Source organism: Macaca mulatta, chromosome 4 (assembly GCF_049350105.2).
Source record: "Macaca mulatta isolate MMU2019108-1 chromosome 4, T2T-MMU8v2.0, whole genome shotgun sequence".
NCBI lineage: Eukaryota > Metazoa > Chordata > Mammalia > Primates > Cercopithecidae > Macaca > Macaca mulatta.
In genome coordinates this window covers 4953934-5026022 of record NC_133409.1, presented here as the reverse complement: position 1 = coordinate 5026022, position 72089 = coordinate 4953934, and the positions used below count along the sequence as shown (strand labels likewise).

The 72089-nt window shown below is 45.0% G+C and overlaps 1 protein-coding gene across 6 annotated transcripts; it reads left to right on the top strand.

Annotated features, from left to right (window-relative positions):
• Positions 1-42564: 42564 nt before the first annotated feature.
• CCR6 (C-C motif chemokine receptor 6) lies at positions 42565-71826 on the top strand. 6 transcript variants are annotated; one of them, XM_077998336.1, is made up of 5 exons: positions 42666-42885; positions 55648-55732; positions 61554-62638; positions 68735-68839; positions 68936-71826. In XM_077998336.1, exons 4-5 carry the CDS (start codon positions 68816-68818, stop codon positions 70049-70051), a joined length of 1140 nt encoding a protein of 379 aa, XP_077854462.1. In that variant the 5' UTR covers positions 42666-42885; positions 55648-55732; positions 61554-62638; positions 68735-68815; the 3' UTR covers positions 70052-71826.
• Positions 71827-72089: the final 263 nt, after the last annotated feature.

The window sequence follows — 72089 nt, the reverse complement described above, 5'->3', positions numbered from 1 at the left end:
CTGGCATAAAGATAGAAATACAAATCAATGAAATAGAATTGAGAGTCCGAAAGTATATACATACATCTATGGTCAACTGAGTTTTGAAAAGGGCTCCAAGACCATGCAATGGGGGAAATAATAGTCTTTTTAACAAATTATACTAGGTGGAATGGATAATCACATCCAAAAGAATGAAGTTTGATCCTTACCTCACACTGTACAAAAAGTTAACTCAAAATAGATCAAAGATCTAAATGTAAAAAAAAAAAAACACTAAAACTCTTAGAAGAAATCTGTATTAGGGTTCTCTAAAGGGACAGAATTAATAGGATAGATGTGTACATAAAGGGGAGTTTATTAAGGAGCATTAACTCACACAATGACAAGGTGAGGTCCCACAATAGCCCGTCTGCAAACTGAGGAGCAAGGAAGCCAGTCCCAGTCCCAAAGCTGAAGAACTTGGAGTCTGATGTTTGAGAGCAGGGAGCATCCAGCATGGGAGAAAGATGTAGGCTCAGAGGTTAAGCCAGTCTAGTTTTTTCACATTCTTCTGCCTGTTTTTTTTCTGGCTGAGCTGGCAGCTGATTAGATTGTGCCCACCCAGATTGAGGGTGGGTCTGCCTTTCCCAGTCCACTGACTCAAATGTTAATCTCCTTTGGCAACAGTCTCACAGATACACCCAGAAACAATACTTTGCCTCCTTCAATCCAATCAAGTTGACACTCAGTATTAATCGTCACAAGTCCACCCCTTGTCAACTTGAACCCATATACATCTCCTGAAATCATACATAATCTTCAAATAAAGACAATAATAAGGTAATAATAATTATGGCTAACATAATACAACTATCTTTCATATAACTGGAAACACACCAATCCCCAACTCAAATGCTATTATATAAAGTTAACAATACTTAAATGCTGATATGAAGTCAATAAATCTTACGTCACATGATAAAGGAAAAAGGAAATAAAATGAAGATATTTTCTTAGTACAAGTGTATATGTGCACAGACATGTTCTTAATGAAGGAGGAAATACTCATGACAATTACAGTCCCCATTTTTGCAGCTGGTCACATGGTCATAGCTGGTATTGATGACTACCTTCTTCTACTACCCATTCTGTATTCCCTTTGCCTTCAGGAAGCATCTCAGCAGGTTGTGGTTTTTTTCCTGGAGGAGTGACCCAAACGTTAATTCCTGCAGAGTCTGAGCCATTTGTAGTCTTGCCTGGATTGTGCTGTTGTAGTTTCCCATTGACCTTAATCATAGGGCATGGTAATACTACATGGATCCCTAATGGATTGCCTGTATTCCACACATACTTTTCCTTACTTTCATAGTGGAGTGAAATTAGTAGTGAAATTAGTAGTAGACTAATTTCATCTTGATAGTTTGAGTCAATCACCCCAGCCAACACTGTATCTCCCTTCTCTTAGCCTGTTGACTTAAAAGTAGGAGGAGCCCAAAGTGTCCAGGTGGCAATCTTAACTTCCAGTTTAATGGAATTGTTGTTATGTCTCCTGGTGGCAGTGTTCCTTTCTCTGGAACTAAGACCCCTAGGCCAGCAGGACATAATGTCGCAGGAACAAGAAGCAAAAATTTTACTAGCGGATCACTAGGGGTGATGGTTAGTGGTGCCACTTCCACTTCTACCCCTTGATTCCTAGACTTGTGAATTGCAGCTATGGGAGAAACAGTACCATATACTGGACGCTGATTCAGAGCATACATGGTCTTCTGTAGAAATTTGCTGCTGCCCTGCAAAGTATTGTCACCTAGTTGGCATTGTAATTGTGACTTCAAAAGGCCATTCCACTGTTCTACCAATCCAGCTGCTTCAGTATGAGGGGGAACATGGTAAGACCAGTGAATTCCATGAGCATGAACCCACTGCCACACTTCTTTAGCTGTAAAGTGAGTGCAATGCTGTGTGGAATACCATGACAGTGAATAAAGCATTTTGTGAGTTCATGGTTGGTAGTCTTGGCAGAAGCATTGTATGCAGGATAGGCAAACTCATATCCAGGGTAAGTATCTATTCTGGTGAGAACTGCTGCCCTTTCCATGATGGAGGAAGTCAGTATAATCACCCTGCCACAAACCAGCTGGCTGATCATCCCAAGGAATGGTGCCATATTGAGAGCTCAGTGTTTAGATTAGATTGTGCCCATTCAGATTGAGGGTGGGTCTGCCATTCCCAATCCACTGACTCAAACGTTAATCTCCTTTGGCAACACCCTCACAGACACACCCAAGAACAATACTTTACATCCTTCAATCCAATCAAGTTAACACTCAATATTAACCATCACAACCCATACAGAGAAATATTTATGACTTTGGATTTGGCAAAGGATTTTTAGATATGATACCAAAAGCATGAGGAACAAAAGAAAAATAAGTAAATTTGACTTCATCAAAGTTAAAATCTTTGCGACCCAAAGGACATCAAGAAAAAACATGAAAAGAACAACCCAAAGAATGGGCGAGAATATTTGCAAATCAAAAAAGGTACATGCATCTAGAATATATAAATAACTCTTGCAACTCAATAATAATAAACCCTAAATAATCCAATTGAAAAATGGGCAAATATCTGAATAGATTTCTCTAAGGAAGACAAACAAGTGGAAGACAAGCACTTGAAAAGATGCTTGAATATTAGGGAAATGCAAATCAACCAAAATGAAGTACAACTTCTTATCCACTAGGAAGGCTAGAATGAAAAGGTCAGATAATCGCAAATGCTGGTAAGGATATGGAGAAATCAGAACCCTCCTACACTGCTGTTACGAATGAAAAATATTGTAGCTGCTTTGGAAAATAGTTTAGCAGTTCCTTAAATGATTAAACATAGAGTTACCATACGACCAAGTAATTCCACTCATAGCTATATATCCAAGACAAATTGTGAAGACAAATTGTGATATTGTGAAATATATATTTGGTATTTGATCCAATTTCCTGGCATACAACTTCTGAAATCCTTAGTATCGCCAAAGTGATGTCTTTTTTTATGCTAATGATTGGCTGATGGTTGGCTTCTCCTAGGTAGCTTCAGGGTGGGGGCTGGTTAACAGAAAGACCAAGGCAAAATTAGGAGGTTGAAACTTTCAACTCACTTCTAGCTCCAGGGAAGGGAGAGGGGCTGAAGGTTAAGTTGATCACCTGTGGCCAATGGTTTAATAAATTGTGTCGACATAATGAAGCCTCCATAAAAACACAAGAGGACAGGGTTTGGAGAGCTTCCGAGTTACTTAACATGTGGTGGTTCCTGAAGAGTGGAGCACTTGGGGAGGGCATGGAGGCTCTGAGCCCATTCCTCATACCTCACTGTATACATCTCTTTATCTGTGTCTTTTGTAATATCCTTTATAATAAATGGGTAAACGTAAGTTTTTCCCTGACTTCTGGGAGCTGCTCTAGCCAGTTTATCTAATTCAAAGAGAGGGTCATGGGAACCTCAACTTAAAGCTGGGTAGTCAGAAGTTCCAGATGCCCAGACCTGAAACTGGTGCCTGAAGATGGTGACAGTTTTCTGGGACTGAGCCGTCAAGCTGTGGGATCTGACACTACCTCCAGGTAGAGTCAGAATTGAATTGGAGGACACCCAGCTGGTGTCCACTGCAGAATTGATTGCTTGCTTGGTGCATGGAGAAAACCCTCCTACATTTGGTCACAGAAGTCTTCTGTGCTGATTGCTGTTATGCTGTGAGAACATAGAAAATAAACAGTTTGTGTTTTTTCCAGTTACAAATAACATGACCATACAATAACTGCTCTATGGACATTTACAGCAGCATTATTCATAATAGCCAAAGGTGGACACAGCCCAAATGTCTATAAATGAAACATGAAAAAAGTGGTATATCCATTATTTGGCCAGAAAAAAGAATGAATTACTGGTACATGCTAAAACTTGGATGGAACTCGAAGCCCACATGTATATATCCATTCCTATGAGAGTCCAGAATAGGTAAATCTATAGAGACAGGAAGTAGGTTAGTGGTTGCTGCTTAGGAATGGTGGGGGTGAGGATAAGGTGATGAGTGCTAAAGGGTATGATGTTTCTTTTTGAGATGAAAATGTCCTGAAGTTGATTGTGGTGATGGTTGTACAACTCTGAATATCCTAAAAACACACTGAATTTGTAGTAGAGACAGGGTTTCAACATGTTGATCAGGCTGGTCTTGAACTCCTGACCTCAGGTGATCCACCCACCTCAGTCTCCCAGAGTGCTGGAATTACAGGCATGAGCTAAGGCACTGTGGTGGCAGGTGCCTGTAATCCCAGCTACTCGGGAGGCTGAGACAGGAGAATAGCATGAACCCCGGAGGCTGAGGTTGCACCATTGCACTCCAGCCTGGGTGACAGAGGGAGACTCCATCTCAAAAAACAAACCAAAACAATAACAACAAATCCCACTGAATTGTATAGTTTAAGTGGAAAGACCAAAAAGTTGTATGGTATGCAAATTATATCTCAATAAAGTTGTTAAACCTAACCCCCCCCCAAAAAAAGCAAACAATAAAGTATGAAAAAGATATACTATGTAAACACAAATCAAAAGAAAGCTGGGCAATTAGTATCAGACAAAATAGATTTCAGAGCAAAGACAATTACCAGGGATTACAAGGGATATTACCTAATGACAGAAGTGTCAGTTCATCAAGAAGACACCTAACAACAGAACTTCAGATTGCACAAAAGAAAAACTGACAAAATTGAAGAAAGTAAAGGACAAATCCACAATACTAGTTGAATATTTCAACATGCCTGGCTTAATAATTGATAGAACCATAAGCAGACAATCAGCAAGGTTAAAGAAGAGGCAAACAGCATCCCCATTCAGCTGAACCATATTGAAGATAGTGGACCACTCCATCCAACAACAGCATAGTAAACGTGCTTTTCAAGTGCACATGGAATAGTCACAATGAGCACATCTTATGTTATTAAAAGACACTTAACAAATTTAAAACAACTGAAAAATGTGAAGTATGTTTCTCACCATATAATTTTAAATCAGAAAATAACTAAATATTTTATTAATATTATCACAAGATAATATTCTTAGATAATATTCTTAAAATTTTTTTATTTTAATAGTTTTGGGGGAACAGGTGGTATTTGGTTGCATGGAAAATTATTTAGTCATGATTTCTGAGATTATGGTGCACCCAGCATCCAAGCAGTGTACACTACCCAGTGTGTAGTCTGTTATCCTTCAGCCTCTCCCACCCTTTCCCCTGAGTCCCCAAAGTCCATTATATCATTTTATTCCTTTGCATCCTTATAGCTTAGTTCCTGCTTATAAGTAAGAACATACGATGTTCAGTTTCCCATTCCTGAGTTAGTTCACTTAGAATAATGGCCTAGAACTCCATCCATGTTACTGAAAATGCCACTATTTTGTTACTTTTTATGGTTAAGTGGTATTCCATGGTAAATATATACCACATTTTCTTTATCTACTTATTGGTTGATGGGCATTTAGACTGGTGTATATTTTTACAATCATGAATTGTGCTGCTATAAACATGTGTGCAAGCGTCTTTTTCATATAATGATTTCTTTTCCTCTGGGTAGATACCCAGTAGTGGGATTGCTGGATCAAACAGTAGCTCTACTTTTAGTTCTTTAAGGAATCTCCATACTGTTTTCCATAGTGGTTGTACTAGTTTACATTCCCACCAGCAGTAAAAGTGTTCCCTTTTCACCACATTCCCACCAACATATATGATATTATTTTTCTGATTTTTAAGTTGTGGCCACACTAGCAGGAGTAAGGTGGTATCTCATTGTGGTTTTGATTTGCATTTATCTGACAGTGATGTTGAGCATTTTTTCATATGTTTGTTAGCCATTTGTAACCATTTGTATATCTTCTTTTGAGAATTACCTATTTCAGTCCTTTGCCCAGTTCTTGATGGGATTATTATTATTATTTCTTGCTGATTTGTTTGAGTTCCTTGTAGATTCTGGATATTAGTCCTTTGTCAGATGCATAGTTTGTGAATATTTTCTCCCACTCTATGGGTTGTTTGTTTACTCTGCTGATTATTTCTTTTGCTGTGCAGAAGCTTCTTAGTTTAATTAGGTCCCAACTATTTAGTTTTGTTTTTGTTGCATTTGCTTTTGGGTTCTCGGTCATAAACTTTTTGCCTAAGCCAATATCTAGGAGAGTTTTTCTGATGTTATCTTCTAGAATTTTTATTCTTATTTTTAGGTCTTAGATTTAAGTCTTTGATCTATGTTGAGTTGGTTTTTGTATAAGGTGAGAGAGGAGGATCCAGAGTCATTCTTCTACACATGGCTTGCCAATTATTCCAGCACCATTTGTTGAATAGGGTGTCCTTTCTCCACTTTATGTTTTTGTTTGCTTTGCTGGAGATCAGTTAGCTGTAATTCTGGGTTCTCTATTATTTGGCTTTATTTCTGGGTTATCTATTCTTTGCCATTGGTCTACATGCCTATTTTTATACCAGTATCATGCTGTTTTAGTAACTATGGCCTTGTAGTATAGTTTGAAGTCAGGTAATGTGATGCCTCCAGATTTGTTCTTTTAGTTTAGCATTGCTTTGGCTATGTGGTTCTTTTTTGGTTTCATATGAATTTTAGAATTTTTTTTCTAGTTCTGTGAAAAATGATGATAGTATTTTGATGGGAATTGGATTGAATTTATAGATTGCTTTTGGCAATATGGTCATTTTCACAATATTGATTCTACTTATCCATGAGCATAGAATGTTTTACCATTTGCTTGTGTTTTCTATGATTTCTTTCAGCAGTGTTTTATAGTGTTCCTTGTAGAGATCTTTCACCTCCTTGGTTAGGTATATTCCTAAGTATTTCTTTCTTTTCTTTTCTTTTTTTTTTTTTTTTGCAGCTGTTGTCAAAAGGGTTCAGTTCTTGATTTGATTCTCAGCTTGGTCATTGTTGGTGTATAGCAGTGCTACTAATTTGTGTACACTGATGCATTGATTTTTGTATCCTGAAACTTTACTGAATTCATTTATTAGCTCTAGGAGCTTTTTGGATGAGTCTTTAGTGTTTTCTAAGTATATAATCATATCATTGGCAAATAGTGACAGCTTGACTTTCTCTTTACTGATTTAGATGCCCTTGATTTCTTTCTCTTGTCTGATTGCTCTGGCTAGGACTTCCAGTACTATGTTGAATAGAAGTGGTAGAAGTGGGCATCCTTGTCTTGTGCCAGTTCTCAGGGGGAATGTTTCAACTTTTCTTCATTCAATGTAATGTTGGCTGTGGGTCTGTCATAGATGGCTTTTATTACCTCGAGGTATGTGCCTTCTATGCTGTTTCTGCTGAGGGTTTTTTTTTTTTTTTTTGAGATGGAATCTTGCTCTGTCACCAGGCTTGAGTGCAGTGGAGTGATCTTAGTTCACTGGAACGTCCACCTCCTGGGTTCAAGCGATTCTCCTGCCTCAGCTTCCTGGGTAGTGGGGACTACAGGTGCATGCCACCATGCCCAGCTAATTTTTTTTTTTTTTTTTTTTTTTTGTAGAGACGGGATTTTACCATGTTGACCAGGATGGTCTTGATCTCTTGACCTCATGATCCTCCTGCCTTGGCCTCACAAAGTGCTGAGATTACAGGGGTGAGCCACTGCACCAGCTGCTGAGGATTTTAATCATAAAGCAATGCTGGACTTTGTCAAATGCTTTCTTTGCATCTGTTGAGATGATGATAAGACTTTTGTTTTTAATTCTGTTTATGTGATGTTTCACATTTATTGACTTGCATATGTTAAGCCATCCCCGCACTCCTGGTATGAAGCACACTTGATAATGGTGTATTATCTTTTTGATATGCTATTAGATTCAGTTAGCTAGTATTTTGTTGAGGATTTTTGCATCTATGTTCATCAGGGATATTGGTTTGTAGTTTTCTTTTTTTGTTATGTTTTTTCCTGTTTTTTTTGCATTAGGTTGACAGTGGCTTCATAGAATGATTTAGGGAGGATTCCCTCTTTCTTTATCTTTTGGAACAGTTTCAGTAAGGTTGGTACCAATTCTTCTTTGAATGCCTGATGGAATTCAGCTGTGAATCCATCTGGTCCTGGACTTTTTTTGTTGGCAAGTTTTTATTAGTATTTCAATCTCACTGCTTGTTATTGATCTGTTCAGAGTTTCTATTTCTTCCTGGCTTGATCTATGAGAGTTGCATATTTCCAGGAATTTATCCATCTCCTCTAGATTTTCTAGTTTGTGCACATAAAGGTGTTTATAGTAGCCTTCAATGATTTTTTTGTATTTCTGTGGTATTGTTTGCAATAGCTCCCATTTCAGCTCTAATTGAGCAATTTCAGTTCTGATTGATCTTCTCTCATCTTTTCTTGGTTAATCTTACTAATGGTCTATCAATTTTGTTCATTTTTTCAAAGAACCAGCTTATTGTTTCGTTTAGCTTTTGTATTTTTTTTGTTTCAATTTTATTTAGTTCTGCTCTGATCTTTGTTATTTCTTCTGCTGGGTTTGAGTTTGGTTTGTTCTTGTTTCTCTAGTTCCTTGAGATGTGACCTTAAATTGTCTATTTGTACTCTCTCATAATTTTTGGTGTAGGCATTTAATGCTATGAACTTTCCTCTTAGCACCACTTTTGTAGTGTCCCAGAAGTTTTGGTAAGTTGTGTCATGATTATCGTTCAGTTCAAAGAAATTTTAAATTTCCGTCTTGATTTCATTGTTGACTCAAAGATTATTTGGGAACAGACCATTTAATTTTCATATATTTGCCTGGTTTTGAGGGTTCCTTTTGGAGTTAATTTCCAATTTTATTCTGCTGTAGCCTGACAAGGTACTTGATATAATTTCAGTTTTCTTGAATTTACTGAGACTTGTTTTGTGAGCTATCATATGATCTATCTTGGAGAATATTCCATGTGCTGATGAAAAGAATGTATATTCTACAGTCGTTGGGTAGAATGTTCTGTAAATATCTGTTAAGTCCATTTGTTCCAGGGTACAATTTAAGTCCATTGTTTCTTTGTTGCCTTTCTGTCTTGATGACCTGTCCAGTGCTATCAGTGGAATATTGAAGTCCCCCACTGTTACTGTGTTGCCATCTATCTCAATTTCTTATGTCTAGTAATAATTGTTTTATAATTTTGGCAGCTCCAGTGTTACGTGTATATATATTTAGGATTGTGATATTTTCCTTTTATCATTAAATAATGTCCCTCTTTGTCTTTTTTAACTGTTGTTGCTTCAAAGTCTGTTTTGTCTGATATAAGAAAAGGTACTTCTGCTTACTTTTGGTGTCCATTTGCATGAAATATGTTTTTCCATCCCTTTATCACAAATTTATATGAATCCTTAAGTGTTAGGTGAATCTCTTGAAGACAGCACATACTTGGTTGGTGGATTTTTATCCATTCTGCCATTCTGTACCTTTTAAGTGGAGCATTTAGGCCATTTACATTTAATGTTATTGAGATGTGAGGTGTTGTTTCATTCATTGTGCTAGTTGTTGTCTGAATACCTTGGTTTTTGTTGTTGTTGTTGTTTTTCATTGTGTTATTGTTTAGTTCCTGTGAGATTTATGCTTTTAGGAGGTTCTATTTTGGTGTATTTTGAGGTTTTGTTTCAATATTTAGAATTCCTTTTAGCATGTCTTATAGTGCTGGCTTGGTAGTGGTGAATTCTCTCAGCATTTGTTTGTCTGAAGTAGACTTTCTTTCTTCTTCATTTTTGAAGCTTAGTTTTGCTGGATACAAAGTTCTTGACTAGATTATTTTGTTTAAGGAGGCAAATGATAGGACCCCAATCCCTTTTGGCTTACAGGGTTTCTGCTAAGAAATCTGCTGTTAATCTGATAGGTTTTCCTTTATACATTATCTGATGCTTTTGCCTCACAGCTCTTAAGATTCTTTCCTTTATCTTGACTTTAGATAACCTATGATGACTATGTGCCTGGGTTATAATCTTTTGCAATGAATTTCCCAGGTGTCTTTTGAGCTTCTTGTATTTGGATTTCTAGGTATCTATTGAGGCTGGGGAAGTTTTCCTCAATTATTATCTCAGATATGTTTTCCAGACTTTTAGGTTTCTCCTCTTCTTCAGAAACACCAATTATTCTTAGGTTTTTCATTTACCATAATCTTAAATTTCTTGGAGGTTTTGTTAATTTTTTAAAATTCTTCTTTCTTTGTCTTTGTTGGATTGAGTTAATTTAAAAGCCTTGACTTCAAGCCTTGAGTTTCTTTTTTCTATTTTTTTGATTCTATTGTTGAAACTTTCCAGTGCATTTTGTATTTCTCTAAGTGTGTCTTTCATTGCCAGAAGTTGTGATTGGTTTTTCTTTATGATACCTATTTCTCTGGAGCATTTTTTCATCCAAATCTTGTATTTTTAAAAAAATTTCTTTAAGTTGGCTTTTACCTTTCTCTAGTACCTCCTTGAATAATTTAATAATCAACATTCTGAATTCTTCATCTGACAATTTAGAGATTTTTTTTTCTTGGTTTGATCCGTTGCTGGGGAGCTAGTGTGGCCTTTAGAAAAACAAGGTTATAGAACCTTGTTTTGTCATATTACCAGAATTACTTTTTTGATTCCTTCTCATTTGGATAGACTATTTCAGTGGAAAAATCTGGAAGTCAAGGGCTGCTGTTCGGATTCTATTGTTCCACAGGATGATTCTTTGATGTGGTGCACTCCTCCTCACCCTAGGGATAGGGCTTCCTGTGAGCCAGATTGCAATGATTGTTGTTGCTTTTCGGGGTCTAGTTACCCAGCGGGTCTACTGGACTTTGGGCTGGTGCTGGGGAATGTCTGCAAAGAGTCCTGTGATGTAATCCATCTTCAGGTCCCCCAGCCATGGATACCAGTACCTGCTCTGGTGGAAGTGCCAGGGGAGTGAAGCAGACTCTGTGAGAGTCCTTGGTTGTAGATATGTTTAGCGTGCTGGCTTTCTCAAATGCTGACAAGATACTATTCTTCAGTTATCACAAGAGCATCTCTAAACACTTAGAAATTAAACTGTACATTTACATAATCCTTGGGTAAAAGAGGAAGTCTCAACAGATGTTAGAAACTATTCTGAACTGAATGAAAATGAAAATATATCAAAATACATGGGATACATTAAAACAGGACTTAGCAGAAAACATAAAGCATTCAGTGCTTATATTAGAAAAGAAGGGATTTAAATAGAATCTTATTCAAAAAGAAGAGGAAAATAAATGCAAAAATGATAAAACCAAAATCAATGAAATTAAAAATAGAAAAACAGTACAATCAGTGAAACCAAAGCTCATTCTTTGAAAATATCAGTAAAATTCATTAAGCTCTAGCAAGACAAAAGAAAATGAGAGAAGACAGAAATTGCTAATAAAATGAATAAAATACCAAATCTCATCATAAACCTCATAAAAAGGTTCATAAAGGCATACCACGAAAACTCTTTACACACGAAATTGAGAACTTAGATAAAATGGCCAAATTCCTTGATAGACACAAATTACTAAAATTTACTCAAGGAGGAATAGGTATCCTGAATGGTCCTACATCTATTGGAGAAATTACATTTGTTTAACAGCAAAATCTTTCAAATAATGAAACTCCAGGTCCAGATGATTTTACTGATTAACTCTACCAATCATTTAAAGAGGAAATAATAGAAATCCTTCACAAAGTCTTGCAGAAATGAGGAAGAGGGAGCACTTCCCAACAGACACCAAACCAGACAGAGAGTGCACTAAAATAACCCCCCAATACCCATGCCCCTCATACACACAGATACAAAAATGTGGCAAAATATTAGCAAATGAAATCCAGCAATAGGTAAAATTAATAATACATGGTGACTACGTTGAGTTTTTCTGGGGGAGTGCTAGGGTGGTTCAATATTTCAAAGACAATGCCATCCAATATGTTAACATTTTAAAGAAACACCACCTCATCATGACAATTTATACAGAAAAATCATTCATTTGATAAAATTAAGCATCCATTCATGATAAAAGTCTCAACAAACTAGGAATAGAAGGGAATTTACTCAACCTGATAGAGGATGTCCACAAAAAACCTACAGCTAACATGATGGTGGAGGAATGAATGCTTTCCTTCCAGACAAAGATGTCCATTCTCATCACTCCTGTTCAATATTGCACTGGAAGTGATACCCAGTGCAATAAAACAAGAAAGAAAAGCTTACAAATTTGAAAGAAGATACAAAACTGTTCCTACTCACAGACGTGGTGATTTTCTATGTAGAAATCCTTGGCCTTGGGATTCCAGACAACCTTGATCCCCCTCAAGTGTCTCACACTGTTCACCCAGTGTATTCAGCTAGTGTTTAGCTCTGTGGTAAAGATTCCCTGTCACCTGGGTCAGAGGCAACCAGAGCTGACTTAGGGTCCAGCTGGTTCTCATGCCTTACATCCAGTTTGCTCCCTTCTTACCCACTCAACATCCATTTTTGTTCCTGACTGCCTGCCCTGCCAACCTGAAGCACCAGCATCAGATGGCGAGAAAACAAACTTACATTCCACATAGATTTTCTACTGGTTTTGCTTCTCTGGTTAAACTCTGAGATAGTTATCTAATCTCTCAGTTTCATTATCTAAAAATGGGAAATCATACTTATTTAATCAGTTCAATCAGTTCACAGTTTTTTGTTTTTCTTTTTTTTAATGGAGTCTTGCTCTGTTGCCCAGGCTGGAGTGCAGTGGTGTGATCTCAGCTCACTGCAACCTCCACCTCCCAGGTTTGAGCGATTCTCCTGCCTTAGCCTCCCGAGTAGCTAGGATTACAGGCACGCGTCATCACGCCCGGCTTATTTTTATATTTTCAGTCAGGACGGAGTTTCCCCATCTTGGCCAGGCTGGTCTCGAACTCCTGACCTCAGGTGATCCGCCTGCCTTGACCTCTGAAAGTGCTGGGATTGCAAGCGTGAGCCACCGCACCCGGCCAGCTCATGTTTTTAGAAACATACTTGCCAGGTATTTTTTTCTGTTAGAGAAAAGGGATCTATCTATCTTTCTTCCTTCCTATCTGCCTGCCTTCCTGCCTTCCTTCCTTTCTTTTTTTCCTTTTTTGATTCAAATGACATGAGAAGAACGATTTAGTGTTCCCCGAATGTTTATCCAAAAGTAGCAGAGAGTTATATTTAAATAGCAACGTTAGTTCACCATTTCTGCCCAGTGGGACTCGTTCGAAGACATCAGAAAACCTCCCCTTTCTGAAGGAGTCACCTGGACAGTCCACAGACCCCAGCCATGATCAGAGCACCTCCCAGTGTCTGTCCCTGCAACCAGGTGGGCTCATGCCAGCGAGTGGGGGAGGGGGCTGTCTTGAGTTGGGCTATTGAAACAGGGAAACGGTCCCTCTTTCAACAGGGGGCTCTCTGCACCCCAGTGAAAACTGTACCTTATGGGGCAAAGGCAGAGCAAGATTGTTGGGCTGGACTCTGCCTCTGAGTGTCCTGAAACATGCCTCATTGCAAGGAAATAAATCTAAATTAGACTTTGTCCAGGAGGGTGAGGCAACCCCTAATTTTGTCAAGATTTTGAGGCAGTACTAAAGGGGTGGTGAAATTTGGTGCCTCAGAATTAAGACCTATTTTCTAATCTTATCTCTCCTGGAAATTTACCTATAGTGTTTTTATCTGCTAAACTCTTTAGAGTGGAATATTTTAGACACGTATTTCATAAATCTTAGGTAACAGAGTCCTTAAAATTTTGGATAGCGCTTGTCTAAACTAAAATAGTAAATCCTTGGAACTTAATTAAATGTAACCATTATAGAAATCAAGTTGAAGCATCAATTTTTGAAAATTCATTCTCCAGCTCTCAGAAAGAAGGGGAGAATGGATTTGGGGGAGCAGCCATCAGGTGGTTAGATTGTTTTTTTCTTTATAACAAAGCCTCAGCAGTTTGGCAAAAAAATCAGTTCAGTTTCTGATTTTTCCTTAAAATAACCTGGACACTGTGGTGACTAAGTCAGATGTGAGATGGAGACAAAGCACCTGGCCTGGGAGATGTAATTACGAAGCAGATCAGCTTCCTGAGTCCCCTTTTGACACTTCCCGTAGTGCCCCATAGCCTCATTCCTCACCGTGCAGCTGTTCAGCATCCGACCTTTCCACAGACCTCCAGAACAGCTTGCCTTTTCTGGAATCCAGTCCTATAACTCGCACCGTCATATGGGGAAAGAGGGTCAACTACATAACAGGCCAATTTTGAGTTGAAATCTAATTCTGAAGTGCACGGATTGTATTAGGGTCAAGTGATTTCCATTTTCTCCAAGTCTCAGTTTCGCATCTGTAAAATGGAGATAACACCTAGTTTACATAAAGGAAAACCATACTTAGTACATAGTAGGTTCTCAGACTTTATTATCACCTCTGTGTTTCCCAAGCTGTCGAGGATGTTAAGAGGACCGAGTTCTTGCCAAGGTCTGTCACTCCTCAGCAATGTGCAAGCCTGTTAACAATGGTCTGTGGGTCCGCCACACACAGCCAGCAATTCTCAATGGTTTATGTTCCAGACACAGGGCGCAGGTGTAGAGCTAGATCATAGGTCACATGTTCTCTGTTTACTAAGAGCACATCATAGGCCTGAGCTCTGACCCTAGTTTCATTGCTTACAGGCCTGTGGCTCTGGGTATGTTTTCTCTCCTCTCTCAATTCCACTTTCCTCATCTGTAATATTTTTTCCCATAGGTTTATTATGAGAAATATTATTAGCCCATGCAAAGTACTCAGCACATCGCTGGGTACAGAGAAATCACTCACATATAGTTAACCAGAATTATGAATGCAGCCTGTTTGATAACATCTAAGAAGTGAAATGCCACACTCTTAAAAAGGTGAAGAACAGATTGCAATGATCCCAGCACATAAATAGCCTTGAGAGTCTGTCCAAAACACATCTTGGTCTTAGTTCATTCCAGCTGTTGTAACAGTAGACATTTATCTCTCACGGTTCTGGAGGCTAGAAGTCCAAGATAAGGTGCCGGCAGATTCAATGTCTGGTGAGGGCCCAGTTCCTGGTTCACAGACGGCACCTTCTTGCCTTCACTGCATCCTCACAGGGGGCAGGGACGAAGGAGGTCTCTGGGGTCTCTGTTATATGGCCACTAATTCCATTCATGGGGTTTCACCCTCACGACCTAATCACCTTCTAGAGGCCCCACCTCCTAATAGCATCCCTTTCTTTAAGGGTGAGGATTTCGACATAGGAATTTTGGGGACCACACAGATATTCAGCCCATTACACCATATACGTTTTGGAGAGACATAATCCAGTCCATTGCAACTTCTCTTGCAGAAGCGCTCTAAGAGGGTAAGACAGTTTTAAGACTGCTTATCTTTAGGCAAATCTTTGTTTGCCTTTGGATTTTTCCAAACCTGTTACTTATGATAAAACACCCATATCGGTAAGGATAGGCTTGACTTTTCTACAGTAACCAACAGCCTCATGTCTCCCCTGGCTCCATGTCCTCCCAGGCCTGCCCCACAAGGCTGCTGGATGTGGTTCCACCCTGTGGGGTACCAGGGAGAGGAGAGAACAGAGCAAATCGGACGCCAGAACCAGAAGGCTTCACTCAGAAGTGCACACATTGCCTTGTCTCAGTAAATTAGCAGAGCAAGTCCTGTTACCCCCGGCAGTGATAGAGGCTGATCTGCTCCAGGCTCAGAAGGCGGAGACCTAGAAACACTGATGAAACACCAGTGACCGCCCCACAGACACGGAGAAAGATGAGAGATTCTTGAGCACACTAACTTCACTTTCAGATAACATGACTCCAACATTCTATAAATGCCTGTGCTGTGTGAGATGTCACACTTGATGACAGTCTTTTATTCCCAGAAGAAAATTCAAAATAAGAGTCATCATTTTATGGTCTAATTTAAAGTGATATTTAGGAATGCCTTTTTCTAGGAACTAATGATCAGATAAAGTTGGGTTTGGGACTGTAGACTTGGAGCCTGAAGCAATACTCTTTTCTGTAATGAAAATCTGAGTATAGTTGCTTCTAATAGCAAGTAAGGATTTCCTACAGAGTGCTGCTGAGGTGCTGATAAGAAACCTTTTCAGAAAGAACAGCAGAGTCCTATGGACCCTATTCCCATGGAAGCATCAGCAGGAACTTCTTTTCTTTTGGTGAAAACTTTCATGTCATTGGATCAGATTTGTTATTAGATGACACTGCATGAATTCTATCTTACGATGGGGAACTGGCTTTTAAGATCTTCCTTTAAACATAGCACAGATCCCCAGTATGCGCATTTTCACAGAGGTGGAAACTTTAGAAACACTCATGGAGCAGCAGACATCTACTGTGCTCTGGCATCAGTGGAATGAAACATTCCTTAATATAGAGGGACACACACAGGCAGAACCTCTAGCGGGGCTGTGATTAATGCAAAGAACAAGTGGAAGTCCTATGGCCGGCAAAGTAGATTCCTGGGCTTCAGAGGGGGATATGAAATATTTATAGAAAACAAAATGAAATATAAACAATATGTTTCTCATGTTCTCCAGGCATGATAATATGTGATTTGCAGACGGGACATTCATTTGAAAAGCAAGTACACCATGAGCACTGGGACGAAGCTGTACATTCCTAAATATGCTTAGCTTAGGGCCTGGCTCAAAGCAGGGCTTGCCACATGTCATGTCACTCACAGCCATTGAGGGGCACTGCCATTTGTGCTATTGCTGTGCTTTTTGGTCTGTCTTGGAAACCTGGGGAAGTCCCAGTTGTTCCAGTGGGGCCCTTGATAAAGGTGTCAGTTTCAGATCCTCAAGTTGAGACATCCTTTCAGTCGACTTGTGGAGTTTCTAATTCTCTGTCACTGCCTCCAGTGGAGTGCGTTCCGTGGTGGAGAGCGATAAGAGCCTCGGATTCTTGGGAAGTGCTCCACGTGTCCCGGGTCCGGCTCTCATTCTGTGTGCTAGAGCCTCGCTGCTCAATGTGTGGTCCCAGCCCAGGGCCTTGCTGTCACCTGGAGCTCGTTAGAGATGCAACTCTTAGGCTCTCCCAGGGCTACTGTATCAGAACCTGTGAATCCACACGAATTCACATTGCAGTGCTTCGTCCGTACACGAAAGCTTGAGAAACACTAGCCTAGAGAACACCTCAGCATCCTTTCTGAATTAGAAGTTACGCTTTCTGGGGTTCTCATGAAGAAATGGGCAGTTGCACCGCCAATCAATGAAGATGGCTTTGTGTTCCCTGAATCTTCAACTTCTGAGAGAAGAAGGAGTGTTTTTTCTCTTCCACTGTTTGGTTCCCAAGAACCACTACTGGCGTTCCTTACAGAACAGCAAGCGACACAGTGTTCAGCCCCAGCAAGTGACCCGAAGACACGTCCCTCATCTCTGATGCTTGCCTGTCTGGGCCTCACCCTTTCTCAGTTGAAATCAGTCACTGCAGCAGCGTTCTAATGGGGTCACTGGAGAAAACAGCCATATCTTCTTGTCCTCCATGGGAATGGCTGAAAGTGGAAGATGGAGAGAGAATCCTGAGAAAAACTCTCCATAGCTCAGCCTCATGTCAGCCCCAGCATCTATCACTGGAGGGTTCTGAAGCCTGTGGTGCACTGAAGGTGATAATTATAAAAGAAAATACCAAATCCAGCTCCACTCCTGACTGGATGGGCAAACACTTCATCCCCTGCACCACACATGAAGCTATTCTTTAAGGGTATAAACAGTGTCTACTTTTACACATGATTTCCAGCAGTCAATCAAAAGATGACAGTTACAAAAACAAAATAAAACAAAAACAAAACCAACTCATAGTCAACTTATAAAGCAATCAATCAATAGAACCAGAATTCAAGACGGCCCAGATGTGGGAACTCAGACAGGGGCTTTAAAATAACTCTGATGAGTCCGGGCATGGTGGCTCACACCTGTAATCTCAGCACTTTGGGAGGCCAAGGTGGGCAGATCACCTAAGGTCAGGAGCTCGAGACCAGCCTGGCCAACATGGTGAAACCCTGTCTCTACTAAAAATACAAAAATTAGCCAGGCGTGGTGCTGGGTGCTTGTAGTCCCAGCTACTAGGGAGGCTGAGGCAGGAGAATTGCTTGAACCCAGGAGGCAGAGGTTGCAGTGAGCCGAGATTGCACCATTGCACTCCAGCCTGAGAGACAAGAGCAAAAACTCCATCTCAAAAAAACAAAACAAAACAAAACAAATCTGAATAATTTGTTAAATGATCTAGAGGAAAAGGCATATGACATACATGAACAGATGGGAAATTTCAGCGAGAGATAAAGACTATAAAAGACATGTGGGAATGCTACAAAAAAGATATAAGACACAAAGAATTCCTTCAGAAAGTTTATCAATGAACCAGTCTCAGCTGAAGAAAGATTAAGAAACTTGAAGATAGGTCAACAGGAATCACATAAAATAACACATGAAGAACATAAAATAGGCTGGGCACGGTGGCTCATGCCTGTAATCCCAGGACTTCGGGAGGCTGAGGCAGGCAGATCGCAAGGTCAGGAGTTCAAGACTAGCCTGGCCAACATAGTGAAACCCCATCTCTACTAAAAATACAAAAATTAGCAGGCTGTGTGGGGAATATGCCTGTAGTCCCAGCTACTTGGGAGGCTGAGGCAGGAGAATCGCTTGAACCCAGAGGCAGAGGTTGCAGTGAGCCAAGATTGCACCACTGCACTCTAGCCTGGGTGACAGAGTGACACTCTGCCTCAGAAAAAACAGAAAACAAACAAACAAACAAAACAACAAAAACATAAAATAGAGCGAAAAACTCTGTCTAGCAAGGCCTCCAAGAGCTGTGAGATCATCTAACATACATGCAATTGGAGTCCCAGGACAAACAAACAAGCAACAAGGAATAAAACAGAAGAAATATTTAAAGAGATAATTTGCAAATATAATGCAAGACAGCAAACCTCAGGTTTGTGAAGCTCAGGGAATCTCAACAGTATAAATACAAAAACAAATAAAAAACCTCCATACAAAAAACAAAACAAAACAAAACAAAAAACACGTAGACACATAAAATCAAACTTTTAAAAACCAAAGATAAGGAGAAAATGTAAAATGCATTTGGGGTCTGTGGGGGACATTACATACCCAAGAAGAAAGACAATCATAATAGATTTCTTGTCAGACATGTAAGCTGAATGTTAATGAACTGACATCTTAAAGTACTGAAACAAACTATTAATCCAGAATTCTATTATTCTATTATAGATCCAGTAAAAATATTGTTTTAAATTAAGGGCAAAAATAAAACCTTTTCAGACCCTGAAAAACTAAGATAACTCATTGCTGAGAGACCTGTGCTACAATAAATGTTAAAGGTAGTTCTTTAGGCTGTAGGAAAATTATACCAGATAAGAATTTGGGGTTATACAGAGAAGTGAGCACTAGAAATAGTAAAAGTGGATATGAAAAACATTTTCTCATGGCTGATTCTTTAAAAGGCTGTTAACTATGGTGGCCAGATGCAGTGGCTCATGCCTGTAATCCCTGACTTTGGGAGGCTGAGACGGGCAGATGGCTTGGGTTCAGGAGTTTGAGACCAGTCTGGGCAACATGGTGACACCCTGTCTCTACAAAAAATACAAAAATTAACTGGGTGTGGTGGTGTATGCCTGTAGTCCCAGCTACTCAGGAGGCTGAGGCAACGAGGTTAAACCTGGGAGGTTGAGGTTGCAGTCAGCCATGATGGCACCACTGCCCTCCAGCCTGAGCAACAGAGTGAGACTCTGTCTCAAAAAAAAAAAAAAAAAAAAGATTGTTGACTAAATTAAAAATAGTAAACAGGGTTTATGACAGATGTAGAAATACGATACGTGAAAGCATTTGCACAAAGTGGAAGAAGGAGTTGGAAGTATATAATGTCATAAATGCAAACTACTAAGGAATGATAATATTCCAAAATTGCCAGTTTTTAAAAGACAAAGTAATAATTTCAGATCGGTTGCTAGTGTCAATGAGCTATCAATGTTTGAAATGTTTTCAGTATAAGTAGTTCAAAGGTCAATATGAAACTTAAATTTTGACGGGAAAAAAACTAACATCATTTAATTCTGTGGTTTTCAAATGTAGCTAATCTCAGAATCACCTGGAAGAGTTTGTTAAGCAAAGTTTCTGAGCTGTCTGGGCACCACCCCTGAAAAGCCTGATGTCACACATCTCCTGGAGGTAATGCCTCTCTGTTTAACAAGCAGCGTCTGAAGTCAACAGGTTTCGCTTCTCTGGGAAGAAGCTGACCTCAGCTGCAGTAACCTTCTTGGAGAATTAAACAGAGGGGTGCAGATCCTGAGGCATGGCCCTCCACCAGGATGACGACCTCCCTCTAGAACGGGAGATACTAGTTTTACTGGTTAATGGCTGAGCTGAGTCAGGGTAGGCCAGAACCAGGTAGAAGTAACTTAATTTTTCGGCTCTGGAGAGACTGCAGCCTTGGTCAAAGCCAAGAAAATCCCCATCCTGTGAATCAGGTTGCGTTATTGAAGTGGTCAGTGTGAAGAAACAGGAACCCACCAGAACACTGGATGTCTTTGATCTAAGGACCTTTTGCTCCACACGCAGGGGGCCCATGAGAACTGTGGGCCCAGCGGCAGATCACACCAGCCTCTTGGTGTGGTGCTCTCTGTGGTTCAGAATAGGAGCCTCTCGGGTCACTGTAGGATCCCACTGGCCCCTTTCCTCCAGACATAGGCCACAGATCAGCAATGTATTTTAAGCGACCCCTGTTGGCGTTGGGCCATGTGTGTGTCACCTCTGTGGCACCAGGTGGCCACATGCTCCTGAGTCTCAGACTGGAAGTGAATACGGCAGCAGAAGAAGTCACCAGTGTTGAGCCAAGTCACAAAGAATAGGGGCAGTGGCAAGGGTGATGAATGGGATGCGGGGATTGTAGTCAAGGAGCTGTGGGCCAGGGATGGGCTCCTTGTGGGATTGTGCTTGGGGAACCATCGTGGGAAATGGCTTCCTTTGAGCTCAAAGGAAAGCTCAAATGGAAGCAAGAGTCAGTGTGGTCTCCTTCCCTCCAGGGAGCAACACAGAAAGGATTTTCTTTCTTCCACTCAAGAGGAAGTTTTTAAGCTCCGCCAAGTAACCAAAGTAATAGAAACTCTGATGTCTCCAGAACTAGCCTCCAACTTCCTCCAGGTGGCAGGAAGGGGAGCAGCCACCTCGCCTCTGTGGCTGCTTTGTTTTTCCCTTCTTTTCTTGTTCCTCCATAGCCTACTTCCTCCATTTTGGGGTTCCTGTATGTAAAGTACTCATTGATATAGAGATTGTATCTCAAAACCTTGTACCCAAAGGAGAAATTTTCCTGTGAACGTTCCCACGAGATGGTTCCCAAAAGGTGTTACCAGCCTCAAGTCAGCAATCATAGTGTGGAACGGCGGTTTAGTTGTTGAGTGGAATCTCTTAGTGATCTTCTGACAAGCTGGATCAATCAAGTGAAGCTAGATTTCTATTGTTGATTTCTGTTGTTCGTATGTTCTCAAGACTTAGGCATGACCTATGTGCCTTTCCTCCTCCAGCTCTCCAATTTTCACCATCCGCTATGTGTCAGACGCAGGCCTTTGAGGTACCAGCATCTCTATATAGCACACATGAGGCAGGTAGGGCTCAGAAAGATTAAGAACTTTACACACATCACCCCATTAGGAAGCAGTAGGGTCAAGAGTCAAGATTCAAATGCTGATATAATTCCCAAAGCTGTGCTCTAAACCAGCAATATCATCTTCAAGTTCAGCAAAGAGTGTTTTGTGTCTCTCTATCCAAATGACACCCATCTACTCTATACCATCTATGAGCACACACCATCTATACTCTCATATCCTCGCGTGCCCATTTTTCATGTAATTCCACTTCTTAGGCTTGTTCCCTTTAATACTATAACCAAGCGAGGGAATTTCCACTTCAAAAGGGAATTTGAAAGAGTAGAGTCTCATGTGACTTCCATTCATTTCCCTGACCTGTAGTTGTCCAAGGGCCAGAGGGTGTCTTTGCATGTTCAGTCAGTCTAAACAGCTTTATTTGGCAAGATGTTTACCAGTTTCCATGGTCTTTGGCAAGGTGTAAACACGGGCAAGGGTCCCGAGTAAGAAGAAGTTGGAAAGGAAGTTGCCTGGCCACCGATGAGGCTTCACGTAACTGTTCCACATAAAGGTCGCCTACTGTTTTTTTTTTCTCTTTCAAGCTGAAACCTCTTCCCCTTTTTAGATGACAAGTCACAAAGCTGATCTGCCCCAGATTGTGGCAACCTCACCCTATCTATACATCAGCTAAATGCTGATAGATGATTAGGTCTAAAGATTGTTGCAAAAAACGAGACAAACTTAAAAAACAAAAACCCAGATTCTTTAATTTTTTATGTCAATCATCAAATCTTCATTCACATGCTCACTCAGCAACTCTTTCTTGAGCGCCTGCTGTCTGCTAGACCCTGGGCAGGCAGGAACGTGGGCTAAACGCCTTCTGTATGGGGCCTTGCATCCTAGCAACAACGTGCCAGGTGGGGACCAGCACAGAGGAGAAAAGGAAGCAGCATCAGAGCCAGGAAGGGAGTTGGAATTGGGAAGCTCTTTTAAGCTGGGTAGCCAGGAAAGCTTGAAATGAGACACCCAAGGGGCCGACAGTGTGGCTCTCTGGAGAGCAACCTGGGGAAGCAGCAGCAAGGACCAGGGCCCTACAGCAGGGACTGTCTGAGCAGATCCTAGACAGAGTGTGATTGCTGGAGCAACTGGTGTAAACAACAGAGCCAGGAAGGACACAGGGCAGCGGGGAAGAGAGCAGGGGGAGGGCAAGGCCTCCACGGGGCCTCTAAGTTGTGAAAGGACACAGGGCGTTATCCTGGAGCATGTTGGGTGGCCTGGGGAGCTCAGAACAGAATCCAGACATGATTTGAATCATGCTAAAAGCTTTGCCTTCTCTGGAGGGCAAAAGTTTGGGGCAGGAAGGAGTGAGAATGACTGGCTATGAATGTGGGGTATACACTATTAATACATCCCGGAGATGGCCAGGAGCATTTGCTGATGTATTTGATGTCAAGAAAGAATACAAGCATGACTGCAAGGTTTGGGGCCTGAGCAGCTGGAAGGACTGACTGCTGCTTTGATGACAGCACATGTTGGAGGAACAGGTCTGGGGAGTGAAATTGAGTTTGGCTTCAGATCTGAGACTCTTCCGAATACTCTAAGTGGGGGCCGGCGTCTGGAGTACCACAGGAGGCTCTAGGCTGAAGACAGCGTGTAGGAGTGGAGTCGGTTAATATGATTATTAACTGGATAGTGTCTCCCCAAAATTCATGTTCACACAGAACCTCAGAATATTATTTGGAAATAGTCTTTGCAGTTGCAATTAGTTATGGGACTCAAAGTGAAATTATCTTGCATTCATGGCAGGCCTTATAAAAAGAGGAGAGAACGCAGAGACAGAGGGTTTGTGAAGATGGAGGCATAGATTGGAGCAATGCGTTTGCAAGTCAAGGGGGCGCCATGAACTGCAGACCCCACCATAAATGGGAAGCAAGGCTGGGGACGGTTCCCTGCACAGCCTCTAGAAGGAGCCAAACCTGACAGCACCCCGATTTCAGACCTCTGGCCCCTGAATGGTGAGGAAGTAGGTTTCCGTTGTTTTAAACCACCTTGTTTGTGGTACTTTGCGAGGAAACGGACGCAGGGCTCAGCCTGCAGAGGGTGTTTACAGCATGGGTCTGAATGATGCCCTCCAGGACCTGCGACAATGTGCACTGACGCCGGGGGGAGGTGGCCCAGCAGAGGAGCTTCGCGAGTCTTCTTAGTAACCAGTGAAAAGCAATGAGGAAGAAACAGACGGTGCATTTCCAAAGTAACTCTGGCCAGTGCTGCCTCTGCAGCTCTCTGGGGGAAAGCTCCGTAAAGACTGAAAATCAGGGAAACTCACTCCTACCCTTGTGCCCAGTACTGAAGCTCTGTGCCCAGTACTGAAAACCATCCTTACAATATCAGCATTAACTTAGAGTGGCGTTACGTATTTTTAAATATCCGCTTTACTGGGATAATTTACATACAGCAAAATGCATCCATTCTCAGGGTCCACTTCAGTGAGTTTTGACAACTGTGTTCCAGTGTAACCACAACCCCCATCAAGATCTAGAACCTTCTACTCCCACCAGCTTCCCCGAGCTCCCTTCCTATCAATCCTTCCCCTTCTCTGCCTGCTCCAGGCAACTGCTCACCTGTTTTCTGTGACTAAATAGAAGAGGCTTCCCCTAGGGTTTTCCATACTTGGAACCCTACAGAAGGCACTGTCTGGGCCTGCGTCTTCGCCCCGACGAACTGTTTCCAGAATCTTCTGGGCAGCGGCCTCCTCTCCTGGGCTGCACTAGGATCGGCTGGGGCAGGCTGTGCTTCTCTTACCAACCCTGCTTCGGTGACACCAGGTTGCTTGCTTGACACTGGCCGTGGTGTGAGTATTGACCTCACAGAAACGGGCCAGGGCTACCAGCAGGGGCTGCGTTCTCCCAGAGCATTGGAGGATACACATCTGCCGGTTACCCACTGGCCATGTCTTTTCACATTCAGAGTAATTTCCTGATCACTCTTCTGCCCAGATGAGCAAAAGTCCAGTCTCCATGATTGCCCTGCCCCTCGCCTGCTCATAGCTCACCCTCCCGTATTCCCAGGAATCCCAGGAGCCCGCCTCGAGGGCCGTATCCTGCTTCCAGAGGCATCGTGGACAGAGAAAGGAAGCCTGAGGCCCATCCCTGGCTTGACTGCGTGGGATGCATTCTCTGCTGCTCTTGCTTCCCTCATATGGAGCGGAGAGCAGGCACTGAGATGGGGCCATGCATGGTGATCCGCTAGGGTTAGTTCAGAACCTTGTGCACACAGACCAGAGGGGGTTTTCAAAGGAAGCTGACACCACCGCGAGCTGAGGGTTGCTGTTCTCACGCATGCTCAGTGGCGCTCCCTGAGTGCTGAGTGCCATGGTCGGTGAGAGAAGAGCTTCCTGATGAGCCTCAGACTGGGCTGAAACCAGCCGAATCTGCCCAGGATCCTGAGTCCTGGTTTCCTGTTGACTCTTCCTTCCCTCACGACCTATTTCCCCTGGGAACTCTCAATATTCTTTTGGCCAGTGGGCTTCCGTTGAGGCCATCCTAATCATCAGAGAGGTTTTAGTCTAGTTAAACCTGTAAAGAAAAGGTGTTTCTTTTTTTCCCAGGGGTGCCCTTGGCCCTGATACAGATTTAACTACCTTCCTCCAAGAGCCTCAAAGTTTTGCAAACTCACAGCCAAGCAAAAGGCAGCTGCAGTCTAGCCAGCCTCGAAAGGTCTTACAACTTTCTGCAGTGGCCAGCTTGTCCTCTGTTTCCATGCCTTCCAGAATCAAGATCAGTTCTAAGGTTTCTCACTATTTCTACCAAGAGACGGCGATCAGCATTCCACAGACAGTTTCTCCAGCTGTGCACGATGCCTGTACTTATTGTTAGCACCCTCTTCTCCCCAGCAGTTCCCACTATAAATTCCTCAGGTTTCACAGATATGTTGTATTTGTAGGGAAACAGAAATGCTCCGGTAGAATACTATCGCTCTTTGTACAGAAACCTGACATCTAGTACTTCTGAATTCTAATCCTAGTTCTGTTAACAACTGGCTTTGTAGCAGCCTAGATAAGGTCAAGCTATTTCTCTGTGTAAGAGAAAAACCTAACCAGTAGCAGGGGCATAGTAGTCTATGTGCCTTCCCTCTGGGCCTGTGGTTAGTCAGCAATGGGGACTTTGTGAACTGCACAGACCAGCGCCCCACAGTCTGTTTCACTTCCAGTTTATCCCATTGTCTCATGTGGGATAATTTAATCATTCGGTGCTTTTTCACCCTTCAGTGTAACAAAATAATGTACTAAGCACCTAGCAACTTGGGGTTTGCTTGAGGTTGTTATATCTGATTAGATATATCTCTATTAGATATTAGATGTGTCTGTACACATAAAGTATGATATATTATATCCCCGCAAGCCAAACAGGCACCGTAAAACCAGCTTATAGCATTGAGAGTTGAAAGACCCCTCAGAAGGCAGATCAGTGACCAACAACTGGGCAAGAAATTCCCTTTTCAGTGCAGCTGCTTGAGTAGTTTCAGAGCTCTCCTGTGGCAAGTGAATTGTTGGATAGTAATGACTTGTTTCATGTGTTAGAAAGTTCTCCTTTGGATGAGCTGGTATCTACGGAAACTTCCCTTATTCTACTTTTGTCTCTGCACCTAGCATAGTTCCTGGTACAGTATATAATGAACCCTCAGGAAATATTAGGGGAACTGAGAACAAGACTATTTTCTTCTACACAGTAGCTCTTTAAAATTTGAAGGTAGCCCTCATGTTGCTCCCTAATTTTCTCATTTTGGGACTAAACACACTCACTTGCTGTAATTTTTTATGGAGGGACGTGGCCCCCAATGTGTGGCCGTGGAGGGGTGTGGCCCCTAATGTGTGGCCGTTCAGGTTGCATTTCTGAATGCAACTCACATCACTTCTAAGGTAGAGTGCCCAGGCCTGGAAGAAATGGTGCATTTCTCGACTGATGAGCATAGCACTCCGTGGGCCCCTTGCTGTCCACATCTGGAATCCCAGTTGAGGTGGATTGATGGTGCCAATGGCCCCCGTGAATAGGCTCCTGGTACTCCCATCCTCTGGGATGTGATCCACAGCTCCCATTGCAGGTGAAGTGTCTGCTTCCCCACCCAAGTCTTCCTTGGCCTGAGACTTGCTTTGGCCAATGGAATGTGGGAAAAGTGAGGCTGTGCCAGTTCCAGGCTGTGCCACCAGGTCTCTGCTGGAAACCAGCTTCCATCATGACAGCAGGCTGGGGCCGGCCTGCGTGAGGGTGACATGAGGCACAAGAGTTGTTCCTGCTAAGGCCATTCTGGACCAGCCTGCACTGGCTGACCAATTGACTGGACAGGGAGTGTGCTGGGCCGGGTCACAGTGGCCCTAGGACCACCCTGGAGACTCGTGGGCAATGTTGAATGGTTATCACTGTGTGCCACTGAGGTTTTAGGGTTGTGTCTCTGGCAGTGTTGTTTTGGCAATAGATAATTGATACACCCTACTACCAGCACTGCCCAAGACTGGATTATCTATGACAGTGACTTATATCAGGCTTGTGACCTATGACCTTCATCTGATCACTTTTACATATACCAATTTCCCTACCTGTGCCATCCAACATGGTAGCCACCAGTCGTATGTGACTACAGAGTGCTTGAAGTATGTTAGTCTTAATTGAGATGTGTTATAAATATAAACTTCCCACCGGATTTTGAAGACTTTCTACAAAAATCTAAACAATCTCACTGATAATTTTTATTGATTACATGTTGAATGTATTATCTTTTAGGTATATCAAGTTAAAATAAAAATATTTGGAAAATTAATACTTTCAGTTTGCTTTGTTTTGTTTGTTTGTTTGTTGTTTGAGACAGAGTCTTGCTTTGTTGCCCAGGATGGAGTGCAGTGGAGCAATCTCAGCTCACTGCAATCTCCACCTCCCGAGTTCAAGAGGTTCTCCTGCATCAGCCTCCCGAAGAGCTGGGATTACAGACATGTGCCACCAGGCCTAGCTAATTTTGTATTTTTAGTAGAGATGGAGTTTCACCATGTTGGCCACGCTGGTCTCGAACTCCTGACCTCAGGTAATCCACCTGCCTCGGCCTCCTAAAGTACTGGGATTACAGGTGTGAGCCACTGCACCAGGCCTCGGTTTGCTTTTTTGAATGTGGCTACTAAAAAATTAAAATGACATGTGTAGCTCATGTTATATCCCTGCTGGACAGCAGCATTCCAGACAGAGCCCTGGAAGCCTATGTGATTCTAATTTCCTTATCTTCGTATTTTATTGTCTTCAGCTCAGAATTCCAACCACATGAGATAATATAGAATCTTGAGCACTATCTGTAGCATCTGTTGTCCGTCACAGATCTTAGAATTCAGCAGATTAGATAATCGGCTTTCCCTTTTTCATGCAACTCATTGATTTAAAATAATTCTGACCAGCACAAGGCCAATGGTATGATCCTGTAGCTTTCATTAATCAATTATTTTCATACCAAAAAAAATCACTTCCCATTCCTGGTGGTACAAAGTGACTCAATCAGCAAGGAATCTACCTAAGCAGCAGTGTCATTCAGCCTACATTGGCCATTTTATCTCAGGGGATTTTATTTGTGTATTTTCTACTTTTTTGAGACGGAGTTTCACTCTTGTCACTCGGGCTGGAGTGCAATGGTGCAATCTCGGCTTACTGCAACTTCTGCCTCCTGGGTTCAAATGATTCTCCTGCCTCAGACTCCCAAGTAGCTGGGATTACAGGCACCCGCCACTGCACCTGACTGATTTTTGTATTTTTAGTAGAGACGGTGTTTCGCCATGTTGGCCAGGCTGGTCTCGAACTCCTGACCTCAGGTGATCTGTCTGCCTCAACCTCCCAAAGTACTGGGATTACAGGTGTGAGCCACCGGGCCCGGCCTCTCAGGGGATTTTAAAAGAATCTGGGAGAGGCTTTGCTGAAGTCCAGATCTGCAGGAGGTGGTGCTGCCAGAGCACAGCGCTCAAGGCCCAGCCAGAACCGAACCAAGGCTGGCTGGGGCCGATACATGGGACGTGCTTGCCCCGTTTACTTCTAAATGCCCACAGGATGTTCATTAGACAGCGTGGCCTGAAGTGTTTCCTGATGTCGAGTCATGGCCGCCTGGGTTTCTTCGCAGCTTTCCTTTTGGAGCTCAGGACGGCTGTTGTCTCGGGCTCCAGGGGTGCCTTTCCCCCTTCTCAGGTCCTTCCGGGTGCTGGAGCCAGCGCTCCGGACACAGGGCCCTGGTAGGTGGATGGGAGCTGTCTTCATCAAGGGGATTCTACGGAGCCACTCCCAGCCTAACACCAGATATAAAAAGCTACATTCATGGATGCAAGCTCAGTTTTCCACTTAACAAGTAAAGAGATTCCACTTGCAAGTTTGATTCAGTTCAATACCTTCCCTAATACCTCCTGTTTTACTTTTCTCATATATAATTCTTCCTCCTCTACAAAGGAATGCAACATTATTTTCCACTAAGCCTCTTCTAAGTGCCCCAGACCACCCCCGCTAACCCCAGCGTGCCCTGCACAAATGTCGGGTCCTGTGGATGCCTGGAGGTCATAATCGGGGAGCCCTGCTCTCTCTTCCGCACCTGGTTCTCTGGCTTCAGGCTGAGTCACACAGTCTCTCAGGCCTGGAGTGCTCTCTGACAGTTGTCACTCTCTGACGCAAATACCTCTGCATCCTTCAGCGCTCCACCCTGGACCTTACTCCTGCTGCCCTGCTCCTCAACGCCCAGGAAAGCTTCCCAGGACCGATCTGGATGTGGACGTCTGGGGCATGTTATTCTAACAATTTGAAGTAAGTTTCTTAGGATGGAAGTGCCCCTGTCCCCAGGTCAAAGTACCTGCTTTCTAAAGCCCAAGTCTAACACCCTTATTCCACTCTCCAGGCACGAACTTTGCCGAGCCACCTCCACGCTGCTCCCCACGCCTCCCTGCAGTTTTCCTCCCTGGGTTCCTCCACGAACACGCTTCACTCTCCAGGGAACCTCCTAGCTCCCCTCCCTGCTGCCCCATGTCAGGCACCCTTGGGGATAAAGCCCTCAAAAGCATCTGCTGTGGGTGCATCTCCTGGCATGCCCGTCTACCGTAGCTCCTCTTAGAACTCCAGTCATGGGTGTCGATTCTGTTCAACCCACAGTCCTTACATCCTGGGAACTCCCTTGTGGTTTCATTATCTTTGATCTTTTGTGATTGTGTCAGCCAACACTGAGTTGCCTTTTATACAATAGGAGCAAGAGGAAGAAGGAGGAAGAGGAGGAGGCCGAGCTGCAGGGAAGAAGGATATGGAGAGTGGGGGACAGCAGTTACTCCCACCCTTGGCTGGTGACAACTAACACTCTTAGGGCTTGTTGAGTTAAAACCACAACCCCCCAGGAGGTGAATAGAGAGACTTACGAGAAAAAGAGAGACGAAGGCATTTGTGAACAGGTAAAGCAGGCTTTGTTTCCAGGCTGCTTGGAGGAAGTCTTAAGTAATGACGTTTACTGGGAATAACTAGAATAACTGATCATGGATAAAAGCCCCTTCTCTTGCTTTTATGTGTCCAAGAAAGTAACCCAGGAATGGAAGGCCATGGTCCCAGGAGACATTTCAATTCTAGGGACTAAATGCTGTGTGGGAGTCTGGACTGGGGGAAGATTCAGGTATCCAAGTCCAACGGGACGAGTGGAAACCGAGCACCACCTGATAGGACCAATGGCGAGAGCTCAGTGCCACTTCTGTGCGATTTCTGTCAGAAATGTTGGCCCTGTGTCTGGTCATAAGGAAACATGAAACAAACCCAAATTGAGGAACATCCTACACGCTGCCATTGTCCCATGTGCCAAGGTTGTGGTTCCCAGGAAAGAGGAAACAGACTGATTTTGAAGCGGACTAAAGAGACTCTGAGAAACAAACGTGTGTGATTCTAGATTGGATGCTTTTGCTAGAGAGGATGTTAATGGGGCCTGAATCTGCCTGCATCTCTGATTAGATGGTGGATGTGTGTTGTGGGCTGCACAAGGTCAGAGATAAACAGGTCTACACACTTTTGTGTCATTTCACTATGTCACACTTTTACTGATGCTATTTTACTCATACAGCCATACACTACATGGAGCTCCCAAGCAGGCAATTCTTAGTGCTTCTCATCCACTCAGCTGTCAGAGCCACCGGCACACAGGCTCAAGCCACAAGCCAGTCAGTACTGCAAACCGTACATCATAGTATACTTAATCAATACATAGATGTTATAGATTAAACATTCCACAATAAACAAAGTGACATTTAACACCAAGAGAAAGAGGATAGGAAAAAGGGTTAACAAGCTAGTCCAAGGAGAGTGACATGGACAAAAAGAATGTCCTGACTTGGCATGAGTGGTTGTCAGCATCAGTGTTGTGCAAGAAAGAATCTTTGATGTGGGCAGAGCCTTTGGTGACAGATGCTGGGTGCTTATCATGAGTGACGGCAAGATGGTGTCTGTTGAAACAGCCGTTACCAGTTAGTGAAGTCCTGCTCTCTTTAGGTTCTTTATGGCCATAGAGTCCTCTGGTGAAGACCAATAGTGGAAGAGTGTGCCTGGGAATGTCCTTATCTGGTGCTTGAGTGCAGTCTTTATTGATGAGGCAAACATCTGGTCCCTGTGACGAGGTGCCTTTTGAAGTATAAGATGGAGTGTTTTTCTAAGATGGAGTTACTTATGTCAAGTTACTTATGCTCTATGAAATTTGTCAGGGCCGTCGTGCAGGTATCAATTCTTCTTGCCTCCGCAAATCAATGAATCCTTGCCATTATTGTTCTGCGGTGGGCACACCTATGCAAACCTACCCCCAAAGTCCAAGGAAGCTGAGAAGTCAAAGAAGGAGGCTGACAAATTTGGTTTCTCAGGAAGAAACATTTAATAGGGACTTACAAACAGAACCCATGGTCTTGGGCAGCCATGAAACAACATGGCGGCACCCTGGGCTATGACCCCCCAGGTCCAGGGCTTCTACAGCATAGGGAAGGGATGTGTAGGACAATTGAAATAGATCCCCAGGGAAAGGCAAGAGTGCTATGTGAACCTGCCCAAAGGCAGGGGTTATTGTCAAAGTTGTATTGACCTAAGGGCAGGGTTTAGATCTTACCCAAGCAAGCAAAAGATCTTACCCAGGGAACAGTACATAAAATAGAAATCTTAGAGGCCTTCCTGGAACAGGGGTTAATTAGAAGTCAACATGGCAGATTAACGTCCAAGCTGGAGCTGCTTCAGCCTCCCAACTGTGCTCTTCGGATAGTAAAAAGCAAACTGGTCACATATAGCTTCTTTTATATTTTCTGCCTACCTTAAATGTAGAGTTGTAAAACATAATAATGATAGGAAAAATGTTTTAAAGTCACTAAAAGAGAAACACAGAAAGGTAGGTTTGCCAGAAACTATCTTGTTTTGAAGAGTTTTGAATATTCTCCATAAAAGGACAGAACTACGTTCATTGAAATATGTTTGGTGATTGAATTGTCTACCAATGGAATCAATATTTTATTTTTATCATCATTTGTCTCTTTAACATCAGATATTTGGGGCCAGATCCCCTTTTCATTGATTTTTAATTATTAACTTTTCATTTTATTTGATCATTTGTTCTTTGTGGAGCACTAACATACAGAAACAGGCAAAAACCACTGAAAAATTGACTCTGAGCTCTGAGTGGCCCCTGTCTGAATGTCTTAATGTGACAGATGCTTAGAAATTTAATCCCAAGAAATAATAGGATTATATTTGGGAATGACAGTGACCATGTCCAGCTTAGTCAGAGTTTAAGTAAGGCTTCACCTTGGCACCCTTCCTCAGGAGAGGTGGAGGCAGGAATGGATGAAAGACTGAACCTTTTCATTCTAATAATTAAAACTTTGCTTTTGATTAATAAGTATGTCAGTCCAAAGCATAATAATAGGTACCAGCAGGTAATATTTCTAAATAATCAAATTGCAATATGCATTAAAGGAAGTAATTACCATGATGATTACAATGACTAAGGCTTGATTGTTCATGTTCATACTGAATCTCCAGATTCCTCTCATGTAGCACATTCTCAAGTCTTTATAATTCCGGTGTCAGTGGTGATGGACAGTTCTCATTTAAAAATAATTGAGTTCTACAGCACAGTTCCATTTGGCTACAGGAGGGAAAAATTGGATGCATTTTATTCCTTCACAATAAATGAATGTTGGTACTAATACTGGTTTCTTCAGCAAACATAAAGAAAGTTTATTTCCAAGTGGCTCTTTTGCTCACTCTGCCAGCATCCCACCGGCATATTTACAATGTGTATTTCAGCAAACCAAAACAAAAGGCTTACCTGTAAAATATGTGTGTGTGTATTGAAAAAAAATGTACTATTAGAACAATAAAAGCATATGTTGATCCCAGGATGGAACAGGCAGTGTTTACAAGTTTCCTAAGTTCTGCCTTAGTTTGGGGTTTGCTGGCAGCAGCCCCTGCATTTGAGTGTGGGTGTGTTACCTGGGAGGCATCACCAGGGTCCTGGAAAGTGAGGGTGAGGGTGGGAAAGGAGGGTCCCTGATGAAAGGGGCATGGCCCAGGAAGGCTCCCAGGGGGATACCTGGGCTTGACTCCCCATGGGAACTCTGGCCAAGCCAGGGTAGAAAATGCACCATGAACTTTCCCCACCCAAAGGGAGGGAGTGGGGATATTTATACACCAAAGGCCCAACAGACATTAAGTGGAGGCTGCTGCTTTGTGAGGTATTCGTTCTCCAGTACTTCCAGGCCAGCAGGCCCTGGTTCCCCACTCAGTCCATCAGCATTCCATCCTGCTCTTTTTGTCCAATTCCCCTTCTACACAGCTGTTGATAGTTTGTTGAAGCTCAGCATAAACATAGACAAGTTCCCCAGTACCCTTGAGTTTTCATTCTGAAGGCTCCTGTGTATACACATTAAATACATTTACCTTTTCTCCTGTTAGTCAATTGGCTGCATGCCAGGGATTTCTCAGTGAAGCTTTGGGGCCATGAAGTTGATACCAGTGACCTGATGAGATAGTGAAGACAGCACTTTGTCCTTGTCCACATCACTGCATATCTCAGCACTATGTTCACATCTTCTGTCAACATTGACATCAAGGTCAGTGTTGAGGGGGATGAGGAGTCACAAATGAGCAATGTTTCCCCTAGAGTGTTGGACGTGGTGGGAGGAAAAGGTTCCAGGTTGGGGGTTGCAGCCATCTGTGCAGGGGGTGCAGTACCATGCTGTCTGGCCTCAGTGATATTAGGGTGGCCTTGGAGAAGGTGAATGGGTGCTGCTACCAATGTGTGGCAGGAAGAGGACCTGAGTGATTTTATTTTTTGTCATAATAATTTGCTGAAAGGACTGTCCCTCCTTCTCAGTCTCTTAGTCCATCCCTAAGGGAAGGAGTGAGGCTCTCCCACCATTTGCCAAGCAGGAACTGTGCTTGGACACTCAGGACTGGTACACCTGCACTCTGACTCCCAACAAGGAAGTGTGGGGTATCTCTAAGTGTCTGTGGTTGCAGATGAGTTTCCGTTTCCCTTGCCCTCAACCAGCCTCTCAGGAGGTCAAGGTTCTTTACCGGGTGGAGAGCCAAACTTTCATTCTCTGGTTCTCTGAGTACTGTCTGTGTGAGTGCAGTGGGCTAAATGTGTTCCCCAAAATTCATATGTTGTAGCCCTCACCCCCAAGGTGATGGTATTAGAAAGTGGAAAGTGCAGGCGGTGATTAGATCATGCGGGCAGAGCCTCATGAATGGGATTGGGGCCTTTATAAAAGAGGCTCAAGAGAGTCGGCTCATCCCTTCCGCCATGTGCGGACACAGGGAGAAGGTGCTATCTATAAACCAGGAAGTGGCCCTCACCAGACACCCAATCTGCAGCACCTTGATCTCGGACTTCCAGGCCCCAGAACTGCGAAGGCTGAACTGCTGTTCTTAAGCCACATGGTCAAAGGTCCTTTGTTATGACGGTCTGAACAGACAAATGCCATAACAGTGTACCCCAGATTGGGCAGCTTAGGCAGCCGACCTTTATTATCTCAGTTTTGGAGGCCAGGCCTCTGAGGTCCAGATGTCACCAGGGTTCGTTCCTGCTAAGGCCACGAGGCAAGGATCTGTTCCAGGCCCTTCTCCTAGGCTTGCAGCTCGCTGATTTCCTCAAATGTGTGTTTGTGTATCTGTATCCAAATTTTCTTTTCTTTCAAGGATACCGGTCCTATGGGATATTAGGACTACACTCATGACCTCATTTTAACCTGATCATCTGGGACAGATACTGGGGGTCAGGACCTTGACATCCTTTGGGTGAGGGACACATTCAGCCCATAATAATTCTGTTCTAATCATCTTCCAGTCACCTTTTCCATTGCACACGGCAGTGCCTCCAGGGATCTTCCCCATCAAAATGTCTACTCATATTGCTTCTGGCTCCACTTCGTAGAGAAACCCGATTTTCTCCATGGCAGCCAAGGGTACGTCCCTCAGCCTGCAGAGTCACCCTCCACAGGACCTTTGCAGAGCAGCGTGGGCAGCCTTAGTCGGCACCTCAGTGGCAGCCTCAGCTCCAGACTTGTTGGAAGCATGCTGGTGTTCCAGGTGGAAGGACTCTGCCTTGGGAACTAAAGCCTTGGAGACCCCAGAGATTCAGGAATGGGATACAGCAATTTTGAGGATGTTTTAGCAGATGTAATTTCATGAAGAATTACACTCTTTTGGTTCCTGGAACCATGAATTTTAGCCATGGAGATTGACTTGGAGCATTTATACGTGATACAGATTGCATCATAACATTTCAAGGTGCTGTGCCCCAGTTAATCCTATAAATAGGTCTTCCATAGTTGATTCCAGCATTCTTTAATGCCAGTCACTTGGATTTGGTGAGGATGGGATAAGCCTGCTGGCTATCACCACACAGCTTTACCCCATTCACAGGGAGCCGGATTTCTTGGAAGCTACATTCAATGGGATATCATCACGGTCATCATGGCATTCAGGGACTCTGCTGAGATGAGCAGAGGTACGACAGGCAGGAAAAGCAAATCCAAACTCAGAATCAGGGTCTATTGTAGTGAGAACAGAGATCTGCCCTTCCGTGCTGGAAGAAGCCCATGTAATTGGCCTGACTCCAGGCGGCTGTCTGGTGTTTCCCACGTTGCAGTACCACAGCGGGGGCTCAGGTTTGGCAAGTTGAGCAAAGGTGTTAGTCAATCTTGGTGAAGGGAAGCCCGACCATAACTGAGTCCCCTGCCTTGCCCGCTGGCATGGCTGGCAATAGGAGCCGGCTGGCATGGTCAAAGCAGAGCCTGCTGTTCCAATGATTTTGCAGTGGGCCTCTCCTGGAGGGCATTGCATGGGATGATTTTTTTTGTGCTGGGCCCATTTGAAGAGCAGCAGTCCATCCACACACACCCTTCTCCAATCTCCCTGACACTCGTTCCCCATCCTGAGCATCTCTCTGGTGAAGCCACTGACCCTGAGCAGGTATGAACTGAGGTTCTCACGGGAGGCCCTGGCAGGCCAACCATCATGTGTGCTCATCCTCCCCGAGATGATCTTTCTCCTCTATTGCACCTCAGAATGCTCTGAACTGGGCCCCATGTCCACTTCCAGCTCGGGCCAGCACAGTGAACTGTGAGCTCTTTGAGGCTAAGTCTTCTCACCCTCATCAGTTTGCACAGAAAATGCCCAAGGAGCCATGGGGTTGGGTTGAGATAGAGCTAAACATGCTGGAAATGTGAGCAAACTGTGTATGCAACTTACCAATGGTTCCAGGCCTGCTCAGGTCTAGGCCTGAATGTGCTGCCTAATTGATGATGAAGTGAGGATAAGCGTGCCCAACTTTAAGACCACATAGGTCATGTAATACCTTAGTCACGCTGTGCATGATTGGCAACTCAGCTCATGCATGTTTGGTCTTCAGTGGACAGGCTATAAATACCAACAAGAGCTTGACCCCCAGATCCAGGGACCTGCTCTGTGGTTTCCCAATTGGGGCCTCCTTAGTCTCCTTTTGATGTTTCCCCCTAGTGCCCCATAGCCTCATTCAGGGGATCCTGATCCACGGAAGCCACTTGGGGCTCACAGCACCTCTGGTCATCAGAGCCTGGGAGCAGGGTTATCTAGCCTGGGCCACTCTGGGAATTCTCATCTTGTCCTCAGACCCACAGAAAGCTGGCCTCTTTTCAAGTCGTCAAGTAAATGGTTTGAATAAGATAATCAAATATGTTGATTAAAAATCCAAAGAAGGGCTGGGTGCAGTGGCTCACACTTAAAATCCCAGAAGTATCACTTGAACTCAGGAGTTCAAGACAAACCTGGACAACATGGTGAGATACTGTCTCTAAAAAAAAAAAAAAAAAAAAATCCAAGGAAGCCTCGACAGAGTTCAGCCTTCTCCTTAATAGTAAGGAATTTCAATTCTGGATGCCTGGATCTGCAGGAACAGCTCCAAGAACACAGGCCCCTTTGAGACTGGAGGATTTATTTCCCACCCTCTGATCCACGTGTGTCTTTTCAAAACAACACAACTTTCTAATCCTGTTTGCTCAGCAATGAAAGCATCACTGTAGTGCCCAGTGTGATGTCTGAGAGGCTGTCCCTTGACTAGCACTCTTCCTTTCCGGGGACACAGATGACTAAATTACCCCAGTTGGTAAAAAGTCCAGTGAGCCAGTGTAAGGAGAAGAGCTGAACACCTCCCTCCAACTTCACACTTACTGGGAGAGCTTCAGAAGCTCCCACTGGGATGTGGAGCGTGGAAAGACACATTTCTAGGGAAATGAGGTCTCACGTATTAGTGTGGAACTTGGAGCTTGGGGATATCTGATATCTGGTGTCTGCTGCTTGTGTGCTGCTGTTCCCCAGTTTCTAGCATTACTCATGGCCCCTAAGCCACACTCCTCTTTCTACTCGAGGCGTCTGATTATGAAATTCACTCCTCTAAAGCCCATCCAGCATATGTCACAATCATGCAATAGACTTTTACTTAATGTGTGGGGATGGTGGAGGGATGCCTATGTTGTAGCAAAGGCCAGGACAACCTGAAACTAAATATGAGAAATTTCTGCCTCTAAATTCCTGTTATTATACTATGCCAGTAATATCTCTCCAACTCCAGCCTAGATTGACCTGTGGGCCTACATTAGCAGATTCAAAAGCATCCATTAGCAGATAATCCTTATCAATAAGGAACAGATAAGCCCACAGTTACTTCTCTTATCTATTGTACCACCCAAGGATTCCCAAGAAACTTGTTAGTTTTTGCTTAGCATTTTCACTTTTCCACAAATATAGCACTCTGTAAAGAGGCAGAGACTGGCAGCACTAGTTATTATTTGGGCTCTGACTATACTGAACGTGGGCTTGCTGACTAAATATCAGAGTATTAGAATGGACTTGGTGTGTGAGTAAAATAAGTGAGGGTTAAAAGGAATGAAGTGCTGCATTCATAGATGATAGTATTAGGTTGGTGCAAATCTAATTGTTGTTCTTGCCATTACTTTTAATAGCAAAAAACTCAATTATGTTTGCACCAATCTAATAAAATTTCATAATTAATTTTCCTGAGATGTGGCAGGGGCAAAATTAACAAAAATAATGGGAAATTTAAATAAATTATGGGTGATAAAAACCACCATCCATTTTTAAAGGAAGCAAGGGTTTTGATCAACAGTATTCTTACATTTGTAGTTGACACCAAGGACAATGACATCCCATCCTGATATAGTCCTTGGAACCAAGTTAGAGACAATGCCCTGGGTTGGATAAACCCCATGTCTGAAACCAGATGGGGAGCATCCCGCTGCCTTTTTTTTTTTTTTTTTTTTTTTGAGACGGAGTCTCGCTCTGTCGCCCAGGCTGGAGTGCAGTGGCTGGATCTCAGCTCACTGCAAGCTCCACCTCCCAGGTTCACGCCATTCTCCTGCCTCAGCTTCCCGAGTAGCTGGGACTACAGGCGCCCGCCACCTCGCCCAGCTAATTTTTTGTATTTTTTAGTAGAGATGGGGTTTCACGTGTTAGCCAGGATGGTCTTGATCTCCTGACCTTGTGATTCACCTGCTTCGGCCTCCCAAAGTGCTGGGATTATAGGCTTGAGCCACCGCGCCTGGCCATCCCACTGCCTTTTAACTAATCTGTCATTGGGCCACCGCTAGAATGTTCTGGGGACTAGGTAGTCTTTGGAGGGTTAGAAGGCAATGCAATACGTGTATCACCCCGCCCTCAGTCCCCAGCCCCTTCTCTGTCTTACTCAGTTGGCTAAACCACAGCCCTTGCTGAATTCACCTCTCCTCCTACTCAGCTACTGCACCTACATAACTGAATGCGTCTGAAAAGAGAGAGAACATCGTGGCGACTGCTTCATTTTACGTTTATGGCTGCTGACTGGGCAGTTAGAATTCTCTAGCCCCTTGCTTCTCTCTCTTCCTGGATGACTGATTTATTCCTTTTCCTTTTTTCTGAAAACTAGGATGCCTCTTTTTCCATCTTCCCCCTCAGCGGATGCCTTGTTTCCCTATTTCCCTGAGAAGATAGGAGCAATCAGAAGAGAGCTCCCATGGCCGCTCACCAACACACTCACCTGTCTCCCAGCCTCTGTGCCCCCGGGCTCCGCCTCCTCACCTGCCACGGGGGAGACCAGCCCCATCCCTGCCACAGCCCCTTCTCCAGGGGGTGCACTGAGTGGCTGCCCCTTTGTCTACTTGACAGACACTTCTCCCTTCTCTTTCCTTCACAGTCAGCATTTTCCTCTTTACGGGGTCATTCTTACCAATATGACCCAATCTTAAACAAAATATGTTTTGCTCCAGTGTCATCTCCAGCTGAGACCCATGTCTGTTTCTCTTCACACAGCCTCTCTGGAATAAATATTTACATTCTTTCCTGTGTTTATCCCTCTCCCAGTCAGGTATCCTCCCACACCCCACCACGCCATCGAGCATGACCCCACGCGGCACGAGAAGCTCATCTGGTTGCCAGGTGTGTGCCAGGTGGGGCGGGGCCCAGATGTGCCTGCCCTGTGGGTTCTCCAAGTCTTCAAGGGCTGCTGGGTGGGGGCTCTGAAGCTTGATCTTACTCCAAGACCACAGTGATCTTCAAGTTGCTACATGCAGTGGTCAATTTTCAGTTTTATGCTGCTTGTGGTCAGCAGCATTGACATAGCAGGACGTTCTCTCCATCTGGAGGCGCCTGCTCCTCTTGGCCCACTGCTCTCGCTGCCTCGGTGACCTCATCCATCTGCATGCTGGTGGCTCCTCAGTGCACGCCCCCTGCCAGAGCTCCACCTTCAATTCCATTTCTCACTGAGCACACCTGATATCTGCACTGGAATCTTCTTGTTTATTCTTTATTTTGTTTATTTATTTATTTTTTGACACAGAGGCTGTCACCCAGACTGAAGTGCAGTGGTGCAATCTCGGCTCATTGCAGCCTCCACCTCCCAGGTTCAAGCGATTCTCCTGCCTCAACCTCCTGAGTAGCTGGGACTAAAGGCACATGCCAACACGCCTGGCTAATTTTTGTATTTTTAGTAGAGCTGGGGTTTCACCTTGTTGGTCAGGATGGTCTCGATCTCCTGACTTCGTGATCTGCCTGCCTCGGCCTCCCAAAGTACTGGGATTACAGGCGTGAGCCACCAGGCCCAGCCTAGTCTTTATTTTTAATCGACAAATAATCATTGTACATATTTATGGTGTACATAGTGATGCTTCAATAGGTGTGATGTACCGTGATTAGAGGAGGGTGGTTGGTATATCCATCACCTCAAACACTTATCATTTCTTCATGTTGGGAAAGTTCAATATCCTCCTTCTAGCCATTTTAAGTGATATGACATAAATTCTGATCATCCTGCAGTGGCGTGGAACACAAGGACTTATTCCTCCTGTCTAGCTGTGATCTTGTGTCCTTTCACAAAACCCTCCCTATCCTCTTCCTCCTCCCCTTCCCAGCCTCTAGCATCCTCTGTTCTCTTTTTGCTTCTTTGAGATCCACTTTTTTTTTTTTTAGCTTCCACACATGAGTGAGAACATGCGGCGTTTAACTTTCTCTTCCTGGCTTGTTTAACTTAGCGTAACGTCCTCCAGTTCCACCCATCCTACGGAGCACGCCAGGAGTTCCTTCTGTTTTCTGGCTGGGTCGCATTCCACGGGTATAGACAACTCATTTTCCTCACCCATTCCTCTGCCGATGCACACGTCGGTTGGTTCCATGTCTTGGTTCCTGTGAATATGCACCGGGATGTTCTGGGGGCTGCTTTAATGTCTCAATTTCTTAACCGGCTTCCTGTGAACACACCCTCCCACCCCGGACCCGCCTCCCCCTCATATTCCCATCGTGTTGAATGAGCACCTTTTACTGCACAGGCCAGAGACCTGGACCCATCCTCTATGCTTGTCCTTTTGTCAAATCTCACATCCAGTCTGCCAGTAAATCCTGTTGACTTTGTTTCCACAACACTCCCCTCATATCTTACCCGGATGTCTTCCTAATTCTGCCTGAAATCCCTTGAAACCATTTTCAACACTGCTGACAGAGTCATCTTAGAATGGAAGTCAGATAATGTCACTCCGAAGTTCTAGTAGCATCCCGTCTCCTCTGGAGGAGGCAAAGTCATGCAGCGGACTATGAGGCCCTGCGACCAGCCCCTAGTCTCTGACTGCAGCTCTCATCCCTCCCTGGCTCACCTCACCCTCACTGAGCTCCTTCATTGCTTTGAACATGTCAGGCAAATTCTCCATCGAGGACTTCACCCAAGGTGCTTTTCCTCCAGGTACACACGTGGCTCACTCCTTCCCCTCTTCAGGGGCTCTATTTAAATGCCGCATTCTCAGTGAAACCTCCCCTGTTCACCCTCATTGAAATGGCAACAGACTCAACAATCCCCACCTACTTCCCTGCTTGATTTTTCTCCATGGTATTGGCCAACTTCCATACTACACATCTTTTCATTCTTTTTTTTTTTTTTTTTTGGTTATTACCTGTGTTGCATGACTAGAATGGAAACCCCATGAGGCCAAGACTTTTACTTGTTTTAGTCACTGCTGTATCCCTTGTGCCTGGAGCGGTGCCCAGCACACAGTGGGCATCAGGAAGTGTTTACTGGAGGAATCACTGAACTGCCGTGTAGTACAAAGAGGACGTGGAAGACCTAGGGCTTATTTTCTGAATTCACTACTCCTGGCTCATACCTTCTTGGGAGATTACTCAACGCATTTTGTGCTGATTTCTTTCCATCTACAAAATGAAAGTCACAATGTCCATTTTCCCAAAATTGTTTGTCAGGATTAAATGAAATAATAAACATGATAAGTACTTTCTAAATTGTATTACAAATGCATTAACAATGCTATTTATAATCATTTGAAAAATGATTTATAATCATTTGAAAAAGGAAGGAGAGGGGTGGACGAACTAGAGTTGTAGACTCTCACTTCTGTCCCTGCAGAAGCTGTTGGCTTTGCCTATCAAGAGATAATTTTTGGACTTTCCTTAGGGGATTTATAGCTTGTTTATTGTAGACCTAGGTGGAGAAGGTAACCTAGATTTCCCCTCAAATTACGAGGTTATTCTTAAACTGAGGGCTGACAGTTGCCTTGGGAGTATGGAAACTCAGGGTTTTCTGTGTCCTCAAATCAGTTAAGTTGTGACATGAGGCCACAGATTGTAGAAAATGGCTAACAAAACAACATGAGTATTTTGAGGGTGGAAACTCTCCTTTACACTTGGGGTATGCCTTCTTTTGTGGCTGCCACTGACCTGCAGTGGGATATTGGTGGGATACTGATTCTCTATTCACTATGTGTTTACTCATAAAGCATACGTCATATGGTATTTTCAGGTTTTTTAAATTCTCTTAAGAAACCTGTAGAGCCTTTCAGAGAACTTTACAATCATTTGAATTAATTCATAATTTCCAAGAAGAATCAAGAAATATTCCACAGATCAATAATTCTGAAACAAAGAAAAATTTACATCTGAAATTGAAATTACCAAGTGACCTAGTTACATCAACCCATCTTCCTTCCTCCACCTTATTTGTCTTCTTTCTGTGATCTGAAGTATGTGCTGAGGAATAAAACTTGTGGTGAGGAGGGCAGCCCAGCACACCACCCAGTGTATGGGTGAAGGAGGCAGCAGCGCGGCCGGAGAGGAGAGCTGGGCTGGGAGCACAGGAAGGTCCCCAGGACTCCGTGGTCATCAGTAAGAGAGGGCCCGCATGTATACGCTGTTGAACAGAAATCTCAACCTTTTCAAAGTCTGACATTTAAGAGAAAAAACTGTGGCTGCTGGTTTGTGGAACAGACACCTTCTTCTTTATTGGTAAGTTTTTTATTTTTGTCTTGGAATTTAGAAAATACTGTATTTCTTTTGTCTCAGTAATTGTTTTATGCTTTGGAGGTAATAGAATATTATAAACGTTTATGTTATCAAGTCATGCATTGTAAATATTTATTTATTTAGGCTACTTTAGTCATGCCAAAAAGAAAGAAGAGATGCTAACCTTTGGTGAGTCTATTATGTGACATGCTCTATTCTAGAGACTTCGGTACGTGTTATTTTACGTAATTCTGAAGACAATCCTGGCAGGTAGGTGTTGGGCTACTTTAAAGAGTTAGGGAGGTAAAGTTACACAGCCAGAAGATGGCTGTGGAGGGTTGGGAGGCAGATTTTTCTGATCCTATCTGTGTTCTTTCTATCTCACAAAGACATTCCATACCATCTGCAAGTCACTTTTGACTAGCACTAGAGAAAGAAGTATAGAGACATTGGAAATGATCTAATAGACCACAATCACCTTTGAAAGAGCAGTCATCTCTATGAACCATAACTATAAGGAAGAAATGCAGATCCCACAAACCAAAATGGAACATGCCTCCCAAACTTAGGTTTTGAGCTCACCCTGGGGGCTGTGACTGCTGCAGAACAGGGGGTGCTGGTGGATCTAACATGAACGAGGCTCGGTGGAGGGGCTGGCTGTGTGTAGGGAGGTTGGGATGAACAAGGGCAGCAGGCGGCATCACAGGTGAGGAGGACAGGCCAGGAGGGAGGAAAGAGCCACAGCGTGCTGACAAAGGTGGGGTAGGGGTGAGGTGGGGGAGACACAGACAAGCCCAGAGCCAGCTCCATGGAATGCACAGATGTGTCTGGAACGTGTGTCCCTGGATACATGGATGGTTCTGCTTCAAGAGAATTCTTGATGCTGTGATGCATCAGAAGGAGTTCTAGTGATACCATCGCCTCCCAAGTGAAAGTGATAAACAAGTGACAATCAGTTTCACTGTGTTGTGGGTGAATGTATTTATGTCATTTAACAATATTGCGATTCCATTTGCATGACAATCTCAGAGGCACTTGCTTTAATTTTGCATTATGTCTTCCCTAACTAAACATCTGAAACCTCTAAGGCCTGACTTACCTGGAGCTCTCCTATCTAATAATACCAACCTCTAAGGCAGCCTGAGAAAGAGGAAATGAACCCAGAGAGACTCTGCCCCAAAATAGATACCACAAAGCCCGTACCCAAACCTGGTGTGCTTTTCTCCCAGGGGAGACCCTCAGGTGCACATTCACATACACTGGCTCCTATTTTAGGCGCAGTTCTGATAAGGGGGCTGTTTGGTTTCCCAGCGCAGAGCTTATTGGAAGTGGCACATTCAGTGGGACTGTCACCTGCTGGAGTCAGGCATGCTGGAAGTGATGAGGAATGGCAGATGGCCAGGTGCAGTCAAGAGGTGCGCTGGAAGAACCCCAAAACACAGAGAGGGCAACTCAGTCGACCTCACATGAACCCATTTAATGTGGAAGCAGATACAGTAGTTCCAAGTATTGGAAGGATCTCAGTGTGGAACTTGGTGTGCTGCTGCAGATGAGAAAGCACACGTCCCCAGCGGCTCCACGAATGGGGCCCAGGCAGGGTTGGACAATGCCCAGCTCCCCTGGAGATAGCCAGAAATCTCATCATATGTCTTAGCAATATTTTCACCCATCAGGTCCCAAGTTTTAAATGTTTAAAATGATCAGTTGAAAGTTAATTCGGAATAGGCTTCCCCAAGACCAAAATGTTGGTTGGACATTGCTGTGTTACTGAGGAAAATATAGTAAACAGCCAGTGCATCCTTCAGTGTTCAGTTGACTGTCAGAGAGGACGGAGCATCTAGGTAAGACATGCCTTCCTCTTTACTTTTAAAAGCGCTCCTATTTTGGGGGGTGGAATGAGAAGATTGATAGATGAAGAAAGGGAAAATGGAACAAAGAAAGGAGAAAGGGCAGGGCAAGGAAGAGGTTCCAGGATAAAATAGACAGGAGATCTTATGAGCAGAGGTTGTCAGGGCGGGGTGGGGTGGACTGGCCAGCCATGACCCGGGTAGGGGCCAGATCACACAACTATGACAGACGCGGCTCTGGGCTCTGACAACCGCATTGCAGCAGACAGGATCAAGATGCAAAGCAGGGGCTGGGCGCGGTGGCTCACGCCTGTAATCTCAGCACTTTGGGAGGCCGAGGCAGGTGGATCACAAGGTCAGGAGATTGAGACCATCCTTGCTAACATGGTGAAACCCCATCTCTACTAAAAATACAAAAAACTAGCCGGGTGTAGTGGCACGCGCCTGTAGTCCCAGCTACTCGGGAGGCTGAGGCAGGAGAATGGCGTGAACCTGGGAGGCAGAGCTTGCAGTTAGCTGAGATTGCTCCACTGCACTCCAGCCTGGGCGGCAGAGTGAGACTCCATTTAAAAAAAAAAAAGATGCAAAGCAGGGCCCTTCGCCAGCCCGCGCCAGAGACCAAGAGCTGGGTGTGGGAGGTCTCTCTGGCAGCTTCTGTCTCTTCCTCCTCACCTTCCCTTGATTAGGCTCATGTTATGAGGACATCATCCTCCCTGTGCCGTCCCCATCTCCTGCCACACCAGCTGCCTGAGATCGTAGGGGCTGGTGGAGATGGAGGTTTGACGGGTTATAAATCACGTGACTTAGCTGAGAAGGTCTAGCTCCCTCCTGCTCCCAGGTGGTCTTCTGAGCAGTGGTAGACCTCAAGAGGAGTTCAGAATCACAGGACTGCAGGACCCAGCCCTCGTCTACCCAGTCAGAACCTGCATTTGAACCCCAAGGAGAGGCAATTCATTAGCACAGTACACTTGGAAATCCTTCCTCCAGGCATAGGAAACCCCAGTCCAGAGGCATCACTTCATATTTCAGAGGGGTTACTGCCATTGAGTAGCCTAAATTTCAAACCCTGGCACGGAGATGAGCAGGGCCCTCTTCTCTATGCAGAGCTCCCTGGCCGAGGCTTGCTGTGACGGCGGCTGTAACCAGCCTGTGGCTCTGATGTCACTGTGCACACGTCACCTTTTTTCATTTCTGTAGCAGTTTATAAGTCAGTGGGGCTGTTCCCGGCAGACAGTAATGGAAATTAGCACTCTGAATCTGGGTCACTGAGCAGCGCTGTGAATCCCAGGGGAGGCCCCGGCCCTTAGATTTGCGTCCAATGAGGACCTGAGGCGAGAATGTCTTCACAGATCCAAGGGAGGAGGCTTTAGACACATAAATTTGTGTAATTATCCAACTGCAAGATCATTCGATAGGAGGTCCCCAACTTAAAAAGAATGGAGCTTTCAGATTTCTTTCTGGTAGACAAACAGATGTTTTAGTAAATTGAAAAATCAGCCTTGTGAGTGTAATTAAATGACTATGTAATAAAATCAGTCATTTTCCTTTGATCTTTTTGTCAGAATGAGTCTTTTCAGGTTCTGTAAAGAATCTGTCTGCTCCCACATACATCGCCAAGACAGCGGCGGCCTAACGGGGGCTGTGCTGCCCCCTCCTCAGACGCTGGGTGGGGGTCTCACTGGTCCACCCTGACATTGGCTGGCGGGTCAGAGAGTGCGCCAGCCAGACCCCAGTGCCTGACACCCTCTAGATCTTGCAGAATGGCAAAGGAGGGTTTCTGCGGTCCTCATTCTGTGAGTGGACCTGTCCTTTCTGGCAGTCGAACACAACTTTGTGGAATATGATTGCGAGATTTGTAAGTAAGTCAGAGGAAACCTGATTCTGCTGGAAGTCGGTTTTAGAGCTTTTGAGAGCTACTTCATTAATCATAAAGTCTTGTTGGTTCAACAATAAGTCTTTTTCCACATTCCTGGTGTTTAAGCAGGGTGCCTCGTCCAAAAACCTATATTTTCTATATCTCACTTGAAGCAAAATAGTATTGTACACTGTTCTGGAAACTAACACAGAAAGAAATTGTGACTATGGCCGCACTCAGACAATAGTGTATCTGGAAACATCTAGAAGGTGTTATTTTTCCAGCAGTGAAAATTAGTGATGTCCATAATAGTCACTGTAATTAGTCCTTTTGCTTTCCTTAGAAATTCTGTTTCATTATACAACCAACTTATTTTGTTACTAAATGAAAGCACAAAGAGAAATTTGTAATTATTACATTTCTTACATTTCTACCTCCTTACACAAACCCCATTATGATTTTCATGTCTCTTCTCATACTTGTGTCAGTTTCTCACTTTTATTGCTAAAATTTTGCAAAACTGAGGCTGTATCTAGAATGTCATGGTCAGGGTTGGAAGTTTACATTTGAGACCTCAAAGAAAATCAGGAGGGATGCTCTGAAGAGCTCCCCATTTTCCTCCTAGTTCAAAGATCCTCAGGCATTATAAAGCGAATGAGTACTGGTGAGGTGGAATTCATTTCTGAAGCCGTAGCTGCCACCAGGAGGGAGCAGCCAGCAGGTGTGGATGAGCATTGTTGTTGTGTCTCCTTTCTTTTTTTTTTTTTTTTTTTTTTGAGACGGAGTCTCGCTCTGTCGCCCAGGCTGTACTGCAGTGGCCGGATCTCAGCTCACTGCAAGCTCCACCTCCCGGGTTCACGCCATTCTCCTGCCTCAGCCTCCCGAGTAGCTGGGACTACAGGCGCCCGCCACCTCGCCCGGCTAGTTTTCTGTATTTTTTAGTAGAGACGGGGTTTCACCGTGTCGGCCAGGATGGTCTCGATCTCCTGACCTCGTGATCCGCCCGTCTCGGCCTCCCAAAGTGCTGGGATTACAGGCTTGAGCCACCGCGCCCGGCCGTGTCTCCTTTCTTGAAAAGCTCCAGGGTTCCACTGCCAGAAGAGATCACGAGAGACGATGCTGAACTCCTCACTCTGTCTCTGGAGAACATTCCCGAGGTTGTGCTGGAGCAGGACGGAGCGCTTTCTTATGCCGCCGTCTCCTTCCTGAACTCTCCAGAGCCTTGGAGTCTTTCATAGGGGCCTCCCCGCCCTCGCTCCCTCTTGGGAATTCTGTCTTTCCAGCACCCCGGACGCTTTCTGTTTTAGATCAAATTGACCTTTCTGGCTTGACACCCTTTCCTTCAGCACAAGAGGCAGCTGGGCCTTTCTCTGAGGCCTCCTCTCAGCCCACAGCGCGGCAGATCCGTGCCGGGAAACGTGTCCTCCCTCCTCCCAGCCCAAGCCACCTCCTCCCACCTGCATGACTTTTGGCCAGAGTTTTTCTTTTGCTTCAACTGAGAGTAGAGCTGCTATTTCTCCCTGTGGGCACCCTTCACACACCAACGCAGCCGCTCCCGCGGTCTCCCGCTCCACCCCGCCCCTCATTTCCACCGACCCTCTTGCTTTCTCAGGTGTCCGGGCTTCCCGCCTATGCCACCCCCTAGCAGAGAGGCACCCAGGGGTACCCTAACCATTGCAGAAGAGAAGGGCGACCGCCTCCCAATCCTGGACGCCTGCACTTCCACTAGCCCCAGAGTAGTCGGCCTTCCTGCTGTGGCAGCACTGTCCTGATTTTAGCACAGACGTTCCTACTCTCCCGGAAGTCTCTGGAAAACTGGGAGGGTTGGCCCCGTAACCCTGGGAGTCCAACAGGAAGAGCCAGGAGGATAATGCTGCAGGAGATGCTGACCCGTCCCATGGGTGAGGGTTCCCTACCCTCCCGTGGTGGGTGGAGGGTGACTCCTGTCGTCCTCCTGTGGCCGGAGGGCTGTCCATCATCTGTCACTGATTCCTGTCCACTTCTGCGCTGTTCCCGAGGGCTGAGCACAAAACCTTCTTAGAAAACCAGAGTTCTGGGTGCTCAGATGGAAAGTGTCCGAGAATACTGCTGCATCTCCGACCACCACAGCCTCTTTATCCCTCCCCACCACAGCCTCTTTATCCCTCCCCACCACAGTCCCCGCATCCCTCTCCGCCCCAGTCCCCGCATCCCTCCCCACCACCGTCCCCGTATCCCTCTCCGCCCCAGTCCCCGCATCCCTCCCCACCACCGTCCCCGTATCCCTCTCCGCCCCAGTCCCCGCATCCCTCCCCACCACCGTCCCCGAAGCCCTCCCCACCACCGTCCCCGCAGCCCTCCCCACCACCGTCCCCGCATCCCTCCCCACCACGGTCCCCGCATCCCTCCCCACCACCGTACCCGCATCCCTCCCCACCACGGTCCCCGCATCCCTCTCCGCCCCAGTCCCCGCATCCCTCCCCACCACCGTCCCCGCATCCCTCCCCACCACCGTACCCGCATCCCTCTCCGCCCCAGTCCCCGCATCCCTCCCCACCACCGTCCCCGCATCCCTCCCCACCACCGTCCCCGCATCCCTCCCCACCACCGTCCCCGCATCCCTCCACACCACCGTACCCGCATCCCTCCCCACCACGGTCCCCGCATCCCTCCCCACCACCGTCCCCGCATCCCTCCCCACCACCGTCCCCGCATCCCTCCCCACCACCGTTCCCGCATCCCTCCCCGCCCCAGTCCCCGCATCCCTCCCCGCCCCAGTCCCCGCATCCCTCCCCACCACAGTCCCCGCATCCCTCCCCACCACAGTCCCCGCATCCCTCCCCACCACGGTCCCCGCATCCCTCCCCACCACCGTCCCCGCATCCCTCCCCACCACCGTCCCCGCATCCCTCCCCACCACCGTCCCCGAAGCCCTCCCCACCACCGTCCCCGCAGCCCTCCCCACCACCGTCCCCGCATCCCTCCCCACCACGGTCCCCGCATCCCTCCCCACCACCGTACCCGCATCCCTCCCCACCACGGTCCCCGCATCCCTCTCCGCCCCAGTCCCCGCATCCCTCCCCACCACCGTCCCCGCATCCCTCCCCACCACCGTCCCCGCATCCCTCCCCACCACCGTCCCCGCATCCCTCCCCACCACCGTCCCCGCATCCCTCCACACCACCGTACCCGCATCCCTCCCCACCACGGTCCCCGCATCCCTCCCCACCACCGTCCCCGCATCCCTCCCCACCACCGTCCCCGCATCCCTCCCCACCACCGTTCCCGCATCCCTCCCCGCCCCAGTCCCCGCATCCCTCCCCGCCCCAGTCCCCGCATCCCTCCCCGCCACAGTCCCACATCCCTCCCCACCACAGTCCCCGCATCCCTCCCCACCACGGTCCCCGCATCCCTCCCCACCACCGTCCCCGCATCCCTCCCCACCACCGTCCCCGCATCTCTCCCCACCACAGTCCCTGCCTGCCTCCCTGCCCACCACTGTCTCTGCATCTCTGCCTACCACAGCTGCATCTTTCATCAGAAGAGTGTTGGAGAGATCTGGGTTGAGGGAAATGGAAGGTGCTACCTGCTTGTTTTCACAGTTAACGAAATAACCTTTCACTTGTGTTTGCTCTCACCATACCTCTATTCTCTTTTTTGAGTCTCCCCGTCAGTCCTTAAACGTTTTCTACCTCTGTGGTCTCTATTCCCTCAATATAGTCTTCCTTCTTAAACCCTTTAGTTAAGCTTTCACTCGGACATTCTAAGAAATTTTGTCTCAAAGAGCACTGAGAGCAGTAGTGATGAAACACACATGTCACTTTTCAGTCCTCAAATTCTTCGCTCTGCAGGGTTTTTTTTTTTTTCTTTAAAGACACTGTACTAATATTTTGGGACCTATCCTCTGGCCGCTTCTGAAGTGTCTCTTTTCCAACTTGAATCTGTCCTTCTGCTTTGTAAACATGAGCCCAACTTCCCAGCGGTTCCATCTGCATCTCTGAGTTTAATTACAACCTCTCCATGCGAGACTGTCCCTGCATCTCTTGCTAAGCCCCTCTTTATGACTCAGTAGCGGTAACTTCCATCCCATCTCCACCACCACCACAATCATCATAGTCACAAAGCTGTCACTGTGCACCTAATGCTGTGTGAGGCATGAACTTTGTCTTTGATCTTCGCATGAATCATTTGCAAATCTAAAATCCTTATGTATTGATTAGGAGACAGACATCTAGAGGTTAACTTGAAAAGTGACTTTCGATTCTTGACATGAATCTAAAGTCATGTCAAGAATCTCCAAGAATTTTCAGTTACACAAAACATCAATCTCTTCACATTCCAGGTACTTCAAATGACATCCGTTTTCTTCCCTCTTAGACCAGTTTCTGTAACTGTTCTTCCGTGTAGAAATAAATTAGTAAATAAAAAGTAAGTTTTCAGTTTGATTTCCGTATTTCTGTCCCGATGTAAAATTTGGCATCATCTTGATTCCCTTTCTGCTTGTTCCTTACTGATATTTTCCAAAATGTCTCCCTAAATCATTTTCTCTTCACATGTATCCCAGAAAGGTATGAACTTTGGATCAGATGACATGGCTTTGAGATTGGCTGCTCAACTTATTGGCATATGAACTTGAAGAAGCTGTGTTTTTCCTCCAAGTTTCAGTTTTCTCATCTGTCACTTAGGGAGGACTATGACAACCTCAGGGCCCCTGGGCCTGTAGGGAGGATTAATGAAACCGAACAGGTGAAATGGCGAGGGTCAGCCCCACATGCTGGACGCCCATGGTCCCGGCTTCCTTCCCTGCTCTGTGACGTCGGGCAGGGCTGCCGCCAGGAGGAGGGTGCACCTGCCCTGTGCCCTGCTCTTCTCCCTACTGTAAACTTGCTCCCTGTCCCTCTACGGCCCACAGACATCTGTGTCTTTGCATTGTCGCCAGCATTCCGGTCCTGCAGTCACCCTCCCCAGTTCCCCACTGAGGGCTGGTGCCCCTACCTGTCCTCACTGCTCTCCACCTTGGTGCCTTTCTGCCTCCCCACCCAGGCTCATGCTGTTTGTCCCCGAATTGCCTTCCTTCCCCTGCCTACCTGGTCAGATCTGAATCACCTTCCTGGTTGAGTCCCAGCCCTTCACTAAGAGCCTGAAGTCCAGGAGGCTGGAGCTGAAGGGGCTCCTGTGTGCTCCCTCCTGTGAACTGGACTCTCCCTGTGGCATTTCTTCATGGATTCATCACACACAGGCTCTCTGTGCATCACATGTTGCTTGTATTGTCATGTATTTAGGCCTCAACTTTCCAACTATATGAATTCCTGAAAGGTGGGAAGCAAATGGCACACTTTTAACTATTTCTGTACCTTGTGTGCTGTACACAGTAATTATCTGAACAAATGATTTGTATCTGAAAAATAATGTATAACAGGTGTTCTCCTGGCTGTTTGAGAGAGTAATTTTCAGGCCAGCTACTTTATGGGGTAGAATAACACAGAGTGTCTCCCCAGGCCCGAATGTATTAGCATATGCAGTGAGCATTGAAGGATACACCATTTGACGTCTTTGTAAACTCCAAAATTCAAGGTGTCAGCACAGCTTGTACTTCCTCCTATAAAATGTGTTTTTGTCCCTACTAGAGAATTTGCTGACATAATTTGTTAAGTAGTCTTTTTTTTACTTTATTGTTGAGAAAAAGATATAGATCCAAACCACGTAACACAGATCCAAGCACTGCTGGGCTCGGTGGTCTATGTTTTTGCAATGTGTGAGCCTGTGGCTGCCTGCCCGCCGTCACTGTTGTAGATTTCTTCTTCCTGTCCCTCCACTCCCAGCACCTGTGCTCACTCTAGGCTTTCCTGGGGAGGGTTTTTAAAAAACACACAAACGAGGCTTTTATTTTAATTTGTTTTGTTTTTTTAAAAAACATGTTCATTACTTCAGAAGTTTCGTGCACACAATGAGAGTAGAAAGCTGTCCCGCTTATTCATTGTTGTTTAGCCACCACCTTGAATCATGGTGGCTTTAACAGTGATTTATTTACAATGTCTCATGGCTCTGAAGGTCAACTGGGCTCGGCTGAGTGCTTCTCAGTTGGGGCCCCCACTGTAGGTACCATCAGAGAATGGGTGGGAGCCATGTCATCCGAAGGCTCGATTGGGCTGGGGGGCTCCCCCATGTGGCTGGCACATGGGACACTGCTGTTGCCTGGTATCTCAGCAAGAATTCCCAACCAGTTCACCACATTGACTTCCTCAAAGTCTGTACAGAGTGTTACTTTAGGGGTTAACAAAGCATTTACTGTCTTTTCAACTTTGCTGATAATTTCAAAAGATGACTGACACCCAGATGACCAATGTCCACAACATGGTGTGCCATGGCCTCCAGTGTGTGTGCTGTGGCCTCCAGTGTGTGCAGGACCTGTTTGTGAATTAAAGGCAATCACAAGGAGAAACGGTCATGGTGACCCATTCTGAACCGTACACAGCGTCCTCTGTAGGGTTGTAGCCAGAGGCAGATGACTTTCCTAGAAATGCCTCAACGTGAGTTTTAAAGCAACTCCTTATGACTATTATCTGAATTTATCAAACTGTCCCTGGCTTTTGTTCGGAATGAACTTTTGACGTTAATGTGGAATTTTCTGCCTGGAAAATTATTGTTATGAAACATGTGACTGTAAACCACATTTCTTGCCTTTCATGTGCCTCACAGTGTCTATGCAAATGAACGGTGTGATTTTAAACTTGAGGAAGGTTCAATAAGAGTGAGATCTAAGAGGATCTTTAATATGGGGGCATTTTTAGAGAGAGAAAAACCAAATGGGTCTCAGTTTTCTCAGGGTGACATATAATTTGGATTTGACTTGGAACTACAGAAGGAATATGGGGTAAAAGACATGAGAAGCATTGCAGAGGTCAGTGCCATGTGGTGCATCTGCCTCAGCTCTCAAAGGAAAGGCAACCGGTCCAGGCTGGGAGCCAGTCAGCAGCAGGGTCCCAATCTCCATCCACTGCCTTCCCTTCTGGGGCAGGGAGGGAGTCACAGGGAGGAGGCCGCTCTTGGAGACCTCCAGATCCCTGCCTCTGTGCAGTCTAACTGAAGGGGCCCCCACAGTGGCAGTGAATCTCTTTGCTCTGCAAGGAAAGGGGTGTCATTGGGCCTCCTGGGTCCCTCACCCTCTGCGTGGCCACACAACGCGGTTTTGTTCAACACGTTACATTTCTGGTTACTTAATGTTCATTTTTGGTCCCCTGCAGAGTCCAGTCTGTTTTTCGTTTTCTTTCTTTTCTTTCCAGGCAGGCATTGCCAGGGCTAATCATCTATAAAAGGGCTTACTTTCTTACCTTCACACTAAGCAAGACCATCCAAGGGCAGTGTTAGAGGGCACCTGAGAACGCAGGAGGGGTGTTCCCCGGCAGCCTGTTTCTTTCTCCTATGGGCAGCCTTTCTACAGGAAGCAGAAGCCTCAGGGGAGATGCTGGAAGTGAGGAGAAGGGGATGGAGCTGAGGTAGCAGGGGAGGGGTTGGAAGATCAGAGGGGAGGGTCTTGCTTTGTTCCCCACCCAATAACAAGCAGGTTTCAGGTTGGGGTGAACTACTGGGGAGCAGCGCCCCTGGGCTCCTCTCAGATGGAGGAGGGACAGGCCACCCAGGGTGAAGGAAGTAGGAGGGACAGGCCACCCAGGGTGAAGGAAGTTGTGAGCTCTGTTAGAGGAAAACAGCCAGGACTTAGTTAGGAGAGGCTTTGTTTGGAAGGATTGTTGTAAGGCAGGGAAAGGGATGATGGAAGCAAGAGGATCCCATGACCGTACGTCTGCAAGCGCTTCAAATAGAAAAGGCCCTTCTTTTATCCAGTAAGGAGAAGCCACTGGGGCCAGCAGGGTCTTTGGAGGAGACCCTGTACAAGCCCAGGAAAATGGCCAGTGGGGATGAGCAGAACACAGGTCCTGCTGTGTCCAGCTGGCTCCCCAGAGAGATGACAAGAGGTGCACTCCAGCTTCTCAGGCTCGCTCAGGCTTGGGGACGTGGAGCTCAGGGCTCTGCAGGAAGGAGAGACCCGGATAAGGTGTGGTCAAGACAGAGCAGATCTGGGCAGCAGTCAGTGGGGCCTTGTGGGCAGCCTGGGGTGGGGAGGCACAGTGCACTGGGAGGTGGAGAAAGTGTGAGTCCATCAGCCTGGCTGCGAATTGATCATGAACCTCTAGTCTGTAAAACTTTTGTTATTTCCTGAGATGTGGTTCTCAACAACCCAGGTGTGAACAACCTTATGATTCTAGGGTTCTTTTCTATTGTTTTAATCACTTGCATCTAAAAATAAATTTCTGAGTGACTTGTTGTCAGCTGTTTTTCTTGATATGTCTAATGATGGGGCAGTGACTCCCACTGTCACCCAGAGATTATGTCTCTGTGCCACATGAAGATTAGGTGCCCCGCTTTTGATTGAGGGGCTCATCTTGGTCTCAAAGTATCCGGTAATAATAGCTGATATGCACGGACAGCCACCTCTCCTCCAGGCGCTGTTCCTGGGCTTCCGTGGATGGGCCTGGCTATTTCTCGGAACCTTCTGAGGTTAGAGCTGTCATGGTCTTTCTTCTAAAAGAGGAAACCGAGGCTTGCTGGGGCTCAGTGGCCCTTCTGTGGCTGCACAGCTTTCAGGGTGGAGCCAGTACTGACTGACTCCAAACAAAAGTGCTCCCGACCCAGCTCTTTAACTCAAATGGCCTCTTCCAAGCATTCCCGAATATTCCCAGTCGGCTTGCAGACACTCCTTGCTCCCAGGAGATAGTCGGGTAAAGGAGTATGAAAGTTTGGTTACAAACTCATTGCTGCAAATTGAAAACCAACACAAAGGCTGTCTTCCTCTGGGGAGCTACAATGCCTCCCACTTTCTCACCACTTTACCATTGGTAGGGCTTTGATTTCAGGGATCCTACGATTACTCAATACCCTACAGGATATACATGGTTAACCATTTGCATTTGGCAAATAGGCGTTACTTTTCAATAGGAAGTGGCGATCCAGAACTTGCTTTTGGGCAATTCTAGTAGCTCACAGCTTTTTTCTTAATGACCACTAGAAGCTGCATCTTGTTGACAGATGGTCATCACGTTGGGGACCTGGAATCATCAGATTGTGAGGCTCGGAGTGAGGCTGAAGGGAGTGGATCAGAGTACTGCCTGAGGTGAGCATGCCAAGGCCCCTGAAACTTTTCTTTCAAAAATGTAACCTCTTTGATTCCCCTAGTCTGACAGGAATGGGACTGTTTGACCCATTAATCTTCCAGAATGCTGGCATATGGACTGTGTTTATGCTTAACGACGCAGACCTCCTTTCCTGAAAGCATTGACTTTACGGTTTTAGGAAGCCCCCTTTTCCTCTAAGTGGATAGTAAGGGATTTCATACTCGCTCCCTGCACTGGAGCTTGGGTGATGGTCTGGGCACTTGCTCCTCACACAGGAGATATCCTCAGGGCATCAGTGTGGAGAGGAGTGTGATTCTTTACTTGATCAAATACACTGAAAGATTTTGGAAAACAAAAAAATTAAGCTAAGAAATATTTTGGAGGCAGTAAGTCATTTATGCAATGAAGGCTGATGAGTAGGCATCCAAGGCAGCCTAAGATCGAGCAGGAAGGAGTTTGTGAGGGGGGTTAAGAGAAACTGACAAGGTGGAAATTTCAACAAGTCTTAGTTGCAAAGCTCTCATGAGGGCTGCCAATGCCACTGTGATTATGAAGCCAGTATCTTATGACCAGAAAATAATACACGGTGATATTAAAAGGAGCCAGGCTAGGTGCAGTGGCTCACACCTATAATCCCAGCACTTTGGGAGGCCGAGCTGGGTGGATCACCTGAGGTCAGGAGTTCGAGACCAGCCTGGGCAACATGGTGAAACCCCGTCTCTACTAAAAATACAAAAATTAGCCAGGCATTGTGGCATGTGCCTATAATCCCAGCTACTAGGGAGGCTGAGGCAAGAGAATCACTGGAACTTGGGAGGCAGAGGTTGCAGTGAGCCGAGATCACACCATTGCACTCCAGCCGGAGATCAGCTCCAAAGTCCACTTAGCAGCAAGACATAGATATTCTAGAGATCAGCGTTACAAAGAAAAACAAAAATGCAAGGCCGTAACTAAAGCTATCCTTTAAATGGTTAAAGATGTAATTTCTGCAAATAAAACAGAAAACATAAAAGCAAACTTCCAAAGAAATAAAAGGAACTGAAAAAAAAAAAAAAAAAAAAAAACAACCCACAGAAGCTTAATAAACAAATCACCGGGGGAAAACAAAAAAAAATCAAACCTCCTGGTCTCCTCCTTAGCCACCCTCATTCAAAAGCAGAAGGAAGTCAGTCTAGAGTTTCAGCTCCACTGATGCTTATCTAAAAAAGCATAAAATGTGGTGTGCCCGTGATTCAAATAAACTTAGAGAACATACACGTATTGAACACCTACCATTATAGTTTGTGAAACTCTGATATCAATAAGATGTTTTAAAATAAACACATTATTTCAGATCTTGTGGGAATTCTGTGGCATTTCACTAAGACCTGCTGGTGGCAAAGTGAATTAGAATGGCGAGTAAGAGACAATAATGGAAGTCTCACCAGGACTCACAGTCCTAGATGAGCTACAGGCTCGCTATCTGTAAAATGGGTACGATGTCTACCTTAAAGGGTTTTGTGAGGTTAAAAGCGATACGCAGCTGTAAACCAGTGATTTTAATGCCCAGCAGGTAACTAGAACTTAATTTACAGCATATGCACACACACACACAAACACACACATACACATATGTGTGCATATATACATACATACACGTCCATATGTACACACAGAGTTATACACATACTGCACACACATGCATGTATACACACATGTATGTATACATGCAGGCACCAATATACACCCATGCACACACATGCATACACACACATACACCTGTATACACACATGCGCACACCTATATACACACATACCTATATGCATACATGATGTAAACACATGTATATATGCAGGCATATGCACACTGCACAAACGCACACATGCATATATACATACACACACACACCCCCACATATGAACACATACACACATACTCTTATTTAGTTCTTGCTCCTTGTTTTGCAGGGCCAGTACTCTTTAGGAAAGTAAGCACAAATTTAAAACTGCCTGACAACTTAATTTTAACGCATTGTTAAGCTAGTTATTAAATGTTTTTAAATTATAAGTTAACACAGTTTTTATTACCAGTAATATTTTGATAACTATTGCTAACGTTTTCCCCATATTGTATTTTCTTGGGCAGAGTCTGTCGTTGGCCAAAGGGATGAACAACGGCAGTCGGTCTGTTGCTTGGTTCCCCCAACCCCTGCTCCTCTTGAGGAGCGCCCCCCCACAGCTCTCACTGGCCCTCTCTCTTTGCTACCACCACAGAGCCAGCCCCAGTACTGGTCTCCCTGAGAGTGTGGGCTGCGGCTACCCACCTCTTCTGGGGCCATTTGCCTGTGATTAGAGTTCTCCCAATGCCCTCAAAGTCCAAAAACATAAAAGGTAGAGGCACGGTGGAAGGCCGGAGGGAGATGAGTGTGGCTGTGTTTGGAGAACTGAACACAGCCTTAAATCCTATAGTGGGGGCAGCCCCTCCCTCTTTCCACTGGTTCTGCTTTTTAGCAGAACGTATAATTAGGTATTCTTTTCATTTCTAAATGAATTAATAAATTAACGATTACTTTCTGAGATACGCTCTTGCATATTATACATAATAAAAATTGTACTAGGAAGCCACATTACTTTATTGCAATAAAAATTGAAGTAACCTTTTTAAATGCTATGTTAGAAATATTATTCTGGAATTAAGTTTTTCTTAAAGTAACACTTATAAAAATGTGTGATAACAGGATCTTTGAAGTGTTAAAATTGAAATTCAGAGGCTAAGTTATTACTTACCATGTGCATATATTTAATCTTCATGAGATGTTAGTACATCTGCATTTCATTTAAATGAGCAGGGTGGTGGCTTGTTGTCCCAGCTACTCTAGAGGCTGAGGTAGTAGGATAGCTAGAGACCAGGAGTTTGAGGCTGCAGTGTGCTATTATCGTGCCTGTGAATGGTCACTGCACTATAGCCTGGGCAACATAGCAAGACCCCATCTCTAAAAAATGGTAGTTTATTTATATGATTTCAAGCCTAAAATACAAAATACATATTGAAGTATAGCTTATCATTATTTGCCTCTAAGTAAGGCGAGAAAAAGCCTTTAAAAATATCTTTTAATACAAGTTTGTTTCTAAGTCTAACATATGTCCACAATGAGAAGAGAATCAATCAGATGTGAGGCCTGCACGATTTTGTTTCATGCAATTGCTAGGGGAATGGAGGCACTTCAACTCAGAGGCTGGTGTGGGGACCAGCACACTGTCTAACAATTCCTCCTGTGTTTGCCTTGGTGGCACCCTTTGCCACATTCCCTGGGTCAGGTGATGCCAGCCCTGGGGGGCCTGTGAGCTGCTGCAGTCAGGTGGTGGGTGCATGTAGCCATCTTCTCGTCTTCCCTCTGCTGTTGCCCCGAACAGGGATTGGCCCCTAGGAGCTGCTCAGACCTGTCTTTGGATGAATGAATGAAGAGTCCTCTAGGTCGGTGTTATGCTTTGGCTGTGTCCCCATCCAAATCTCATCTTGAATTGCAGTTCCCATAATCCCCACGTGTCGTGGGAGGGACCAGGTGGAGATAATTGAATCATGGGGTGGTATCCTGTTCTCGTGATAGTGAGTGAGTTCTCATGAGATCTGATGGTTTCACAGGGGGCTTCCCCCTTTGCTATTCTCATTCTTCTCCTTCCTGCCGTCATGTGAGGAAGGATGTGTTTGCTTCCCCTTCTGATGTGACTGTCAGTTTCCTGAGGCCTCCCCAGCCATGCTGAACTGTGAGTCAATTAAACCTCTTTCCTTTATAAATTACTCAGTCTCAAGTATGTCTTTATTAGCAGCGTCAGAACAGACTAATACAGTCGACTTATTGATTATATGGTTTATATAATCATATATATGTGATTATATAGATTATGTAGTCAGATTATATGATTTATATCATCATATAATAAACTACCTTTTTTTTTAAAGAGATGAGGTCTTGCTGTGTTGCCCAGGCTGGAGTACCCTGGCCATTCACAGACATGATAATTGCACACTGCAGCTTGGAACTCCTGGCCTCAAAAATTTCCCAAAGTGTTTCCAAAGAACAGGAACTGAAAAGGTTCTGTGAGTGAGAAGGTTTGGGAAATACTGAGTTATTCCAGCAGGGCTCTGAAGGACCATTGATAAACAAGCTCTAATAGGAATAAACCAGGGAAGGATGTAGTTAGCATCTTATTTATGTCTTAATATACCAGCCACAGAGAAATCATTTCCCACCCCTGTCTGTCTCCCTCCCTTCTTTCTACCCAGAGCATCTCTTGGAACTCACTTTTAGATGCTGGATGCTTGAATTCCCCAAGAAGCCACAGTTCCTAAATTGAAGTATGCATTAGAATAATACAGAGATTGTGTTAATGCAAGGATTTGAATCTTTGAAGCAGACATCCATAGGATCTATAGATCTTACCTAATGTCAAACTTTACTAATGATTCAATAACAAAAACACTAGGCAGAGAGATGCATCCCGTGTTGGCTGAGCTGTTCTCGAACTCCTGGCCTCAAGTGATCCACCACCTCAGCCTCCCAAGGTTCTGGGATTACAGGTGTGAGCCACTGCGCCCAGCTATTCTGTGCTTTTATATAGGGGCTCCCAGGCTTCTTTCCCCTAATAAGTACTATTTGCATGTTTACAAGGAGATCTGGTCCTCGCCCAATCCAATCATGGGCAGAGTTTAGTGCTTTGTGACTGTAGGACTGAGATCCTCATATTCACTCTTGGCTGTCAGCAGAGGGCCTTTTTAGCTTCTCAGGGCAACCACATGGCTCAGCTTGTGGTCCCCTCTTCTGTCTGCAACTCCAGCAACAATACATTGAATCTCTCACCTTCGAATCTTTTCTTCTCCCATCTCCGGGGAGAAGGACTCTTCACCTCTAAGGACTTGTGATTGCAGTGGGTCCAACTAGATAACCCAGCATGATCTCTGCCTACCTCCAGGCCCTTAGATCTTTAACTTCATTGCATATGCAAAGTCCCTTTTGCTGTGTAAGGCAACACATGTACAGGTTCTGGTGCCTGTGTCAGGGCCTGGGCATGGAGCCATGATTCTGCCGACAAGTGCTGTCCCCTGTGTCAGGAGCCTCTGCACTCTGTATCTATTATTAGGTGGGAAAGCCTTAGTGACCAGAGTGGAGAGTATTCAGAGGTGAGCAGAGCTGGCTGGCTTTCCGGCTGGCTGCATGTCGGTGGCCACACAGTACTGATTCACCAGCCTCTTGGTGAGCTTACTAGCAAATAAAATTCTTAAGATTTTTGCGGCTGCTGCATTTTCGTTTTATATCTGTGTAGTTCCTTATTTATTTTTGTATTTTTATTTTTTATTTTTGATAAGGAGTCTAGCTCTGTCACCCAGGCTGGAGTGCAGTGGCACGATCTCAGCTCTCTGCAACTCCGTCTCCCGGGTTCAAGTGATTCTCTTGCTTCAGCCTCCCAAGTAGCTGGGATTACAGGCGTGCACCACCACAGCTAGCTATTTTTTTTATATTTTTGGTAGAGACAGGGTTTCACCATGTTGGCCATGCTGGTCTCAAACTCCTGTCCTCAAGTGATCTGCCTGCCTTGGCCTCCCAAAGTGCTGGGATTACAGGTGTGAGCCAATGCACCCAGCCTGCTTGTGTAAATCTAAGTGGAGAAGCTTCTATTTTCCCTACTGAATTTTACCACATTAGATTTACCCATTGCTTGATTCTGTCCAGAATATTTGTATGTTGATTCTGTCATCCAATATATTAATTATCTTTTTAGGCTTCTTGACGTTTTTAGACCTAATGAACTTGCCTCCTCTCTTTTTGCCTCTCTCATCAATAGAAGCAATGGGCAGGACACAGCTGAAGGCCGAGATCAGTGCAATGTCAGTAGGGCCTTGTGCCAGCCTGCCAGCAAAGTGGTATCACAGAGCCGATTGTCCAGACACCTAGCAAGCCACCTAATTGTACTTGCACCTGGATCATGGTTCCTCTTCTTGATTGCTTATAAGTTTCAGATTTTATCGTAAGTGTTCAATGTCTGTAACACCTCCCTGATCTGCAGTTTAGTGACTGTGACCACCACGGCTTGGAAATCAGTGTGAGAAGACTGAGTATCACCAAACCCACGCGGACCCCCAAGGGCTCACCACTTCCATCCATTCCAGACGCTCCTGCACCGGCTTAGAATGCCCTCAGCACCCTGCTGGGAACCAACACCCAGCATGTTGGAGGCATTTGTCTTCTTTCTCTCTGCAAATGGGTTTTGAGCTTCCTTGCTCCAGCTCTGTGCTCCTGGACTTCACAGGCACCATTCACTGGAGTCAGGCAACTTCACTGCAACATTCTCTGAGTAGCTTTGAAATGATTTTTTTTTAAAAAAGAGTAGAGAGATGCAAAACAGGAATCAAGAAATTCTGCCTTCTCTTGTTTTCAGAACATGTGATAAAGCTCAGCCAAAGAGGCATGCCTTCCTGGTGAAGGAGATACTCAGGGGATGTGACATGATGAGTCTCTCATTTGGTGTCATGCTCTTGTGTACCTGCCCTACAGGGTACCCCAGGGGCCTGAAAGGATTCACAAGTCCTGTGAGAGGCTAACATTCAGATGGGGGGTGCCAATGAGTTACTGGGACAGCAATAATCGACACTTTACTTGAGGCAGCTGAATATTGGAAAAGAAGCCTCTCAACTGCAAGAACAAATTGAGTCAAATGACATTTCTAAAGTGTGTCATTAGATGACTTTTCCTTAGAGCCCCTGAAACTCCTCCTGCAAAGAACAGTATGTCCTACAGAAGCTTTAGAAGTATTTCTCTGCCCACTTGTTTGGGAATACCTAAATTCCAAAGAGAAGAAAATTACACTTTAAGAATCAGTTGAGCCGAATGTATTTTACATGTGATTTAATGACATCACAGTGAGATCTGGTGAGAATGGTCGTCATGGGGACCACGTGTGAGATAGGAAGTGCTGAACCTCAAAGAGACAGCGTGAGATGGGCTGCAGGGGCTGCTTTGCAAGGGTGGGTTCACTGGTTCACCAGGACTTAGCACATTTCCCTGCATCTCTCATCTGCCACTGGTAGATAACAGGGTATATTGTTCTCAGTTCATTAAAGAAGGAACATAAATATCTACTAAAAAATTTTCTTACTGTCTTCACCATCAAAATTTCCTTAATAGGAAATCTGCAGCCTGTTTCTCCAAGCTGCTGGTGACTGCTGCCCGAGATTTGAGATGATGGAGCAAGTTGTGAACAGGATTCTTTACACGTTGAGGTGACACCCATGCCGATCTGTCACCAACACAATTTCCTTAAAACAATTCACACAATTTTTCCTGTGAAAACAGTGGATTGGGGCAGGCACAGGCCGAATCATTTCCAATGACTGTGGCTGGCATACAAGTAAACTTGACAACCATCTTTTTCATTGAGAATCCTGATTCTTAACCACAGTAACATTAAATTTGTCGTTATCTAGAATTGTACATTGTTTATACCTAACAGGTGCATGGCACCATCCTAAGAGATATGGAATTTATAAATTTTGGTTCATTGACTTATTCTGACATGAGAATAAATGAAAGGAAATTAAAGTAGTGTCTTATGAACAGGACAGAGTGGGCCAGCTTGTCATATCTCTGCTGGGAACTTCCTGCCCTGTGGTCTGTGTATCTGGCTCCCTCCGGGCCTCCTTCTCTCAGGGACCCCTCCCTCCGGGACCCCCTGCCTCCGGGACTCCTCCCTCTGGGACCACCCTTCCTCTGACTCCCTCCCTCTGGGACCTCTCCCTCTAGGACTCCCCTTCCCTCTGGACCCCCTCCCTTTAGGACCCCTCCTTCTGGGACCCCTATCCCTCTGGATCCCCTCTCTCTGGGCCCCCTCCCGACTCCTTCTGCTGACAGGGATCCATCACACAGGCTTCCCAACGCTGGCTTTCTATTCTAGCATGGTACTGTTTTGTAATTATTTGTTTACCTGGCAGGCTTTTGAAGCTCAAGTATGTGTTTGATTCATCTCTGTACTTCAATGCCTCTCCTCAGTAGACAGTTCATAAACATTTGTTGAACTGAGTTAAACTTAAATTCAGAAAATACTGTGTGTCACGGTGCAGTTAAACAAATATTTACCTTAAATGGGGGCCCCGTTGGGCATTGAGTGCATGGCGTGCTGGGCCGTCCCTCTCTTTTTGGCCCCTGCTGCCCTTCCCATCATCATCAACTCAGCCTCCACATGATGGGGAGGTTACTCCCTCCTGTCCCATCCCAGCCCCACTCAACTGGGAACCTGTGCTACTGACCCCACCTTGGCCTGGCATCTGTCCAACCCTCCAGCGGCCACTCCCCATAGCCCCTGCTCCCTTGTTCTCCAGAGCCGCGCCCCTGCTGCAGGTCTCCCCTTCACTGTCCCCAAGCCCCTGCCTTCCACCCACACTGCCCACTCCTTCCCACCGTCCTCACCTCAGTCCTTAGGGAGTCCCCAAAAGCTCTTCTTGCCCCAGAACCTCCCATAACCCCTCAGTGCTCAGCAGCAGATCCTTGCTTTGACTGTTTATGGCACTGTCTGTTCCAACACATTTGTATGGAAGAGTATGCAGGTATTTTTAAATTAACTTTATTGAAGCTAATTTATATGCAATAAATGTCACCGATTGAAGGGTACAATTCAACAGGTCTTGACAAGGGCACACAGCCATGTGCCACCCCCACAATCAGGACAGAGGACATTTCTGCCCCCACAAAAGCCCCTTGTGCCGCCCAACCCCAGCCAATCCCTTCTTCCCGTCCTGATGACAATCCCTGATTTTATTCCTGCCACTGTTATTTTGCCTTTTCTAGAAATTTTAGGGATGGAATGATGCAGTGCGTGGTCTCTTCTGTCTGGATTTGTTACCAAGCGAAGGTTTTTAGTCACCCCCATTGGAGCATGCATTAGTCGCCCATTCCTTTTCATGGTTGAGTAGTATATTCTATTGTATGGATACACTTCAACTTGGTTATCTGCTCACCAGTTGACAGACATTTGGGTCTTTTTCAGTTTGGGACGGTTAAGAATAAACCTGCTGGGAATGTTCCAGTGTTAATCCTCCCATGTCTCTTGGGTAGACATGTAGGAGTCGGTTGCAGGTTCCTATGGTGGGTGCATGTTCGGCTGTGCAAGAAAGGACCCCACGGTCTCCTTGGAGTGGCTGTGTGATCTTGAGGTCCCACCAACAAAATGTGAGAGCCCCAGATGCACCATGTCCTCTCCCAGCTTCCTGCCCCCTGCTTAATCGCAGTCCTTCCAGTAGGTGTGAAATGGGATCTCTCTGTCTCTCTCTGTGTGTGTGTGTGTGTGTGTGTGTGGGTGTGTGTGTGTGTATGTGTTTCAGACGGAGTCTCTCTCTGTCACCCAGGCTGGACTGCAGTGGCGTGATCTCAGCTCACTGCAACCTCTGCCTCCTGGGTTCAAGTGATTCTCCTGCCTCAGTCTCCTGAGTAGCTGGGATTACAGGTGCATGCCATCACACCTGGCTAATTTTTGTATTTTTAGTAAAGATGGGGTTTCACCATGTTGGCCAGACTGGTCTCGAACTCCTGGACTTAAGTGGTCCGTCTACCTCGGCCTCCCAAATTGCTGGGATTACAGGCCTGAGCCACTGCGCCCAGCCTTCATTGTGGTTTTAATTTGCATTTTCCTTATGATTAATGGCATTGAGCATCTTTTTTGTGTGTATATTTTTTGTGTGTGTCCATGTGTTTTCTTTGGTGAATTGCCTGTTCACATTTCCCCCTGTTTCTTATTGACTTGTTTATGTTTTTGATAGGGAGTTGTAAAAATTATTTGTATATTCTGGATATAACCTATTATCAGATATAAGCTTTAAAATACTTTTTTGTATTCAATATATATATTTTTCATTTTCTTGAGTGCCTTTCAAAGAGCAGAAAGTTTACATTTTGTACAATCAAGTACAATTTATCAATGTTTTTACAGTTTATTCTTTTTGCAATTTATATAAGAAATTTCTTTTTCCAGGGTCACAAAGATTTTCTCCCGCTTTTCCTTCTAGATATTTTATGCTTTAGCGCTCACATTTAGATTTATAACTCATTTGAGTTATCTTTTGTAAATGGTGTGAGGTAAGCAGTAAGGATCAACTTTTTGTTTATGTCATTCCAGGACCAGTTATTGAAGACTGTTCTTTTCCCATGGAGTTACCTTGGCACCTAAGTTAAAAATCAGTCTGCCACCTATATGTGGGTCTATATCTGGACTCTGTTCTGTTCCACCAATTTAGGAATCTGTCCTTTCAGAAATCCAACACTGTCACACTTAGTGTAGCTTCCTTGTCAGCTTTGAGATTGGGTAGTGTGAGTCATCCAATTTTTTTTATCTTTTTCAAAATTGTTTTCACTATTTTAATTTCCTTGAATTCCTATATAAATTTTGGAATTGGCTTGTCAATTTCTCAAAAAAAAAAACCCTACCATAATTTTGATTTAGTTTATGTTGTATCTACAGATCGATTTGGGGGAGAAATGATATTTTGAAATTGAATCATTGATAAATTTGAACATGAAATGAGTCATTGAAAATTGAACATGATAAATTTCTCCATTAATTTAGGTCTTATTCAATTTCTCCCAACAATGTTTTGTAGTTTTTAGCATATAAATCTCACATACATTTTGTTAGATCTATCCATAACTATTTTACATTTTATGATACAATCATATATGTAATTGTTGATACTATTATGTACATTATATATATGTGTGTATATATAGTTTTAACATCCAAATGCTAATTCCAATTGGTGTATTTTATTTTGCATATTGTATATTTCATCTCCCATACCCTCCACCCCTGCCATGCTCTGCAGCTTAGAAAGAGCGTGTATCATTTCTCACTGTATTTGTTTTCCTCCTGCCAGGAGCCATAATCTCGTGATGCCTAGTGCCAAGGTCTGAAAATTGTTGTTACGTTTTGCAGGTTTTTCTGGTTGTTTAATGCAGCAGGGTGCCTTTGGTCTCTGTTAATCCACTGTGGCTGGAAGCTGAAGTTTAGCAGTGGTGTTCTGATTGCTGTGCTTCTTCGGATTGATATCATTACCTCTTCACGTGCTTTTGCAACACAGGGGTCTATATTATGCTTCTTCTGCACACTCTAAAGCACTCAACTGTATACCTGCTGGGATTACAAAAGTGCAGAGGTGACTCCATGCCTTCCTCCGGCTTTTTAGGTCCAAAGCAGTGACTGAGGGGCAGTGAAGAATTGATCTCCGAGTTGTGACTCCAGGCATCAGGGAAGGAATGGGGTGGAGTAAACAATGAAATGAGAATCAAAATTATGGAAGAAATAGGTTTGGAAAATAATTTAGGGTGAACTTTGTGTTACGTGGGCTTCCTCTCCAAAAGGTCAGTATCCATGTGGACTCGTAAGTGAGGACTGATATGGCACAGTGTGGGGGGCGAGGAGGGGAGTTCTACCTTCTCTGCCTGTGCACCTTGGGCTGCGCTTCCCTAGCTGCTCCCGCTTGGCATGGGCAGGCCCACGTGGTGCAAGAGCAGGGAAAAGAGGAGGAAGATGGGCAATTGGCTGGGAAGCACATCCAACATTAATATCAGAGCATTTCAGGCCATGGATGTTACTGGGGGGCGTCCAGGAGGTGTTAATAAACAGGACGATGGACAATGCTGGAAAGGAGGAGTGAGCCTGAGAATAGCGAAGAGTTTTTCTTTTTTTTAAAGTTTGCTTCAAATGGTGGATTTCAAAGCCCTTCGTCCTCAGGCCCTCCACAACTGCTCCAGCTCTTCCTGGTCTCCTGCTAAACTTCTTCAGCCTGGACCCACGCACGGCCACTGCTGGCATTGCCGGCATGTGGCATACTCCATACGGACCCACGCACGGCCACTGCTGGCATTGCTGGCACGTGGCATACTCCATATGGACCCATGCACGGCCACTGCTGGTATTGCTGGCACGTGGCATACTCCATATGGACCCACACACGGCCACTGCTGGCATTGCCGGCACGTGGCATACTCCATATGGACCCATGCACCGCCACTGTTGGCGTTCCCAGCACATCGTATACTCCATTGTTTCCTAACAATCCAGTTGATTCGGCCAGGCTAGTTGCTCAGCTGTTTCACAAACATAAAGGGCTCATGACTCAGGACTGCTCTTCGGTCTGAGATGAGCTGGTCACCTGAAGGAGATGGCCCTTCTCTGTCAATCACTGGCCCACAGCCTCCCCATTCTCCAAGGACCCTGATTGGAGCCTCCTCCTCCAGGAAGCCTTTCCTAACTGTGCCAGCCTCTACCTTTCCTCTGGCACTTGGATTTCTGATGATTAGGGTGCCTCTGCCACAGCGGATTCATGCTTGTGACCTGGAATGTCTACTGGAAAGGTCTGCGGCTGTGGAGAAGCAGGTGCATTTCTCTCCAGCGCCTTCCCAGGCTGGAGCAGCTTGTTCAGTGTGTCTTGAGAACGGCACTCATAGTCAAACTTTAAATTCTACTGGAGATTCTCGCATGCCCATAGGGGTGAACATCACTGACGTATATTGTGAACGATTGAAAGCCCAGGACTATGAATTATACATTTTCTATGCACATTCACACTTCTATTTGTTGAATGTTTTTAAATTTTGCATTAAGATTTTTGTGTAGATCAAACTTGTGGATTTCTGAGAGCACCTTATTTAAACTATAGATAAAGGGTTGGCAAATTATAGCTTCTAGCCAGCCGAGCCCGGTGAGGCCTGTTCAGTTATGTAATTGTAGATGCTTTCAAGCTCCAAAGGCAGATTTGAGGAGCTGTGACTGAGACCATATGGGCTGCAAAGCCGGAAATATGCACTCTCTGGCCCTTTACAGAAAGAGGTTGCTGATGCTTATTCTCAATAAATATTTGTATGTAAAATAGTGTGCTGTGCACTCTGTTCACACGAGATGGAATGCTGGTCACGTAAGTGTCTGGCTTTCCAGGGATACCTGTGTTAACTGTAGTGCCTTCTGCCTTCTTTCCTTCCTAGAGTCACTTCCACTTTCCTGCTACCACTGCCTGTGAGCTGAAGGGGCTGTACCATACCCTCCTTTTTCTACATCCAGCCTGCATGTTTTTGCCCACAATGAGCGGGGTAAGATTTTAATTTTTGGCAAGGAGTATAATTTGGGTTCATTGTGGCTGCTTGAACATTGCACTGCCGCTAACTCTGTCTTTGTTTCCTTTCCAGGAATCAATGAATTTCAGCGATGTTTTCGACTCCAGTGAAGATTATTTTGCGTCAGTCAATACTTCCTATTACACAGTTGATTCTGAAATGTTACTGTGCACCTTGCACGAGGTCAGGCAGTTCTCCAGGCTGTTTGTACCGATCGCCTACTCCTTGATCTGTGTCTTTGGCCTCCTGGGGAATATTCTGGTGGTGATCACTTTTGCTTTTTATAAGAAGGCCAGGTCTATGACAGACGTCTATCTCCTGAACATGGCCATTGCAGACATCCTCTTTGTTCTTACTCTCCCATTCTGGGCAGTGAGTCACGCCACCGGTGCGTGGGTTTTCAGCAATGCCATGTGCAAGTTGATGAAAGGCATCTATGCCATCAACTTTAACTGCGGGATGCTGCTCCTGACTTGCATTAGCATGGACCGGTACATCGCCATCGTACAGGCAACGAAGTCGTTCCGGCTCCGATACAGAACGCTGCTGCGCAGCAAAGTCATCTGCCTTATTGTGTGGGGAGTGTCAGTCGTCATCTCCAGCTCAACTTTTATCTTCAACCAGAAATACAACATCCAAGGCAGCGATGTCTGTGAGCCCAAGTACCAGACCGTCTCGGAGCCCATCAAGTGGAAGCTGCTGATGTTGGGGCTTGAGCTACTCTTTGGTTTCTTTATCCCTTTGATGTTCATGATATTTTGTTACATGTTCATTGTCAAAACCTTGGTGCAAGCTCAGAATTCTAAAAGGCACAAAGCCATCCGTGTAATCATAGCCGTGGTGCTTGTGTTTCTGGCTTGTCAGATTCCTCACAACATGGTCCTGCTTGTGACAGCTGCAAATTTGGGTAACATGAACCGATCCTGCCACAGCGAAAAGCTACTTGGCTATACGAAAACTGTCACAGAAGTCCTAGCTTTCCTGCACTGCTGCCTGAACCCTGTGCTCTATGCTTTTATTGGGCAGAAGTTCAGAAACTACTTTCTGAAGATCATGAAGGACCTGTGGTGTGTGAGAAGGAAGTACAAGTCCTCGGGCTTCTCCTGTGCGGGGAGGTACTCAGAAAACATTTCCCGGCAGACCAGTGAGACTGCAGATAACGACAATGCGTCGTCCTTCACTATGTGATGGGAAGCTGAGTCTCCCTAAGGCATGTGTGAAACATACTCATAGATGTTATGCAAAAAAAAGTCTATGGCCAAATATGCATGGAAAATGTGGAATTAAGCAAAATCAAGCAAGCGTCTCTCTTGCAGAACTTAATGTGCTCATGGGCTGTGTGATCTCTTCAGGGTGGGGTGGTCTCTGATAGGCAGCAGCTTCCAGCACACTTTACAAGGAATGTTTTGTAGCTCTGGGGTATATATCTGCCCGGGCGTTTCACAAAACGGCCTTTGGGAAATGCTGAATTAAAGTGAATTGTTGACAAATGTAAACATTTTCAGAAATACTCAAGAAGCGGTCACAGATCACAGTGTCTTTTGGTTACAACACAAAATGATGGCATGGTTTGAAAAACTAAAACAGAAAAAAACAAACGGAAGCCCGCACATCGCTCGTTTTAGGCAAATGTTTAAACGTTTTATCTATCAGACTGTTTATTGTTGCTGGTTATAAGCGGCAGGATTGGCCAGCTGGTGTTTTCTCATTTCCCTTTGATACGGGCAACAATCTGACCTTGTAAAATGGAGGCGGAAAGACAAGCTCAAGTGTTGACAACCTGGAAGCGCTTTGGGAAGATGGGGACAATGGCAGAACAAGTGTTGGTGACAATTGTCACCAACTGGATAAAGCAGCTCAGGTTGTAGTGGGCCATTAGGGAAGTGTCAGTTTGCTTTTATTTCCCTGGGAGCTGTTCTCTGTCATGAGTGACTCTTTTCTCAATGTCTGTTAGGCTGAGAGTGCTACGAAGACAGGAGCTAGAATCATCTTGCTCACGGCTGTCCTCTGAGTGCCTAAAGGAGTTCCAGCAAACAAAATGGACTCAACAGAGATTTGATTAATGTATTGTAATGAAATTGGGATTTATTGTACAGTTTAAAATGTTAGATGTTTTTAATTTTTTAAATAAATAGAATACTTTTTTTTTTTAAAGAAAGCAACTGTACTGAGACAATGTAGAAAGAAGTTTTGTTCCATTTCTTTAATGTGGTTGAAGAGTAATGTGTGGCTGAAGACTTTTGTTATAAGGAGCTGCAGATTAGCCAGGGGACAGCTGGAATTATGCTGGCTTCTGATAATGATTTTAAAGGGGTCTGAAGTTTGTGATGGAATCAGATTTTAACAACTCTCTTCAACGACATAGAAAATTCATGGAACTCATGTTTTTAAAGGGCTATGTAAATATATGAACATTAGAAAAATATCAACTTGTGTTACAAAAATACAAACACGTGTTAGGAAGGTACTGTCATGGGCTAGGCACAGTGGTTCATGCCTGTAATCCCGGCATTTTGGGAAGCTAAGACAGGCAGCTCACTTGAGGTCAGGAGTTCAAGACCAGCCTGGCCAACATGATGAAATCCCCTCTCTACTACAAATACAAAAATTTGCCAGGTGTGGTGGTGGGTGCCTATAATCCCAGCTACTTGAGAGGCTGAGGCAGGAGAATTGCTTGAACCCAGGAGGCAGAGGTTGCAGTGAGCTGAGATCGTGCCATTGTCCTCCAGCCTGGGTGACAGAGCGAGGTTCCGTCTCAAAAAAAAGGGAAAATAAATACTGTCATGAATTTCAAAAATACCGACATGTTTAAACCTGACAATGATGTTATTTGAAACTTTATATTGTTCTCATAAGCTTTAACTATATCTCTCTTTAAAATGCAAAATGATGTCTTAAGATTCAAAGTCTGTATTTTTAAAGCATGGTTTTGGCTTTGCAAAATAAAAAATGCGTTCTGTACATGAAGTAGGAATCTTCTTTCAGCTTCAAGGTTCAGAGTGAGGGGCCCACTGTCCGGAGACAGTGGTATTCAGGCTTTCTCATGTCCTTCAAATCTGTTAGTGTTTGACTCTAGAAAGCAAAGCAGAGGAGTTGTTACCCAGACACTTCTTTCGGTGTGATCAATGCACTGATGTGATCTAAGAAGATGATTCATGCTTGAAAACTGGCACAGAAACATCTTGCTTATTTGCCAAAACTGGGAAATGACCTTCTCTGCATAATT

Bases quoted from the DNA above. Each gene is read 5' to 3' on its own strand.
- CCR6 (XM_028846614.2), top strand. From the start codon at position 68,816: ATGTTTTTGCCCACAATGAGCGGG. The intron at 68,840-68,935 runs GTAAGATTTTAA...TTTCCTTTCCAG, and splicing joins TTTTGCCCACAATGAGCGGG to GAATCAATGAATTTCAGCGA.